We start from the raw sequence: 71745 nt of genomic DNA, 5'->3' as shown, positions 1-71745 counted from the left end.
ATATACTGCTCAAAAAAATAAAGGGAACACTTAAACAACACATCCTAGATCTGAATGAATGAAATAATCTTATTAAATACTTTTTTCTTTACATAGTTGAATGTGCTGACAACAAAATCACACAAATAATAAATGGATATCCAATTTATCAACCCATGGAGGTCTGGATTTGGAGTCACACTCAAAATTAAACTGGAAAACCACACTACAGGCTGATCCAACTTTGATGTAATGTCCTTAAAACAAGTCAAAATGAGGCTCAGTATTGTGTGTGGCCTCCACGTGCCTGTATGACCTCCCTACAACGCCTGGGCATGCTCCTGATGAGGTGGCGGATGGTCTCCTGAGGGATCTCCTCCCAGACCTGGACTAAAGCATTTTCCAACTCCTGGACAGTCTGTGGTGCAACGTGGCGTTGGTGGATGGAGCGAGACATGATGTTCCAGATGTGCTCAATTGGATTCAGGTCTGGGGAACGGGCGGGCCAGTCCATAGCATCAATGCCTTCCTCTTGCAGGAACTGCTGACACACTCCAGCCACATGAGGTCTAGCATTGTCTTGCATTAGGAGGAACACAGGGCCAACCGTACCAGCATATGGTCTCACAAGGGGTCTGAGGATCTCATCTCGGTACCTAATGGCAGTCAGGCTACCTCTGGCGAGCACATGGAGGGCTGTGCGGCCCCCCAAAGAAATGCCACCTCACACCATGACTGATCCACCACCAAACCGGTCATGCTGGAGGATGTTGCAGGCAGCAGAACATTCTCCACGGCGTCTCCAGACTCTGTCACGTCTGTCACATGTGCTCAGTGTGAACCTGCTTTCATCTGTGAAGAGCACAGGGCGCCAGTGGCGAATTTGCCAATCTTGGTGTTCTCTGGCAAATGCCAAACGTCCTGCACGGTGTTGGGCTGTAAGCACAACCCCCACCTGTGGACGTCGGACCCTCATAGCACCCTCATGGAGTCTGTTTCTGACCGTTTGAGCAGACACATGCACATTTGTGGCCTGCTGGAGGTCATTTTGCAGGGCTCTGGCAGCTCTTCCTGCTCCTTGCACAAAGGTGGAGGTAGCGGTCCTGCTGCTGGTTTGTTGCCCTCCTACGGCCTCCTCCACGTCTCCTGATGTACTGGCCTGTCTCCTGGTAGCGCCTCCATGCTCTGGACACTACGCTGACAGACACAGCAAACCTTCTTGCCACAGCTGGCATTGATGTGCCATCCTGGATGAGCTGCACTACCTGAGCCACTTGTGTGGGTTGTAGACTCCGTCTCATGCTACCACTAGAGTGAACGCACCACCAGCATTCAAAAGTGACCAAAACATCAGCCAGGAAGCATAGGAACTGAGAAGTGGTTTGTGGTCCCCACCTGCAGAACCACTCCTTTATTGGGGATGTCTTGCTAATTGCCTATAATTTCCACCTGTTGTCTATTCCATTTGCACAACAGCATGTGAAATGGTTTTGTCAAATAGTGTTGCTTCCTAAATGGACAGTTTGATTTCACAGAAGTGTGATTGACTTGGAGTTACATTGTGTTGTTTTAAGTGTTCCCTTTATTTTTTTAGCAGTGTATAATTAACAATGGTGTGTGTAATCAGAAGTGTAAGTGAGTGGTTGCGTGCATAAATGTGATAATGAGGGGTGTTGAAAGGTGCCAACGCAAACAGCCACAAAATTGCCACAACCAAAATCTGTGTCTGCATGGAGAGTCTCCTCAATGAATGGGGAAGAGGTGCATTTATCCTGGGACACACCTGGGCTCGGCTGTGTCCCATTTCGCTGATGACCCTCCTGGCTCCACCCACCGACATCCTATTACGGAAAACAAGAGCAAAGAGAGAGAATTGGGAGGGTCGTCACAAGTGGTATATGGGTATGTCAGCCAATCAGCATTCAGGGCTCGAATGCTGGATGGTTGGAGCCCCGAATGCTGATTGGTTGACATACCCATTTACCACTTGTGACGACCCTCCCAATTTTCTCTCTTTGCTCTTGTTTTCCTTAATAGAATGCTGGGTGGTTGGAGCCCTGAATGCTGATTGGCTGACAGCCATGGTATATCAGACCGTATACCACGGGTATGACAACATTTATTTATACTGCTCTAATTACGTTGGTAAACAGTTTATAATAGCAATAAGGCACCTCGGGGGTTTGTTATATGGCCAATATACCACGGCTAAGGGCTGCGTCCAGGCACTCCGAGATGTGTCATGCATGCATAAGAACACCCCTTATCCGTGGTAGATTGGCCATATACCATATCCCCTCGTGCCTTGTTGCTTAATTAAGCATTATCACCTGAAGCTCAACTGATGCGGCATAGTGGCTATAAATAAATACGTTGAAGTATGGGCATAAATATGCAATGATAAGATTTAACAATGAATGTATGAGGACACAAGACCAAATGAATGCATTGAATAAAGTTATGAATGACCATGGAATAAAGTACACTAAATGCCCAAAATATGTGGACACCCTTTCAAATGAGTGGTTTTGACTATTTCAGCCACGACCGTTGGTGACAGGTGTATAAAGTCGAACACACGGCCATGTAATCTCCAGAGGAAAACATTAGGAGCAGAATGGCCCATACTGATGAGCTCAGGGACTTTCAACGTTGTACTGTCATAGGATGCCTCCTTTCCAACAAGTCAGTTCAACATATTTCTGCCCTGCTAGAGCTGTCCAGTCAACTGTAAGTGCTGTTATTGTGAAGTGGAAACATCTAGGAGCAACAACGGCTCAGATGCGAAGTTGTAGGCCACACAAGCTCAAATGGAACCGGACCGCCGAGTGCTGAAGCGCGTCTGTCCTCGGTTGCCAGCGTTCAGGCGGTTACGTGAAAATTTGGCGCCACCGTGTGGAAGAAATTAGTAGAAACCATGACAAAATAACCTACATTTTCTGTCCCATTTGCTTTGCCGTAGCCAGTTCTAATGTGAACCGTATGGTAAAGAAAAAAGAGAGCTTCGAATACTGTATTGTGTCGGATACCTCTTCGCTGTAACAGCATCAATGCCTCGCTTTGCGCTGGATGTTTGCACTCAGTGCCAGCAGACAGGGCTTTTGCAGTAACTCGCGCCGATGGTTCTAGACGTGGGAGCTACAGGAATGTTGACTAATGGTTGTTTTGAAAAAAAAAAAATGATGTATTTATTTTAAGAGATTACATCCAACGATACATCCATGAAGATGTATCGCCGTGACTCGCTGTGACTCGCGCTCTGTCCATTGTGTGAAGAAGAATGTCTCCACCGGTGTCGACTCTGCTTTCCGGACTGTGGTTGTGCTTGGTTCTGTCCGGCGCTGCTAGGCCGATGTGGAAAACTTGTGACAATGGAAAGGTACAATATGAATCATTATGGACTATTTTATACTGCCATATGTCCCGTGTGGCTCAGTTGGTAGAGCATGGTGTTTGCAACGCCAGGGTTGTGGGTTCGATTCCCACGGGGGACCAGTACGGGGAGAAAAGAAATGTATGCATTCACTACTGTAAGTCGCTCTGGATAAGAGCGTCTGCTAAATGACTAAAATGTGGAAAAAGTACACAATTGTCATACTTGAGTAAAAGTAAAGATAACCTAATAGAAAACGACTCAAGTGAAAGTCACCCAGTAACCAGACTAAACCATTTTCTTGTTTTCTTTTACTCCCAACACTCAGACCTAATTTACAAATGAAGCATGTATGTTTAGTCCTCCAGATCAGAGGCAGTAGGGATGACCAGGGATGTTCTCTTGATAAGTGCGTGAATTGGACCAATTTCCTGTCCAGCTAAGCATTCAAAATGTAACGAGTACTTTTGTGTGTCAGGGGAAAATGTATGGAGTAAAAAGTACATTATTTTCTTTAGGAATGTAGTGAAGTAAAAGTAAAAGTTGTCGTATGACACTTCACTTGACTTTGTATTCACTGCTTCAATTATAATAGCTAGACAATCACATCAACGCAATGACACGGTGAATATATGTGCCGTCGATTGTATGTTACCGTTCTAAACAGCAAGTCAACTGTGACAGTTTTGTGTCTGTATGATGGTTTTTCTGTGACTGGCAGCTCTTGCTGGGGAGAGACCTGCCCCCGTCAGTTGTGTGGAACTGTCCTGTGATTTCCTGGCCGGAGTCCACTACCCAGGTAACCACGGCGCTAGCCACGTGATCTATTGAACCGCTGTTCCGCATAACATACATAGAGACTGGTAGTAAACTACTGTAAGCACGAATTACATGTTCACTATCGTGTTCACTTAATATTGTGCTTTTGTTGTGTGCATTTTCCCAAGCCAAATCCATTGCTGAAACACAGTGTAAACCAGGTCTCTCACCTCTGTTCGCAGGAGATTGCTAGCGTTGACACAAAGTATCCCCCACAGGTAAATCAATCAACTTGTCAAACAGAAAATACAATGAGCTAGCCTTATCTTTCGTTATGAGCACGTTCTTTCCAAACCCTTGGATCACATTGTAGCTATTACTGATAAGTCTTTGGAGCGACTGATTCTTTACACAAATATACTATGAAAGAGCCTCCAGCTCATTTTCTGCTAGAGAGGGCCATGACCTGTTCAATTTAATTCAATAAAAATGTAAACAAAATTGTCAACAAGACAACATACCGCAGTGTTTCTGTCTGGAAGGGTAGGGTGCAAACGTTGCCTAATCCCGAGCCCTGTTCAGCAGGGCACAGCATTGCAGAACGTTCACATAGAAATGTATGATGTAGAACTAAACATGCCTCTCTGAAATATAGAATGAGAAATCACGCCTGGCGCTAATACATAAGTCTGCCCTCTCTTCCTGTCTGGCCTCAGCGGATCGAGCACGTCTGCATGGACACACCCATCACATACAATCACACTATCCCCAACAGGTAAGATGCTGCGGACCGACACACACACACACACACACACACACACACACACAGGGAGTGTTACATCACCAAGAACACACAATACATACACACCTGGGAACCTGTGTTGCGTGCCTTTTACTAAACTGTCTTTATGTGGGTGGTTTGTGTAGTGGTGCTCACCGGACTGTAGGGGCAGAGAGTGGAGAGTACCTGTACTGCCCCCCTCAACGCTGGCTCAACAACCTGCAGGTAACCACTAAAACCCTGACACCACACACACAACCTCACATATTAGATCGCCAATATGTTTCATTAGTCCAGTATTACCACAACAGATTGTCCAACTCTAATCGGTCTCTACTGTTGATGTGTGTGTGTGTGTGTTTGCAGCATGGAGCAACAGTGTTGCTGTACCATCCGTGTGCTCCTGTTCGTCAGCGTGACCTGCTGTCTGTCCTGGGTCACCGCTGTCTGTCTGACTACATCATAACGCCTCACCCTGACCTCAGCAAACACAGAGTGAGCGAGTCACACACACGATAAAGACAGTCTCAAAGGAAACATTGCCTTTACTTACACTTAGATATCAGTAGAAGTGATTTACCATCTACTCTGTACTCGCTTGTGAAATGGCTGATATCCCAGATTATAGATTACACTGAAAACGGACACCTCCTCACAAAATATGTCTACTGTGACAGCAGGGCGTTAAATTGACACCCCAACAGATGCATAGACAAAGTCATGACGGTGAAACAAGACACCAGAATGTTCCCTCTATCAATGGGGAACACAGTAGAACACGTCTTCAGAGTGGCCTGTCATTGAAATGAGGGTTGTGTTCATTAGGGCACACAGTTTCAAAACAAGGGAGAAAACAAGCATTTCTTATTGGATAAATAGAGATAGCACTTACCCGTTGTCTTCCTTTTGGTTCCTACTGAACATGACCCTGTGGTGACTGAATCACTATCTATCTGTTGAAGCCGTTAGCGCTGGTGTCCTGGGGTCGCACGCTGGAGCTGTCCCATGTGACCACGTCGGAGGTCTGTGATTGGCTGCAGTTGACAGCGGCACACGGGAACCGTGGCGACGTGGATCAAAGCAGACAGTATAACTTGCTGTTGACCCATCCTGCAGATCACAAACACGCATACCCAAAGCAAAAGGTGAGCCAGAAGACAGAGCGAAGAGAGGGCACTGCATGTCTGAAAGTTTGAAAGACAGCATAAAGCAGTGGTATTCAAACTTTTTCAGTGGGGACCACATTTTTTGGGGCCAGAATTTCTGGGGACCCCATTCCGCCCCAAATCTAATGACACTACCATCAAATCTGTGCATTTAGATTTTCACATCAACAAATAACCTTAAATTCATTTCATTTTCATCACTCTTATCCAAATTAAAATAACCAATATACATCAAATAAATCTGTACTCTGACATTTGTGGTATTTGGCGAACCTACTGCAATTCCCCTGCGACCAGGTGGTCTTGAAGCTGTCATAGAATTGTTTTACTGTTTGTATGATTTACTGAGTGTGCCTTTTTGTTGATCATAACCAGTCTCTGAGGCAGTGCTGTGAGGAGACCCTCTCTCTTCTGGATGGATGGTTGGAGGTGGCAGGCTGGGGGAGAGGGAGGGTCCGCAAGAGCCGAGCTGCACTCAGGAAGGAGTGGAAGGAGAAAGAGAGACGGACCACCCTGGATAGAACCGAGCCGAACAGAGTCCAGAAACATGGAACCACACTCCAACTTGAAGCACAGGGCCAAGCCACAGTGAGGGCTACACAGGGAGGCACGGACCGAGGACTCAAAGTGACTCAACCTCACCGCAGAGAAAATGACACTAATGAAAAAGATCCCCGAGGCAAAGTGAGAGAAACAGACTGGGTGAACCAGAACGAAGCAGAGGACAAGAGGCAGAGCGGGAAAACGGGAGACCTCCAGGAGAGAGAGGTGAAGAGCAGCAGACACGAGGGAGAAACACAGCCCCGTAACTCTCCAACCAAGAGGAACAAGGCTCTGTCTCAGAGTCAGCCCAAACAGCTGGCTGTCACTCAGGCGAACAGCCAGGACAGGAGAGCAGACTGTGATGGTAGGGTGGGCCACTGCGAGTGCACTGAGACTGTAGCTCCGCTAGGGGGCGCCGTGGCTGGACCCGGTGACAGGATGCTGCCCACTCCGCGGACAGACGAGGCGGTTTGGGCGGCGGCGGCGTTGGGCTTCCTCCTGGTGCTGCTGGTGCTGTCCGTGCTGCACACGCGCCTCTACCGCCACTGGCGCACAACGCCCAGCATGTACTGGCACGACTCCAAGCAGGACTACGACAGGGTGGCAGGTGGGTTCATTGGGCCTCACACATCCCCCCCGTCCCCAACACACTTCTTACGGGCCCTATAAAATCTGTGTTACGGAATGCAGACATGAAAATGGAATTCAACGATATCATTTTTTTTAATTGAACTTAGAACATTTATTAATTTGCCTAAAATTATCATAATACATTAACAAAATGCATAGGTGACTTGTATTTACCTTTCTGAAACGGCACAGCCGTGTGTGTGTGTGTGTGTGTGTGTGTGGTGCGCACATACAATATGTCTACACAAGGGATGGACAACTTCGATGGGGGTGGGGGCCACAAAAAATCTGAACTCATCATGAGGGGCTGCAGTTGCTCGCGGGTCTGCATACCCACATCTATACCCCCCCTCCCCACCCACATTGTGAGCAAAACATTTTAATGGCCCCCCTCTTGTCAGCGGAGATAGTTTTACAGTTAATTTCGAGTAAATCATTTTGCCATGGGGTGTAAAGAAAATTAGCTGTTTTACAGCTAATTTCCTGCAATTCTACCCATTTTGCCATAGGGTGAAGAGAAATGTTTGCAGTTTTGAATATGATGTGTGAGACTGACTAGCAAAATCAATGGGGGGCCCCCCAGCCTGTAATTCAAACATGATAACAAGTTTAGATAGTTTAGCAGCCAGCTAACTTAGCAATCTAAAAAAAATGTAGCTGACGGGCTAGTTGACTGAATATCAGTGACTGACATAACGAGGAAAACTGCTGATGCACAACCAAATGTTGAAATTGCACCTTGTGTTATTCTACTATTTTAACAGTAAGTTGAGACCCTGACAGAGTTCCTAAAAAAATGTAACATTTTGGGGGAAATTGACCAGAGGACCTTAATAAAAAGGTTCAAAAGTCTAGTTGCCCATCCTTTGTGTAGCCGTTAGCTACGATGCTAACGTAATGATAACCATCTTCTGGTATTGTAGGAAAGGCTTTCCCAAAAACCTTCTGAATTAAATTAAACTACAAGAATATCATTCTTCACCTTCGTTGATGCCCACTGCATCAATCCAGTGGGCATTTGTTTTGCAAACTCTGCATTTACATGAGTGCTACAGAAACATCGCTAACCAAACAACGGTCTTTTGCTGGTGTACACTAGAATTAAAGGGTAACTACACTCACATGTCAACATTTCTTAGATTTATACCAGACCTAAAAAGTGGACTCCAGATGTGGTTTAAGCATTGTTGTGGACTTAGAACATATGATTTTGTTGCTTTACTATTAAATCAATTTTCATTTTGAGAGCGAAAACCTGAAAACAGGGAAAAAACGGAAACCTAAAAGAAAAATGTTTATAAAGAAAATCTGCCAAAAAAGGATCAGAATTTATAGGGCCTTAACTTTTACAACTGAGCATTATCATTACTGTTAATCCTATTTTGCAGTTGTTATAATAAGGGGTGCGTGTTGTGTGTCTTAGATGTGATCCACAGGAGGCTGAAGATGCCAGGGAGGAGGAAGAGGAGGGCATCCAAGAGCCGAAGACAGGAGTGTGTCCTCCTACCACCCAGCTCCAGCACAGAGGAGGACGAGTAGAAACAGGTCTCTCTCATCCCTCTATCTGTTTATTATATCCGTCTTGTCTTTACCCTGTGAGAAGAGAGGAGTGGACATTGGGACCTAAAAGCAGGGTACTCCTACTGGCCTAATAACATTGCTGTGCTGAAGAAACATTTTATGGAATTTTCTGTTGTTGTAACGAGACCTCAAACAGGTACATCTTCTATTGCCGGTACTTAAGAAGGAATATTTTAGTATTTTAACTGTCATACAACACTCCATAGTACAAAACCCCATTCAATCAGATCACATTACAGTAGATCATTCACAATCACCACCAATGACACCATTTCACTACACATTCAAGCCTTTTCTCATAGGGGCTGAGTTAGACTTAGGAAATGATTTTTTTTCCCCCTGTTCATTTATTGTAAACAATCCCTTTGAATATGTATTTGGACAGTGAAGATAACTTTTTTCAATTTAGATCACATGTTTCGTATGAGGCGAGAGTACAGAATGTCACCTTTAACTTGAGGGTAGTTCCTGTTTTCTATTTTACTGTTTAGAAATGAAGGGACTATGTATCTATTCCACCCATTTGAAGAAGTATTTGGACAAATTCACTTAGTGTATTAAAGTTGTTAAAGGTTTAGTATTTGGTCCCATATTCCTTGCATTCAATGACTACATCAAGCTTGTGACCCTACAAGCGTTTATTGTAAGTAAGAACAGAACGTTTCAGAACACTTCTACATTAAAGTGGACGCTACCATGATTATCAGTAATCATGAATGAATTGTGAATAATGATGAGTGAAGGTTAGAGGCACAAAGATCCCCCCCCCCCCCCTCCAAAAAATACTAACCTCTCCTGTTGTTGGTAACAAGTGAGAGGTTAGCATGTTTTGTTGTAGCCTATGTTACTTTCTCACTCATCATTATTCATGATTCATTCATGATGTGTCTTAATCATGGCATTATCAGGATTCATTTGGAAGTGTTCAGAAACATCTACTCACATAGAAAGAAAATGACTCCAGTTGTCATTCATTTCCTATTGGGCAAAATATAATCTGAAACACAACCAAAACAAACTGCAAGTGCATCCAACAAGTTTGTAGAGCCAAAAGCTTGATGTAGTCTTTATGTTCAAGGAATATGGAACCAAATACTCAACTTTTGATTACTTTACGCTAAGTGAATTTGTCCAAATACTAACGACTTCTTCAAGTGAGGGGACTAAACATCATTTCTAAACATTAAAACATATGTATGAAAATACCCTCGTGCTGACATTCTGTACTGTCTCATAATGTGAATAATTTGATCTAAAGGCCTAAATGCTGAAGTACATTTTTAGCTTCACTGTCCATATACTTATGGAGGGGAGTACAGTTGCTGTTGTAAGCAACCGGCTGTCGGGTGCATTGTGTTGCAGTAGTGGGTACAAGTCCATCAAATGCTGTTGTGTGATAGTAATAAATTGTTGTTTTTTTAATCATGTATTGTGAGTTACAGTTTTAATTAAATATATAAATGTGTTATTGCCACACACCAGATGGGTGCAGTGAATCAAGACATGGACAGAGCAGTGTTGTATGTAGATGATTACACTATTATTGTCTTCTACTACACTACGACCAGTATACTCCTATGAAGCTATAGTTTGGAAGATAACCGTTTCAACCACAGAACTAGAGAGAATCTATTTCTATGCTTTTAACAACCACAGGATATGAATTCCCTTGTGCGAGAAAAGGATTGAACATTACCTGCATAGCAACAATGAAACCCCTTTGGAGCAGCAATACCCTGTGCAGGCTTTTATTTTTTTGATCTACTATGCTGGTGGGGGGTATGTTATATGGATCCCCATTAGCTGGTGCAAAAGCAGCAGCTACTCTTCCTGGGGTCCACACACAACATGAAACATGACATCATACAGAACAGCTAAAATATGTAGATATTCTTATTTACAATATTAATGCATACATAATAGGATATGACTGAAGATCAATATTCTAAGTAATGAAATTACAACCAAGAAACACAAAATCCCCACAGATGTGGCTCCCATGATGTAGCAGCTGCAGCCATATACAGTGTATAAAACATTAGGAACGCCTTCCTAATATTTAATTGCACCCCCTTTTGCTCTAAGAACAGCCTCAATTTGTAGGAGCATGGACTCTACAAGGTGCTGAAAGCGTTCCCACAGTTGTGTCAAGTTCTCTGGATGTCTTTTGGGTGGTGGACCATTCTTGATACACACGGGAAACTGCAGAGCGTGAAAAACCCAGCAGCGTTGCAGTTCTTGACACAAACCGGTGCGCCTGGCATCTACTACCATACCCGGTTCAAAGGCACTTAAATCCTTTGTCTTGGCCATTCACCCTCTGAATGGCACACACATAATCCATGTCTCAATTGTCTCAAGGCTTAAAAATCCTTCTTTAAAATCCCCCTTCATATACCTCGATTGAAGTGGATTTAACAAGTGACATCAATAAGGGATCATAGTTTTCACCTGGATTCATCTGGTCAGTCTGTCATGGAAAGAGCAGGTGTTCTCAATGTTTTGTACACTGTATCAATGATTGGCTGTCAACAGAAACTTTAGGGCTCCCTTGGGCCCTGGCCAAAAGTAGTGCACTACATAGGGAATAGGGTGCCATTTGGAATGCACACATTGAAATGGTCTGTCCCTAACAGGCTTCAGCGTGTCCAACATCACGTCCTCAGACCATTAGTGTGTATGCGTACCAAGTAGTGCACTACTTTTTACTATGGCCCATATAATCTCTTGTGGAAAGGTTCTGCGTGTTTAACCGAGAGAATCTGTCGGGACTGAATGAGATACGGAGGATAACGAGCAGCAGTAGTTCTGGTGTTTGGTTATTTGTACAAATCCCGATTTCGCAGGTGTTAGCATCTTTCATATTTTGGAATGAGAGGGGATGTTCGCAACATGCAAAGAGAGAGGGTTCCGCTCCTCTTTCTGGCATCTCTTCTCTTAATACGTATGGACCCAGAACTTAAATTGAGCATTTGACCAATGACGTGACACTTTAGTTCTGGGTTAACTGAGATGAAGTACTCAAAAGTAGTGCACTATAAAAGGTAATAGGGTGCCCTTTGGGACAGAGAGTATGCCATTACTATGTAATGAGCTGTGATTAAATGTTAAAGACATAAAGCTAACCTGTGAAATCATTCACACCAAGAGGACAGTTAAAGTGTGACTACATGAACCAGAGAAAGTGAGAGAGACAGTAGTTTGTATAGTGTACCCTGAGACGGTCCTTTGATACGGCCTTTGGCTTACCTCCTTATGTACAGCACCAAGTTTGGACCCACCTACTCATTCAATGGTTTTTCTTTATTTTTACTATTTTCTACATTGTAGAATAATAGTGAAGACAAACTATGGAATAACACATATGGAATCGTGTAGTAACCAAAAAAATTGTTAAACAAATCTTCTTCAAAGATTCTTCAAAGTAGCCACCCTTTGCCTTTGACAGCTTTCCACACTCTTGGCATTCTCTCAACCAGCTTTACCTGGAATGCTTTCCCAACAGTCTTGGAGGAGTTTCCACATATGCTGAGCACTTGTTGGATGCTTTTCCTTCACTCTGCAGTCCAACTAATCCCATATCTGAATTGGGTTGAGGTTGGGTGGCTGTGGAGGCCAGGTCATCTGATGCAGCACTCCATCACTCTCTTTGGTCAAATTGTCACGCCTGCTCCCGCTCCCCTCTCAGGCGCTCAAGGGCACCAGGCGGCCCATCATTATGCACACTTGTCACCATCGTTACGCACATCAGCACTTCATGGGACTCAGCTGGACTCTTACCTTATTGATTGCCTCCCCTATATCTGTCACTTCCTCAGTTTCTTCCCCATGTCTCCATTCAGTTTTGTTCCCCTTGTCCAGACGCTGTCCGTGTTTTGTCATGTCCGTTATTTATAAAAATGTTCACTCCCTGTACTTGCTTCTCGTCTCCCAGTGTCTTTCCTCACACAAATAGCACTTACACAGCCCGGAGGTGTGTTGGGTCATTGTCCTGCTGAAAAACAGATGATAGTCCCACTAAGCACAAACCAGATGGGATGGAGAATCGCTGCAGAATGCTGTGGTAGCAATGCTGGTTAAATGTGCCTTGATTTCTAAATAAATCAGTGTCACAAGCAAAGCACCTGCACACCATCACTCCTCCTCCATGCTTCACGGTGGGAACTACACGTGGAGATCATCCGTTCACCTACTCTGCATCTCACAGACACGGCGGATGGAACCAAAAATCTGAAATTTGGACTCACGAGACCAAAGGACAGATTTCCACCAGTCTAATGTCCATTGCTCGTGTTTCTTGACCCAAGCAAGTCCCTTATTGGTGTCCTTTAGTGGTTTCTTTGCAGCAATTCGACCATGAAGGCCTGATTCACTCAGTCTCCTCTGAACAGTTAATGTTGAGATGTGTCTGTTACTTGAACTCTGTGAAGCATTTATTTTGACCGCAATTTAAGGCTTGTAACTCTAATGAACTTGTCTTCTGTAGCAGAGGTAACTCTGGGTCTTCCTTTCCTGTGGCGGTCGTCATGAGAGCTAGTCATATCATAGCGCTTGATGGTTTTTGCGACTGCACTTGAAGAAACTTTATGTTCTTGAAATGTTCTGTATTGACTGACCTTCATGTTTTAAAGTAATGATGGGCTGTCGTTTCTCTTTGCTTATTTGAGCTATTCTCGCCGTAATATGGACTTGGTATTTTACCAAATAGAGCTATCTTCTGTATACCACCCCTACCTTGTCACAACACAAGTGTTTGGCTCAAAAACATTATGGACAGAAATTCCACAAATGAACTTTTAACAAGGCACACCTGTTAATTTAAATGCATTCCAGGTGACTACCTCATGAAGCTGGTTGAGAGAATGCCAAGAGTGTGCAAAGCTGTCAAGGCAAAGGGCGGCTACTTTGAAGAATCTAAAATATATTTCGATTTGTTTAACACTTTTGGTTACTACATGATTCCATGTGTTATTTCATGGTTTTGATGTCTTCACTATTATTCTACAATGTAGAAAAGTAAAAATAAAGAAAAACCCTTGAATGTGTAGGTGTGTCAACTTTTGACTGGTACTGTAGGTTTCAAGCATCTCGAACTAAACAAAAAACACATACGTTTAGGACAATTCACTTGTTTTTTTAGTTTATTAGAAATGTACAGCTTATGAGTTTCCATTACGATTGACCTTTTTTAAAATGTTCTACTTTTTACAGTTTTTGCCTGTGTTAAAAGAATCTCCCGTCACTGATCTCCCAGGTGAAGTGTATGATACACAGAAAACAGTACGGGGCACAGTGCCACTGTCCGAACAACATGAGTGTGTGTTCGCTGTGCATGGCATGCAGGATGCATGTGTGCGTCTAACATTCCCACTAAAAAGGGACCCTATACTAAAAAGTGTCCATTAAGAAGGGGGAAAGGCATAGCATTGTACAACAGCCCTTTCCCCTCAGACTTGAGATGAGTTTAGTTCTAACCAGTGGCAGACTTCAGATTCTATTCACTTACCCCTCAGACCTGAAACCCACCATGGGTGACGAGATCTTTCCTCCCAAACACAATATGAACATATAGCTTAAAAAAATAGCATGAAAATATGTTTATATATAAGCCTCTATTCTATAACAGGTTGTCTGAGAGGTAAAAGGAGGACATTTTAATGGGGAAGAAAGTATTTTATACTGGCCCAGTGTGTGAGAGCTGGCGATAATCAACTGAGGGAACCCAAACAGCTACAACATCACTACGTATTAAGCCAGTCTAGCAGGAGATGTGCAAAGGCAATCATGATTGGAACGTTACATTTGACAATCTTTTGGACATGATTTGACTCGGAAAAGATAAAAGATCTCATCCCTTCCAGGTTCATTAAATGTCGATCACGTGAGAGCACAGTCAGGCGGATATTCATTTTTTACATTTTTTTTTTATTCAAACGACAGGACCCTTTGGATAAGTGAACATGGGTCAAGCTGAGGTGGAAGAGCTTCCAGGTGTCCAGGATCACACAAGCCATGTGTGGGTCCAAGTAGTCCCTCCCCGTTTCACTTAATTTCCATCCGTTTAGTTCCTAATTAACATGACCCAGATCCATCTGACAGACGATCACTGAAGTCCTTGAAGGTAAGAAATCAAACTAAATACGTGGAGTGCTATGGTCAGCCTGTGTCACTTAGCTAAGTGTGACCATTCATTTGTTCAGCACAGTATAAAAACAGGGAAACTTTCCTCAGTGCCCCCACAAACGTACAGCAAGTGAAGTTTGGGAACAAATGTTTTGTGAAAATGACAATCTAGCTAGTCTGCTTCAAGTTGGCATATGTTGAAGAGCGAACTGTATCGATCCCACTGTAGTGCCATTGAGATGAACTTTGTCTAGCGACTGAAGCAGCCAATGGCTGCAATAATACACTGCTCAAAAAAATAAAGGGAACACTTAAAACAACACAATGTAACTCCAAGTCAATCACACTTCTGTGAAATCAAACTGTCCACTTAGGAAGCAACACTGATTGACAATACATTTCACATGCTGTTGTGCAAATGGAATAGACAACAGGTGGAAATTTTAGGCAATTAGCAAGACACCCCCAATAAAGGAGTGGTTCTGCAGGTGGGGACCACAGACCACTTATCAGTTCCTGGCTGATGTTTTGGTCACTTTTGATTGCTGGCGGTGCTTTCACTCTAGTGGTAGCAAGAGTCGGAGCTCATTCAGGATGGCACATCAATGCGAGCTGTGGCAAGAAGGTTTGCTGTGTCTGTCAGCATAGTGTCCAGAGCATGGAGACGCTACCAGGAGACAGGCCAGTACATCAGGAGATGTGGAGGAGGTCGTAGGAGGGCAACAACCCAGCAGCAGGAAGAGCACTGCCAGAGCCCTGCAAAATGACCTCCAACAGGCCACAAATGTGCATGTGTCTGCTCAAACGGTCAGAAACAGACTCCATGAGGGTGGTATGAGGGCCCGACATCCACAGGTGGGGGTTGTGCTTACAGCCCAACACCGTGCAGGACGTTTGGCATTTGCCAGAGAACACCAAGATTGGCAATTTCGCCACTGGCGCCCTGTGCTCTTCACAGATGAAAGCAGGTTCACACTGAGCACGTGACAGACATGACAGAGTCTGGAGACGCCGTGGAGAACTTTCTGCTGCCTGCAACATCCTCCAGCATGACCGGTTTGGCGGTGGGTCAGTCATGGTGTGAGGTGGCATTTCTTTGGGGGGCCGCACAGCCCTCCATGTGCTCGCCAGAGGTAGCCTGACTGCCATTAGGTACCGAGATGAGATCCTCAGACCCCTTGTGAGACCATATGCTGGTGCGGTTGGCCCTGGGTTCCTCCTAATGCAAGACAATGCTAGACCTCATGTGGCTGGAGTGTGTCAGCAGTTCCTGCAAGAGGAAGGCATTGATGCTATGGACTGGCCCGCCCGTTCCCCAGACCTGAATCCAATTGAGCACATCTGGGACATCATGTCTCGCTCCGTCCACCAACGCCACGTTGCACCACAGACTGTCCAGGAGTTGGCGGATGCTTTAGTCCAGGTCTGGGAGGAGATCCCTCAGGAGACCATCCACCACCTCATCAGGAGCATGCCCAGGCGTTGTAGGGAGGTCATACAGGCACTTGGAGGCCACACACACTACTGAGCTCATTTTGACTTGTTTTAAGGACATTACATCAAAGTTGGATCAGCCTGTTGTGTGGTTTTCCACTTTAATTTTGAGTGTGACTCCAAATCCAGACCTCCATGGGTTGATAAATTGGATTTCCATTGATTATTTGTGTGATTTTGTTGTCAGCACATTCAACTATGTAAAGAAAAAAGTATTTAATAAGATTATTTCTTTCATTCAAATCTAGGATGTGTTGTTTAAGTGTTCCCTTTATTTTTTTGAGCAGTATATATATATCATGCTGCTTCCAAGGCTTTTTCTACTGATAGCAGATTATACCCCTTTGGCATCTGTTCAACCCCTTGGCTACTGACATATTAGAACATGACAGGCAGAAGAAAAAAAATGACTGAAATGTCACCCGGGAGGAATTGGACTGCTCCAGGAGTGTTTGAGGACCATTTCACAAGTTAGTGTGTGTGCGCGTGCATGTGTCCAGTCCCAGTCAGACAGAAGGCGAGAGAGTATTCTCACAGCTCTCCCTGGTCCTCTGAACAGGAACCATCATACATGAGACAACGTAAAAATAAGCAAACATACATAATGTAATTCATGACCATAATAATAATAATAATAATAATAATAATAATAATAATAATAATACAAAACAATGGGCATAATAATAATCACAATAATTCCAGTGTAAGTGTTTTTTTTTCTTAAGTCAGTAAATTCTTGTCCCCAGAGGTACAGACCAACAGATTGGCATAAATTTAAAAAATACATGAAAATAATAAAACATCACCTAGTCGTTTGTCAACAATGCCAAGACATGCTGTAGTGTACCAGGGGTTCTGAGGGAGTAGCAAGGGCCCTCCTTAGCAGAGCGTGAGACTACAGAGGAGGCAGTGTTTGAGAGACAGAGGGGTAGAGCAGTGTGTCTCTCTCTTCCAAGGCCTGGCCCCCTTGTAGGCCACACTGACTGGCCCCAGCCTACCTCGGTCTCATGAGGATTTGAGGCCCGGCACAGAGAGGGGTGTTGAAGTTAAGGGTCCCCCCCCACAAAAGGAACAACAGAGTGAGATGAGAGCTGAGCCGCTGTTGTGCTGTGCCGTGTCCATCCCCCACATGCGATTACTGTCTCAATGGTCCACACTCCTCTTCAGAGTCCCCTCCCCCGCAGAACTGCACTCTCTCAGTCCACTCAGGTATAGTAGCGAGAGCTGCAGCCATTTCTCAGCTTCGTTCTATTGTCATATATTACCACCACCTTGTCTTCCCCTGCTCTTCATTCCCTACCTTCAATTCATCTGTATTCATCCTCAGATCTTCTTTTCGGTCTGCAGCCAATATAGCTTCTCCCGTTGGCTGGTATTTCCCTCTCCCTCGCGATGCCAACCTTCCAAGTCACGTTCATCACTTGACTAGAAAGCTTGGAAATCGAGGCTACCTCCATCCCTCTCCTGCTCCCCTCCCTTCGTCAGTCTTGCAGCTCCCCTCGCCACTTCCCTGTCCGTCCCCTCTCCACTCCAGTCACTGTTTCTTCTCGCGGGTGGTGATGGTGACCAGCTGCTTGGCGGCCTTGGCGATGTCATAGGCGCACTGGATGACCTGCTGGGTGAGCAGCTGGTAGTCGACGGCGGGCGCTGATGGGTCCGAGGGAGCCGCCTTGCGACACTCCACCTGGAGGCGGGAGGCGCTGGACGCCAGGAGGCGCAGGGAGCAGTGCACGGCGTCGAGGGCAGGCCGCTGAGGGGAGACGGAGAGAGAGGGGTGGGGGCCACAGTTAGACACAGAGGCGACAACACTTACTGCTTAAAGCTAGAATCTGTATTTGGTCCCAAAAAATGTGCAGTATATATTCTGCTGTTCTATTACACATGCACCAAAAATTACAACGGTTTATTGTTTGAAGCAACTTTGTTGTTGTAATGATAACTGGCGGTGTCAGCTTCACACCATACAGAATCTAGAGAGAGAGAGAGCAAAACCTTACCTTGGGAAAGAGAGAGGCCATTTCAGTGACAGCAGAGTGGATCTTCTCAGAGCATGGAACAAAACTGGGGAACACAAGACAACCTCTCGTTACCGCCACAGAGACAACGTAAGACAACCTCTCGTTACCGCCACAACGTAAGACAACCTCTCGTTACCGCCACAACGTAAGACAACCTCTCGTTACCGCCACAGAGACAACGTAAGACAACCTCTCATTACCACCACAGACACAACACAACCTCTCGTTACCGCCACAGAGACAACGTAAGACAACCTCTCGTTACCACCACAGAGACAACGTAAGACAACCTCTCGTTACCGCCACAACGTAAGACAACCTCTCGTTACCGCCACAGATACAACGTAAGACAACCTCTCGTTACCGCCACAACGTAAGACAACCTCTCGTTACCGCCACAGAGACAACGTAAGACAACCTCTCGTTACCACCACAGACACAACACAACCTCTCGTTACCGCCACAGAGACAATGTAAGACAACCTCTCGTTACCGCCACAGAGACAACGTAAGACAACCTCTCATTACCGCCACAGAGACAATGTAAGACAACCTCTCGTTACCGCCACAACGTAAGACAACCTCTCGTTACCGCCACAGAGACAACGTAAGACAACCTCTCATTACCGCCACAGATACAACGTAAGACAACCTCTCGTTACCGCCACAACGTAAGACAACCTCTCGTTACCGCCACAACGTAAGACAACCTCTCGTTACCGCCACAACGTAAGACAACCTCTCGTTACCGCCACAGAGACAACCTCTCATTACCGCCACAGATACAACGTAAGACAACCTCTCGTTACCGCCACAACGTAAGACAACCTCTCGTTACCGCCACAGATACAACGTAAGACAACCTCTCGTTACCACCACAGAGACAACGTAAGACAACCTCTCGTTACCGCCACAATGTAAGACAACCTCTCGTTACCGCCACAACGTAAGACAACCTCTCGTTACCACCACAGAGACAACCTCTCGTTACCGCCACAGATACAACGTAAGACAACCTCTCGTTACCACCACAGAGACAACGTAAGACAACCTCTCGTTACCGCCACAGATACAACGTAAGACAACCTCTCGTTACCGCCACAGAGACAACGTAAGACAACCTCTCGTTACCGCCACAGAGACAACGTAAGACAACCTCTCGTTACCACCACAGAGACAACGTAAGACAACCTCTCGTTACCGCCACAGAGACAACGTAAGACAACCTCTCGTTACCGCCACAACGTAAGACAACCTCTCGTTACCACCACAGAGACAACGTAAGACAACCTCTCGTTACCGCCACAACGTAAGACAACCTCTCGTTACCGCCACAACGTAAGACAACCTCTCGTTACCGCCACAGAGACAACGTAAGACAACCTCTCGTTACTGCCACAACGTAAGACAACCTCTCGTTACCACCACAGAGACAACGTAAGACAACTCGTACGCCACAACGTAACTCTCGTTACCGCCACAACGTAAGACAACCTCTCGTTACCGCCACAACGTAAGACAACCTCTCGTTACCGCCACAACGTAAGACAACCTCTCGTTACCGCCACAACGTAAGACAACCTCTCGTTACCGCCACAACGTAAGACAACCTCTCGTTACCGCCACAACGTAAGACAACCTCTCGTTACCGCCACAACGTAAGACAACCTCTCGTTACCGCCACAACGTAAGACAACCTCTCGTTACCGCCACAACGTAAGACAACCTCTCGTTACCGCCACAACGTAAGACAACCTCTCGTTACCGCCACAGATACAACGTAAGACAACCTCTCGTTACCGCCACAGATACAACGTAAGACAACCTCTCGTTACCGCCACAGATACAACGTAAGACAACCTCTCGTTACCGCCACAACGTAAGACAACCTCTCGTTACCGCCACAACGTAAGACAACCTCTCGTTACCACCACAGATAAAACTAAATACGTGGAGTGCTATGGTCAGCCTGTGTCACTTAGCTAAGTGTGACCGTTCATTTGTTCAGCACAGTATAAAAACAGGGAAACGTTAAAGTCTCGTAGTCGGGGCCCTACCTGTCGTGCTTGAACTCTTGTGCGGCCCTCAGAAGCTCCTGGATGTTTTTGGTCACCTGCTCCGTCTTAAGGATGACGTCTTCGGTGCAGGGCAGGGTAGGGTCCGGCTCACCCCCTTCACCCCCACCCCACTCCTCCGAATCCCCCCGTCCCTCCTCTTCACTGCTGCGCCCCCTACTTTAGGAAACACGCACAGTACAATCTCTACATTAGCCTGCAATTCACACATTGAACAGAGAGGTAAGCCTCTCAGTAACCACAGTAAATAGGTCCTTGACAAAGACAGTCTGCTAGATGTCTAGGTACATACACCCTGGAGCCCGGCCTGTCTGCCCCTCCTACACGTTGGGAGAGACTCCAGAATGACCCGGTCACCGGGCAGCAATCTGCTCCAGATATCCCTACCCCCCACCCCTCCCTAGCCTTACCTTAGCGACAGCTCATACATCTGAGTGTTGTCATAGTCACTATCAGTGCCACTGCCATGCTTCTCTCCTTTAAGGCCCTGTGCACAAACAGAACACCTTATCAGCGTCAAAAAGGTAGGAGTAGTGATTCTAACATCAGTGAGAGTATGGTAATATCTTCAGTAACCAACCAAAAGCAAACCATTCACACAAACATTTCCACTAAGCCACAATATACAACACTAGGCAATGCATCAGCTCACATTGGTCTATAAAAACAGTATGTCAGTGTCAGCATTTATATGACGCCACTGAATGTTTCAGCTGGTCTGGGGTTGGTCGCGAAGTAGCCTGGAAGTCACAGATGAGTTGACCAACTAACTGTAGAGGAGGGCAACAGTCAGCCAGTCTTACCATGTATCTCCCCATCTCCATGGAGCCAGAGAGGTGCGACCCTCCATAGGGCGTTGGACCACCAGGACCCCCCTTCCTCACCTGGAGGTGGGACAGAACAGGAACTCAGAGGAGGATGAGAAGCAACAGAGGGACCGCAGAAGGAACACTGCCTGACAGAATGGTTTTTTACATTTTTGCAGGAAGATTCCGAACAAAAACTGGGATGCGATATACGTGCTTGAGCAGAGTCAGCTCAGCTTTGTGTGCGGAGATACTAGCCTATATGTCGAGGTCAAATTTGATTATTTTTGTCAAATAGCTCAACAGCCAAACTGCAGTGCAACTTTCCCCAGGACAGGCTTATACTGAAATTGTAGTTAGTGATGGAGTTTAGCCCAAGTTGACTGGAATTCAAAGAAAATGTGTGTCTTGAGCTAAGTCCTGCCAAGTAGTTAGTGAGCCATTATCCCAGACAAACTCACACACAGGAGTACATCATTAACATTACCAGACACACAAACATACCGTCTGACATACACAGAAGAAGACAGAGGAGCCTGTTAACTTCCATTAGCTTGCCTCACATCACGTCTCCTCTCTAGCCACTTTCACAATAGATGACCTGACCAGTAGCCGGGGCCCGTACTCATAAAGCATCTCAGACTAGAAGTGCTGATCTAGGATCAGTTTAGGCTTTTAAAATGATAATACATAGGAGGGGTCCCTGATCTTAGATCAGCACTCCTACTCTGAGACACTTTATGCAGACCCATACAGTCAGCACGGTTATAGACACTTTTTGGATACAGGCTCACTGACATAAGGGCCTAAGCTGCGAGTTATTCCAGACAGTATGGCCAGTAGGCCACTCTTAGCTCTCCACTAGGGAACAGTGAGTCTAACTAGATGAAGACTGAACATCTATGTGAATATTTGTATGCTGGCATATGCTGTATGATACACAAATCATGTCCATAACAATGAAGTCATCGTCATCTCTGGTTTTCAACAGAGCACTGGGTTTTACCACTGTGTGGTCCAATATCTATGAAGGGATTCAAACTGTACAACTTAAAAGAAGGGGCAATCTGCAATTGGTACATCATTTTTTTTTTACTTTTAAATTAATGATATACAGTATCGCCATGTCATCTTAAAAAAGTACTTATAAATGTCTTATTAGCAACAATGCGAGACATACACTATCGTTCAAAAGAAAAGCACATTTTTTTTGTCCATTAAAATAACATCAAATTGATCAGAAATAGAGTGTAGACATTGTTAATGACTATTGGAGCTATTATGTAAACTAATCCAAGTTTATCATTCTAAAAGACAAATTGATCATTAGAAAACCCTTTCGCAATTATGTTAGCACAGCTGAAAACCGTTGTTCTGATTAAAGAAGCAATAAACAAAACAGGCCTTCTTTAGACTAGCATCAGCATTTGTGGGTTTGATTAAAGGCTCAAAATGTCCAGAAACAAAAAAACCTTCTGAAACTCGTCAGTCTATTCTTGTTCTGAGAAATGAAGGCTATTCCATGCGAGAAATTGCCAAGAAACTGAAGATCTCGTACAAAGCTGTGTACTACTCCCTTTGCAAATTGGCTCTAACCAGAATAGAAAGAGTGGGAGGCCCCGGGGCACAACTGAGCAAGAGGACAAGTGCATTAGTGTCTAGTTTGAGAAACAGACGCCTCACAAGTCCTCAACTGGCAGCTTCACTAAATAGTACCTGCAAAACACCAGTCTCTACGTCAACAGTGAAGAGGCAACTCCGGGATGCTGGCCTTCTAGGCAGAGTTGCAAAGAAAAAGCCATATCTCAGACTGGCCAATAAAAAGAAAAGATCAAGATGGGCAAAAGAATACAGACACTGAACAGAGGAAGATTGTAAAAAAAAGTGTTATGGACAGACGAATCTAAGTTTGAATCACAAAGAAGAACATTTGAGACACAGAAAAAAATGAAGATGATGGAGGAGTGCTTGACGCTATCTGCCAAGCATGGTGGAGGCAATGTGATGATCTGGGGGTGCTTTGGTGGTAATAAAGTGGGAGATTTGTACAGGGTAAAAGGGATCTTGAAGAATGAAGGCCATCACTCCATTTTGCAACGCCATACCCTGTGGACGGCACTTAATTGGAGCCAATTTCCTCCTACAACAGGGCAATGACCCAAAGCACAGCTCCAAACTATGCAAGAACTATTTGGGGAGAAGTAGTGAGCTGGTATTCTGTCTATAATGGAGTGGCCAGCACAGTCACCAGATCTCAACCCTATTGGGCTGTTGTGGGAGCAGCCTGACCATATGGTACGTAAGAAGTGCCCATCAAGCCAATCCAACTTGTGGGAGGTGCTTCAGGATGCATAGGATTAAATCTCTTCCAATTACCTCAACAAACTGACAACTCGAATGCCAAAGGTCTGCAAGGCTGTAATTGCTGCAAATGGAGGATTCTTCGACGAAAGCAAAGTTTGAAGGACACAATTATTATTTAAATCAAAAATAATTTATAACCTTGTCAACATCTTGACTATATATCCTATTAATTTTGCAACTCATTTCATGTATGTTTTCATGGAAAACAAGGACATTTCTAAGTGACCCCAAAGTTTTGAACGGTAGTGAACACAGAAAAATAACATTGTAAACAACTTATCTAGATATATTCTAGCATATAGAACTCTAGGGTCTATTAAAAAAAATGATTTACAAACTACACAATAAGAAATTGTGCATTTGCTAATGCCCTGCAAAATACAAACTAAAGAGAGACATGGAAAAATGCACAGATAAACCAAACTGAAATACAGTGCCTTTGGAAATTATTCAGAACCCTTGACTTGTTCCACATTGTTAGGTTACTTATTCTAAAATTGATTTTAAAAAAAAAATGTATATTTCCCTCAATCTACAAATTTCTGCAAAAATGTTTTAAATAAAAAACTGATATCACATTTACTTAAGTATTCAGACCCTGTACTCAGTACTTTGTTGAAGCACCTTCGGCAGCAATTACAGCCTCGAGTCATCTTGGGTATGATGCTACAAACTTGGCACACCTGTATTTGGGGAGTTTTTTCCATTGTTCTCTGCAGATCCTCTCAAGCTCTGTCAGGTTGGATGGGGAGCTTTGCTGCACAGCTATTTCCAGGTCTCTCCAGAGATGTTTCGATCGGGTTCAAGTCTGGGCTCTGGCTGGGCCACTCAAGCACATTCAGAGACTTGTCCCGAAGCCACTCCTGTGTTGTCTTGGCTATGTGCTTAGGGTTGTTGACAGGTTGGAAGGTGAACCTTCGCCCCAGTCTGAGGTCCTGAGCGCTCTGGAGCAGGTTTTCATTATGGATCTCTGTACTTTACTCCGTTCATCTTTGCCTCCATCCTGACTAGTCTCCCAGTCCCTGCCACTGAAAAACACCCCCACAGCATGCTTCACCGTAGGGATGGTGCCAGGATTCCTCCAGACGTGACGCTTGGCATTAAGGCCAAATAGTTCAATCTTGGTTTCATCTGACCAGAGAATCTTGTTTCTCATGGTCTGAGAGTCTTTACGTGCCTTTTGGCAAACTCCAAGTGGGCTATCATGTGCCTTTTACTGAGGAGTGGCTTCCATCTGGCCACTCTATCATAAAGGCCTGATTGGTAGAGTGCTGCAGAGATGGTTGTCCTTCTGGAAGATTCTCCCATCTCCACAGAGGAACTCTAGAGCTCTGTCCGAGTGACCATCGGGTTCTTGGTCACCTCCCTAACCAAAGCCATTCTCCCCCGATTGCTCAGTTTGGCCGGGCGGCCAGCTCTTGGTGGTTCCAAACTTCTTCAATTTAAGAATGATGGAGGCCACTGTGTTCTTGGGGACCTTCAATGCTGCAGCAATTTTTTGGTACCCTTCCACAGACCTGTGCCTCAACACAATCCTGTCTCTGAGCTCCTCGGACAATTCCTTCGACCTCATGGCTTGGTTTTTGCTCTGACATACACTGTCAACTGTGGGACCTTATATAGACAGGCGTGTGCCTTTCCAAATCCTGTCCAATCAATTGAATTTACCACAGGTGGACTCCAATCAAGTTGTAGAAACAGCTCAAGGATGATCAATGGAAACAAGATGCACCTGAGCTCAATTTGAAGTCTCATAGCAAAGGTCTGAATACTTACATAAATGTGATCAGTTTTTAATTTTTAATAAACTTGCAAACATTTGTAAAAACGCGTTGTCCTTTTGTCATTATGGTGTCGTGTGTGCAGATTGCTGAGGATTTTTTAAACATTTAATCCATTTTAGAATAAGGCTGTAATGTAACAAAATGTGGAAAAGGCCAAGGGGCCTGAATACTTTCCGAAGGCATTGTATGCATTGTGAATTTGCATCACCCGCATGGACAATGGAACGTAAAGGTTGGATGCAACAATGAGCACAATAAAAGACAGACAGGACAGACAGAGACAGACAGACTGACTTTACCTCCTGGCTTCCTATGCACGTTCCATACCAGTCAGAGTGGCTGGAAGCAGGGCTGAGTGAGTGCGTGAATGCGTAAGTAGTGCATTAGCTTAGAGCGCAGACAGACTAACAGGAACAGCGGCCGTGCGCAGCTGGTGGCCGTCCTATCGCCTTTGACCACAGAAGATCGACCGTCAATTTCTGTTCATTTCCACTGTTTGTCAACACACCCAACAGGTGATCCAAGCACTGCTGACATTCGTATAGGTCTGCCTGCCCTCTTAGTTCCACTGTGACTGACTGACACATTGCCTTGAAGGATCAATTGTGAAGTGCCTATGGCTAACAGGGCAGGTCAAACCACTAACACCTCGTGCTTGTGCTGCACACACTAGAGGTAGGGAATGGGAAAGCTATGACTGGGGAGTGTCTAAGATTAGGACATCTTCACTCGTCAATGGTGGGAAAGCTACCTGCCATCTTAGCTTAACAACATGACCTTCTACACTCAAAAAAGCCTCAGAGAAACTCATGTGAAGTGAGTGGAGGCGAAGAGTGATTTGCTACAGTGCCGAAGGCTCAGTAGAGGGGCTAGGCAGTGTGTGTGTATGTATTTGGGGCAGGTGCGTGCGTGCAGCATCTGGCCCAGAAAGCATAGCACCAGCGGTAGAGACTGGGGGTCAAAGGTTAGGGGTTAAAGTAGAGGCGCGCTCCACTGGTGAGCGGTGTGTGCATGCCAGACAGCAGTAGAGGAGGTAGGCAGCAGTAGAGATAGAGAGGGCAGGTGGTGTATATCACCATGACCACAGCCACCTGGGGGCCGTAGCGCGTTGCTCACACTTACACTGGGGTGCAGAGGCTGCAGGCGGCCCGTCAGGGAGTCCAGGCCCGGAGAGTGGGGTTTGGGAGTGGCGGCCCCCGGCTCGTACATAGAGAAAGCCTGTCTGTCCCTCCGGTGGGCGGGCACAGCCGAGGACACGGCTAGGCTGGAGTGGTCCCCTCCCCTACCTCCCCCGCCTCTCACCCCCCCTGGCCAATGTGCCGGGCTGCCTCCTCCCCCGCCTCCCAAACCGCCAGCTCCCCCTCCTCCTCCGACCTGGCCCCCCCGCAACGCACTGTTCTCCGTCTGCATCCGCGAGATCTACGGGGAGAGGTGGGGACGGGGGGGGGGGAGGAGGGTCACCTGAATGTTTCAAAGGTAACACGGACACGCATCCACATACACAGGTACTGTACAGGGAGCTTCCTTTAGCTAACTACATACTAGACATGGATGGAGGTAAGACTAACAGTTTATAGGGAGTCTATACTGATGGGGGGGATATAAGGGCTTAAACTGGCTTGCATGTCAATCTAGTGAGTATAACTACATGCTGGGTTCTCTTAACCAAATAAACATACATATCGGCAGTACTGGGGGTTGATCTTTCGTATCTTGGAAAATAAGAGAACTACACATGCATTGTTAATTGAGGTGTACGGCGGGGCTGCTCTAGCCCACACCGTTTTACCTGCATGTACCTGTCAAACTATCAACACTGGAAGAGAACTGCTGTGCATTTTCCAAGTGTGTGTGCAGGGGCTGACGTGTGTGTGTGTGTATGTCTAGGGGCTGGTGTGTGTGTGTGTGTGTGTGTGTGTGTGTGTGTGTGTGTGTCTAGGGGCTGGTATTTCTCCATGTGTCAGACATGAGTGATGATAGACATGGGACAATAGCTCAGGCATTCATGAGAACAGAACAAACCATGGAGAGACGGAACGGAAACAAAGTGACTAAATATGGCGTAACAGATGGGAACAAAACCTGATATTTGACACAGTGAGGAACGAACTGCAGTGCTTACACCAACACTAACAGATACTGTTCTGAGCTGTACAATTGGCTTACTACAGTATAAGGACAGCTCTGGGAACAGAGTAGACCAACACTGATAGTGACAACACACTAATATACTGAGGCAGAAGAGATACATCTTCCACTATAATTAGAAAAGCACATCTTGGTGCATAATAACAAACTTATAGACATATTGAAATTCCTCCCGTCTTTCCATCATGCATGCTTCCCTCCAGCACTCTATCCATACCTCCCTCCTCTCCCTGCCATCCTCCCTCCATTTTTATCTCGTCTCCCTACCTCTTTCTGCAGCCGGCGCAGCTCTTCACTCAGGTTGTTGTTGACCTTCATCAGCTGCTGGACTTTAGCCTCGGAGGAGGCCAGGGCCTTCTTAACCTCCAGGTACTCCTGCAGAGTGATGGGCCCGTCCGACAGGTCTGACGAGTCCATGCTCTGAGGGAACACACACACAGAAATATAATTAAAACAATCTAAAAATACACACAAAGTAATCGGGAGTCGTTTATGTGGGTTATTGTCTGTGCAATAATATTTAGATTTAGATTTCATCATCCCTCTTAGCAGTAAATGGAGAAGTCTGAGCACAGCTTAAAATAACTACCTTTTCACATTTAACACAAACTAAATTTGAGAAATCTCTTTTCAACTGGAAATGACTTTGAACAGCATCCGCGTCCATTCACAGCTCAGCCATATCTGAGAAGCACAGAGCTTCTGTCTGTATGAGACCAGAACAGAGCTTCGTCACAAAGTGGACCTTAAATTCTCATTTTACTGCAGCTTTTCCACCACGTCCTGTGACTGTGGGCGCCTGCTTTAACAGGGTTTTCACCCCCTCTCTCCTCTTGCACTCCCTCTCCTCCCCTGCTCGTGGAACAATGCTCCTCTGATTGGAGACCCAGAATAGCTGTGATGTCACTGTGGAAGTATGTGGCAGCAGTAGCAGCACTGCCACTCCTGCAAGGCATGCTGGGACAGGCGGGGAGCAAGACACTGCTGGCTGCTGGGGATAATACTGCAATCACTAGAAGAAGCTAAGAAGAACGTTCTGATTTAGGATCAGTTTTGCCTTTTAGATCACAATGAATATGATTACATGGACGGGGGGGACCTGATCCTAGATCAGCACTTCTATTTTGAGATGCTTGACACGTCTGAAGTGCCTCTAATACCTCTGAGCAGGGACCATAGCACCACTTCCTGGTCACTTAGCTCCATCCCTTCCCTCCTCCATGTCTCTTAGTGCACATTTTATCCATCCATTTACTAGGTTTAAGGGGAATACTTAGGCTGTTCTCTGGTACTCTAATGTTGGCCTGTAGAGAAAAACATAGCACAACGGTTTGCAATGGAAAAAGAAAACAAGAGCTTCCTATTAGGCCAGTTCCGAATAGTACCTCCCCCTTTCACTATGTTTCAGGCTGCTTGGTGCCTAGTGAACACAGCCCCGGGGGTGTATTCATTAGTGCAAACCGGTGCAAAACGTTTCCCATTGGACAAATTCAGGTAGATCCCGTTTGATGCCTAAATGAACACAACCCTGCCGTCCTTCTGTGCCCTTCTCTCCTCACCTTGGCCCGGTTGTTGCGCTGCGCGTTGTTGTTGTTCTGAGTGGTCAGCTCGCTGTCCGTGTCCTCGTCCGACGCTACGCTGTCGTAGTCATGCTGGTCGTCGTCGGCCCCCAGGTCCAGACTAGAGTCTACAGGGTTGGATCAGAGCAGAGCAACAACATAGGCCCTGGCTCAGGAAGAGATAGGATATGAGGAATCGGAGAAAGACGTACTGAGATTGAGCCACAGAAAGATCTGGAAAACTACAGCTCAAATAGTGAACCAGGCAACCCCGACCCCGCCCTTTAAAATACATCTCAGTAACTTCTCCTTTTCACTCATACATTCGCAATGGATGGATTGACTGAAGTGCGGGCTAAAACACATTCATATCCAGAGCATATTTAATTCATAAAGATGGCGTTTGAACTGGCTCAGTCCCTGCCCTCTCCCCTCTGCTCCCCTGTCCTCGGTCCTCTCCCCTCTCTCACCAGTAGGGCTGCTCAGGCCTTTCCCTTGTTGTCTCCTCTTGGCGTCACTCAGGATGTCGATGATCAGCGTTGCGAACTCACGAGCGTTAAAACGGGCCAACTTCTGTCTACCCTGAAAGACAAAGACAGGCAGGGGACACATTCAACAACCCACCGACACATAGACCCATGTCTGCAGGAGCAAAATGAGGTCAGACATTTTTGGTGTATTATTGAAGCAAACACTAAATTGAAGCCACAGTCTCTGGTATTGCAGTCCTGTGGTCACTGGTCATGTGGTGTGGAAAAGCACAGTCATAGGGGCTACAGTTGATCTTCGGAAGAGAGACACACACACACTAAACATTGCACCTAGCAATTCGCATGCTTGTGTTTGTATAAAGGGACAAAAACGCAGGCTTTGTATCCATGTGGTTTCAATTCTAAACACGGTCCAACCGTGAGCACACCGTCATCACAATCCATTCTCCTCATCCTCTGTGTGTGTGTGTGTTTTCTCCCTCAGTCGCTCTGGCATGAAACAAAACGCACTACTACTGACCAATCAGCTGGCTCCAACGCTATTCAATCCAATCCTAGCTGGGGATCTCACTGTGGTGAGGGTACTGATGTGTTAAGGCCTATGTTTACACTAACGAGCTAGCCAACTGATGGAGGACACAATCACACACAACCCCTTTGATTTCCCCTCACCCTCCTCCACAGCTGGAAAATCTCTCTCACTCGCTGTCTCTATATCCCACTGGCCAGTGCAGAAGCTCAGACATCCCAGTGCAGCCACAAAACTATTAATAGAATTTCAGCCCTCTCTCCCTCTCCATTTCAGCCCAGACGTTCTCTTTCTTCGCCTGCCCTTCTGTTCTCACTTTTGTTCCCGTTTTAAGATCTGTCGTGCTCTAGGAGGATTTCTCCGTAGTCCCTTCTACTGCCTGCCTGTGTCACTGTGATTAACATCGCCTTCAGCCTGCTGGTATCACTAAGCTCACACAGCAATTGGAGAAGAAGAAATACGCATAGGAACTAAGATATTCAGGCATTTGCTGGCAGTCACATTTTTCTTCATTTGTTGTGTGTGTGTGAGAGAGAGAGATAGTAGTAGTGGTTACCTGGTTGCGTGTGGCTGAGTATTCGGGGTTGACAGGCAGGAAGGGCACCGCGCTGCGCTCCGTCACCAGAGTACTGTGGTTCTGAGTCGTCAGCCACACTGGGAAAGGGGACGAAGGACAGAAAGAAAGAGATACATTATCCATCGACGTGTGAGTGAGAGAGAAACAAGGTAATTTCAGCTGGAACACACCCTGCCTGCCACCCACACAATAACACGGTGCACAGCTCCACCAGAACAGACTTACACATTCTCTCCTCCTAAAATGTCCTGGTATACCTTGAGCTGTGTGTGTGTGTGTGCGCTTGTGTGTGTCCAGCTCTGCCTCTACCCCATCCTGCTTACCTGCGGAGAGTATGCCAGACAACGCAGTCTGTGACTGCTCCACCTTCTGAGAGAAAGCGAGGGAGGAGAGCGAAAGAGAGACTCCAGAATTCCTGAGGCACTTCCTCACCAACTCGCTCTCTCCTCCTCTCTAAATTGCCTCCCTCTCTCCCCGTCTTTCCATCTCCCTCCTTCTTTCCCACTCTGTCTCCCCCTCTAATTTTAGACCTCACCCAGTGCCCTTTAACAGACTTTGTTGATGCGTTTCTTTATGTTTCCTTTCTAAACAGTGACTCCTTCTCCCGGGGGGAACAGCCAACAGTAGGGCTACATCCCACATGGCACCCTATTCCCTTTATAGGGCACTACTTTTTACCAGGGCTTGGTGAAATGTAGCACACTATATAGGGAATGGGATGCCATTTGGGACGTGGACCCAGAGTGGCCCAAACAGATTGCATGACTCAAAAAGGCAAAGACAGAAAGGGGCGCAGGATGGAGAGATTCTAGAGAGGTGGAGGAGAGGGAGGGGATGGGTTACACGGGAGAGGAGGAGTCTCACCTGCATCGTTCTCCCTGCGGTCCACTTCGTCATACACATCCATGGCCAGCTCCTCAAACAATCGATTGTTCAGCTGTCACACACACACAAACACACAGTGATGCAGACAGTGTACACAAGACCAAGACAAACATAAGCAATGCACACCAAAAGAACAAATACCAGCGAGGGAAAAATATACACCACACACACACACTTAGAATAATAGAGCAAACTGCAGGACAATCATGAACAGCAATACTGTCAACACAAACAGTAGCACTACACTAAAGAGCTCAGCCCTTTTGCTGCCTGTGCCAAAGGAGAATCGATTATACCATACACAGAAAATGGAGAAAGTCATACTCCTCTGTCATAGACAATTAGAGTCACTAATACAGACATGGCCCACTTCTTCAGTTTATTATCAGATTAGATCGTGCTCTGGGTCGTGTTCATTAGGCACCAAATGGAAGAAAACAGACTGAAAATGGGAGGGATACCTGGACTTGTTTTCCATTTCCAAACATTTCAAAATGTTTTCCCTTCTGTTCCCAGGAAGTTAACCAGATAGATACAGCCTTAACTCTAACCCATGACCCCAAACCTTTGACCACCAAGCACTACTCACCGCTTGCAGCTTCTTCTTAGCTGCCTTGGCCAGTTCTGAGAGGTCCAGGCTACGCAGAGACACAAACAGACAATGCCACAATGAAACAACCACAGACACGAACAGAGAGAGAAAGGGGTGAGGAGAGAAAGGTGAGGTGGAAGAGATGGAACGGGGGGTGGGTTTCTCAGGGCGGTGGGAGAGGTGAGACAGCAGGGGTGTCAGGTCATGAAGCAAAGGCCATGGCAGATAATCAGGTGAAATATATAGGTAACTGACAAAATAATGGAAACACTTGAGTAAATGAGAGAAGTATATTGAAAGCAGGTGCTTCCATACAGGTGTGGTTCCTGAGTTAATTAACCAATTAACCTCCCATCATGCTTAGGGTCAGGTAGGAAAATGCTGGGCAGGCCATTATTTTGGCTACCATGGCTATGCCCCCATGGGATGGCAACGCCCCCATCCACAGGGCATGAGTGGTCACAATGGTTAGATGAGCATGAAAACATTGCCCTATTAAGACACTTTATGTTGGTGTTTCCTTTATTTTGGCAGTTACCTGTACCTCCTTCCATTTCGGTTTGACAACATTTAAAACGATAGGCCTAAGTACTTGTATTATCTACAATGAGTACTGGTGGTCGAGATACAGTAGCCAACCTGATAATGGGATAAAATACCAGCCTCCTATTTAAAAGCAAAGGGCTCTCATCACTGTTTATTGAATCAAGACATCATAAAAGGTAATACTACTATATAAAAAGGTAGACAGAATAGTACAGCAATTCCTCCCTCCTTCCCTGACACCAGCAAGAAGATGACGAGCCCATGGGATAAAGAGGAAAGGGGAGGGGGGTTGAGGGGGGGGGAGGGAGGGAGGGAGAAAGAGAAAAGCGAGAGATACCTCTGTGTCGGACACTTAGGGCGAGCTCTGCCTCCACAAGCGCAGCACAAATGGAAAGAACAGAAAACGAGTGAGCGAGACAAGAAAGAGACGGGTAGAAAGCAAAAGAGAGGGCCCATATTCACAAAGCGCCTCAGAGTAGGAGTGTTGATCTAGGATCAGGTCCCCCTCGGTCTATATAATCGTATGAATTATTATCTAAGGTAATACTGATCCTAGATCAGCTACTCAGACGCGTTGTGAATACCGCCCACTAGTTCTCCACTGCTCACAAGAGTAAACTCCAAGAGTACGGTACAGTATAGTACAGAGTATAGTACAGTAAGAACAGTGTTGTAGAAGTCCATTGTAGCTCAGCAGACAGACATGCAGTCAGTTTCATTAGTGTAACGGGGGCCTTCCTCTCCTATCTAGCAGTACAGACTGACTTAACAGCAGGGCACAACCTACTGGTCAAAACACTGCAATACAATAAAACTATTCCTAACACTTCATTGTCGATTCCAGAAAATCAAAGGCATTGCCAGAATATCCTGTCACGTCAAAGACAATAATGCCCAGTAGAGAATCTCTTTTGAAAACACTTTTTAGTCCAGGATTAGCCTTAAATCTGTGTCTGAAAAACCACCCCTATGCATGATAAATATCAACCACCATGCAGATTTATAAATATACTCCTCCCACCCATACTGTTGACCCTGAACACATGACCCTTTGACACTTACCTGTCAGCCATCTGAGGAATGATATAATGCCCATTCTTGTGATCTACAGGATAGAGTATAATAGAGTGAAACAATTGTATTGTGAAAAACAGTCATTGGGTGAAAGACGCCTTACTAGTTAGGCCTAACAGTGGGTCCATACTTGGAGCGATAATCAGCGACCTAGGAACCACCAACCAGTCATGTTCAATGGAAGGAAGACACACAAAGAGACAAACAGGGACTTTAGCGGTCGGCGATGAGAGAGCTAGTGACCAGAATTGAAAAATGTCTCAATGTTATTCAAATGTAGGGAGAGGGCAGCTCTTGTTAGCAAGCTTTGACATTGGCTAACAACAAAACTGCCGTCATACTAGCTGTTTGAAGGATACACCCACCAAGCGAGATCTCAACGACTTAATTGCTGATTATCGCTTCAACTCTGAGCCCTCTAAGATCCTTGGCAGAGGTAAAAGGTCACCTACCAGGGCGTCGGCCACACAGATAGAAGGCCAGCCTGTCTGTGAGCTCGTACTGACACTCCACCAGCCGCTCTGCCAGCTCCACCTGGCCCGCTTGCCTGCCACACACACAATCAGATCGTATAACTGTACATATGAAAAAAGCTTACTGACAAAACAGCAGCAACAAAAAAAAACACACTGACTACCTTGATAGAGTCACACACAAAACTGTGTGTGTGTATACTATGTTCAAAAAGAGTGAGCCAGAGGTGTATTCATAAGTAACAAAAGCAAACATGGCCAAAACGGAAAGGGACTACCTGAACTTGTCCAATGAGAAACCCTTGTTTTCCGTTGCAAAACGGTTTTTGCAACAGTGTACACTAATGAATAGACCCCTGGTGTAGCCTACCTGGCGTAGTCCATGGGTGTGCGTCCGTTGATGTCCAGGGCTCCGGGGTCGGCTCCGTACACGACCAGCAGCTCTGCCTGCAGAACCTGGCCTGCCTTGGATGCCACGTGGAGTGGAGTGGTGCCTTTCTCCTGAGGACAACCACACACACACAGATCATTACTTAAAATAGGGATTTAAGGGAGCATGGACACAGCATAGACCGATTGGACTGATGCTCTAAAGGTGGGGTTGTGAGTGTGAGTGGTGAGAAAGTGGGTAATTTGCAGTAACAGGGGTTGTAAGTGTTTTGAGAAAGTGGGTAATTTGCAGTAACGGGGTGGCATGGTGAGTGGTGAGAAAATGGGTAGTTTGCAGTAATGAGTGGTGAGAAAGTGGGTAATTTGCAGTAACAGGGGGTGGCAGGGTGAGTGGTGAGAAAGTGGGTAATTTGCAGTAACAGGGGGTGGCAGGGTGAGTGGTGAGAAAGTGGGTAATTTGCAGTAACAGGGGGTAGCAGGGTGAGTGGTGAGAAAGTGGGTAATTTGCAGTAACAGGGGGTGGCAGGGTGAGTGGTGAGAAAGTGGGTAATTTGCAGTAACAGGGGGTAGCAGGGTGAGTGGTGAGAAAGTGGGTAATTTGCAGTAACAGGGGGTGGGAGGGTGGAGGTGGTATGGGTCTCACCGGGTGGAAGAAGTTGGCCTGTGCTCCCAGAGACAGCAGCCGTAGACATGTCTCCAGACTCCCCGTCCTTACACTGGAGTGCAGTTGCTGAGAGAGAGAGAGAGAGAGAGAGAGAGACCCTGTGAATCCCCTCATTAGTGGTGAAGCTTCCAATAGTTATTCATGTGGTGTCATTAAGGTGCTTCCTGCCTACAGGGGAGAGAAGAAGAAAGGCAGGCTCTGTGTGTGTAGAGCCTCAGTGGAGGCAGCCCGTCCCACCAGGCATTGCCCAGCCTGTGAAGGACATCACCATCTGACCCCTGACCTGAGGGGGCGGGGCCTCACCTTACTGAGGTCCTTGGTGGTAACACCGTCGTCATCGCGGCACGGCAGCTTGTGGACGAAGGATAGCATTTGGTACTTGGCGCGGATGAACTCGGACTTGGTGGGGCTGTGCACACACGCACGCACGGACACACACACACACAAAGACAGAGAGTAGGGACAAACTGGGTAAGACATGAGCTCTATGTATGAATCATTGCAGCAGGAGACGCCGAGGAGCAAATCCTCTCTGATCCCATAACAGTCTGATACTAGCTAATGACCCAAGGCTGAGCTGCATCTAACACATAAGCTTATTAGCCTGATCAGACTATAACAATTGACCAAGTGAAAGTAAATCTGTTGGTGGGGGAGAGTTCCACAAACAGAGACTATAGGTAAGCGGGAATGTTCCCACCCAGGTCATCATTATAAATGAAAATTGATTCTCATCTGACGTTTCGTTAAATATGTTGTGAAACAATAAAATTAACTTACTGGACTTTGTCCTGTGGGTTGGGTTTCCTGCGGCCGCTCTGCACCTGTGCTGGGTCAAGCAGGGAGTGCTCCCAAATCGAGTTAGCCCCGTTACTGGCCAAAGTCTGCACCATCTAAAACACACACACTGGTGAGACACGACAACACAGCCCTAACATGAAATTATCTAATGTTTGCTTGGAACGTCCTCTTAGAGCTAATCAAAGCCTCTTCCTGTGCCTGAGGCTGGTCTAGTGGGTAATGCCACCAGCACCTATACACCACCAAGTATGGGTGCGAATCCCAACCTCAGCGCCACTCTCTGCATCTACCTCCCCACTCATTTCCATCCTGTTTAAATAATGTGAACACACAACTTTTAAAAAATCCAGTTCCTAACAAAAGTATTCTCAAATCTTATCTGTCCAGCAGCCAGGTAACACTTACTTTATATTAGTGATATATCGCAATATTATTTTGGACGATAAATGTATTTAATTGTTTTTCTAGGTAGCTTTAGTCAGCTGTGCCTGCGCCAAAACGCCAGTATTTTTCATCCTATAGCTTGATCTCCATCTTCTTTTTAAATAGTAAGCCAACATGTTTTCAGCGCTTTTATTTACATGCTCGCTCGTCTCTCTGCAGCAGACATATGGTGAGCAATACGTTTGGAACATCAATTCTCAATAAAATCACGTTATTGAATCACAATACATATAGAATCGCAATACATAACATATTAGCACCTAAATATCGTAATATCGTGAGGTCCCTGGCAATTCCCATGTAGTTTATTAAGTGTTAATTATTAGTTTATGGATATACATGTTATAAATCCGTAACAAACAGGTATAGGCCTAATACATTGGTTGAATTGGTATACTTGTCATTTAGCCACTTGCCAAATACTGAGTTACTAGGCTACGTGTACACCCATCAGTAATGATCCCCAGTGCCCCTCCAGCCCAGGCCCCCATCTTGTCCCTTCCCAGGTACCTGCAGCAGTGCAGGGGGCCAGCCGCTGTGCCGCAGGTGCTTGACGATGGAGATGTGGCGTCCCAGGCTGCGGTGCACAGAGCAGCACTCGTCACAGATCAGAACGCCCCTGTTGATGCTGGTCCAGCCCGGATCTGAAAACACAGAGAAAGAGAGAAAGATATAAAGTGAGAGAGAGGACGGGAGGGGGGGGGGGACCGGGGGGTCAGGTGTGGGGTCAGGTGTGTACAACTTAGGCTATTTAGCAAAGACCCACCTCTGACTGGCTACTAGGACATCTCAGGTTCATCATTAGGCCTATAGCTTTGTTTTACTGGTAATAAAGTTAGGCCTAATATTTGACATTATTGTTTACTGCATACATTTAAAATAATCAAATAGCCTACTGTGAGAGTGACAAATAGGCTGACAGTTTGCGTAACATGTGGAGTTTACAATGATACTTAAAAAGGAGTTCTCAGGACCATAAAAAATCAACAAAACGCCATTATTATTAGCGTCATACTGCATAGCCTAAATACAAGTCTGACCTTTAAAAATCCAGTACCGCCCAATTGTGCCTTTAGGTGGTAATGAGATCATCATACTAGACAAGTCCAGAGTTCAATGGGCACAAAGAGAACCAGAGTCTAGTCATTAAGTCTGGCTGGGGCAAGGTTAGCCTACACCCTCAGGATCCTGCTACAATTACGCTAAGCTAACTGTGTAAGAGGTTCAAACAACCCATTCTGTCCGAGGAACTAGATGGCGCATTATTTGTTTCTCTCAATTGGTAGGCCTAAGAGCCAAGCCTAAGAGATTGGGCTGGGGCGGAGCAAATACATGCAGAGAGAGATCTGTTCTTGAGGGACAATTTTGAAACAAATCGCTATTGGCAATACTCAACAAAGCATGCCTACTGTTTTCAAATATTATAATCTATGAAAAGCAGCAATTCATTGTTGGGTTTGTACCCATGGCAGAGCAGGACAAAGCAGAGCGCTAAACCAAATGTGAAGAGACACAGGGCTCTTCATCGGTATAGATTCCATTCATTGACACTAAAAGTTAAATCTCGTCATAATCCAAGCTTCACAGAACAGCCCCATTGCTCTTCCTCTCCATTTCCACTTAGTGTGTGCTGCGCCTAATGTGATTTCATACGCATGCACTCACACAGACACTGACCTAGGCTACACACACACACAGAGCGCATATGGGGCCACTCTAGTCTCTTTTACCACTATATCTACAGTCAACACTACTGAAGGCTGTAGCCCCCTATTCAGTCTAGCATTCTACCACATGCTGTGGTGCCCATCACAATCCATAAAACTCTAATCATATGACAGAAAAACAAAAAGGCCTTATGAGCATACTGGAAGTAACAAATATCCTATAGTGGCTATATGACTTCTTCCACAATATGGAGGTTGTTTAGGAGTTCAGTAGCTATTCCAGTGAGGAGGGTTGCAAGGAGTCACACTAGTGGCGCGGTCAGCAGCTCGCTGGGGCCGCAGAAAGCTGACGGTAGACTGCAAGTAAGAAACTGCACAGTGCACACACAGAGTAGGTATACAGGCAGGCCAGGCTAACGCAGGTAACTGCACAGGAGTGATGGTCAGGAGTGTCATAAATCAGCTGGGATGGTGCAGAAGAGGCTCAGAGCAGAATCACATTCCTGAAGGGAGAGCAGCTGTGAGGGAGAGCAGCTGCCATGCAACCCACCCCCATCCCAAACTCTCCTCCTCTCCAAAACATTGAGGCAGGTGGGGCTAAATGTGCAAGGCCAAGTCTATGCCGGCCAGGATGCCAAGGTTGGCATCACATCAGTGTTGTGGGGGCACAATAATGTTGCAGAAAAACAGAGTTGGAGAATATAGCCTTCATGATTTGCAAGACAATTCAGGATTTTATGAGCAGGAGGATTAAGCTAAAAATGTTTGTTTTTTTGCCTACAGATGGAGCCGTCTAAACGGGTCAGGGGTCCAGAATACAGGCACTCACTCAATCACTATTCACATCCTCTACTAGTGCTTCTATCAACGCCGCACTGTTAGCTAACCCATTGGGTAGTTGCAGGCAGCTAGCTAGCCAACTAGCTTAAACTACTATTTTATGACAATTTAACTAGCTATCTCAGTAACAACGTTCAGCTAATCCTCTTGACGTTAGCACACTAACTAGCTATCTACACCTTACAACTTGGAATTGGTCACATTTATTTAAAAATGTATTATAGAGGAAGACAAGCCAAACTAGCTAGCTTAATTAGCCTGGCGTCTTCAAATTGAACTAGCTACCTAGCCAGTTAGCCCGTGTGGCCAGCTCAGCTCTACCTACAGAGCCAACTTTACTGACAAAAAGCTGTGATAGCAAGCTATTCCAAGTTAGACAAGACAGACACCTTTTCTCATTTGTTAGCCAGTTAGGTAAGTAGTTAACCGCCACGTCTAGCTGGTAGCTAACACAACTAACGTTCGCTAGCTATCAGGAGAAATACAAACAAACGTCTAACGTTAGTTGCGCTGGGTAGCGAGCTAGTCAAGCAGGCGAAACAAATCTGCCACACTAAAATCCATCCAATAAACCAAAGTAAATCAACCAAAGTAACCTTCTAGTCACTTAATTTATCAACACATACTAAACATGCAAATGTAACTCCGTTTAATGGCCTGACTGACTAACTGCCTGTGAACCTGCGCCGTTTTCTTGTACTACTGACAGCGGGCACAGGCCTCCACCGTCCCACCTAAATGTCGCCAGCTAGTCCATCTCAAAGACTAAAACACATTGTTTCCGTTTGTATTGTACCTGGTGCACTGCAGTCGGCACATACTTCGGTTCTGTGGACCTTTCTTGACATGTTTAGGGTTCCACTGCAGTAGTGGTTGTTTATCCAAATTCTATATTGATGCTCGCCCTTCCGAAGACCGCCGTCGGCTGTTTCTCGATGCTGCCCTGATTCCCCGGAAGCCGGCGATGTGGTCTTCGGCTCTCCCGGCCCGAAGCTACCCCTTTTTCCTCCTACGCGGTTTCAGCCCTAAACTTCTGATGCAGCGAGTCGCAGGCCTCGTCAATGGGATGATTATTACTGGCTAGCGCATATCTAGAGGGATGTAAAACAATAGCGCACACAGCATTGCAAATATCGAGACCTAAGTAGGCTAACTGCGATCCTTCCTGCCCTGCCACTCGACTCGCTCTCTCCCCCCTTGCTCTGATCGCCACTCTCTTCACCAATGCCATTGGAATAGAGGTAGCTCTAAAATAATATTTAACCTTTATCGTATTCGTCAAAGCTTGGAATCTCATCAATATCCATGCACCTAGGGGTACACTTATCTTATTCTAAATGTTCATATATTTAGCTAGTTCTCTGGATATGATTTATTTGATTATGTTTTGTAAAGCTTTATAGTGGTTAAGGCTAGCCTATATCACAGGCGAGGCTGTCGAAGCGAAATAGTAGTGGCTGGCAATTCTGATGTTTTAGAAGTTAACTCATTTGTACTGAAACGTGGATAAAAGCAGGCTCACAGACAGCCTAAATACATATTCAGAAAGCTTCATGTTGCGAAAACAGTGCAGTGCTATAGCCTAGCCAATAGACAGCATCAAAGGTGTAGGCTATTTGGATGTGATTAATATGGTACGGGGTGATTGTTTATTAATATGAAGTGAAATCACTAACTCCTAATGACTGGTAGGTGGCGTATGTAGCCACTCTACGGGCGTGCATCTTATACATCACGCTCATCAGCATCCCTTCTATTGGATTGGCTGCGTACATTTTATTGCGGGCCGTTGCCTCTGTCTCACAACAGTGCATTCGCTGTGATGGGAGTGAGCGGAGAATAGATGGGCGGCTGCCTCGCTAGTTTATTCAAGGAGGAAGATAAACGTATGAGAGGGGCAGGGCATGGAGAACAGAGGTAGGCTCGATTAAATACAAGTAAGGGATCTCTTGGTGATTCTTAGACCCAGGGCTGTTTATTGACCAGTCTTTATCATAACCAAGGGAAATCATTTACACGTTTTGTTTATACTATCGTATTATAATGCGGAAGGCATGTCTTGTAAAGTGACATGTCACGACAGAGCAATAATATGAGCGTAGTCAGTCAATAGCGAAGTATTAAGTGATAGGCTTATACGGAACAAAATAAACAGAGGAGAAGGCGAACTATGAACCGAAGATGATTTCTGCCAAGAAAACTCCGGAAAAGAGTCGTTATCCTATTCACTATATGGTGTGGCACAACAAACATCGGAAGCTGGAGAAAGCGCTATCCGTGAACGAGCAGGTGAGGAGTCTTCGGGCGACAAGTCTGATAAAAAACAATAATAATAATAATAACATTTGGATAGGTTTAGGTTAGGTGGGCCATCTAGTGTGTCCACAGTTCACGAACAGTGGGCTCGTTGATTGAATTGAACGGTATGAGGTGGTGGAAGTTACATATGTTTCAATAGGTGGCTACCTGCCATGACTTTACCTCGAGAATGCAAATTATCCCATGTCATGCCATGAAATATCGTAAACCTCGTTTGAAATGTGTTTCCAACATTGTCGTTCAGTGGGAGTCAGAAAATGTGTCTAGGCTTTGCTACAATTTCTTACAACGAGGTCATTGTATTTGGCGAGCACATCATGAACTTGCAACATAGCAACGTTATTATTCTTCAAATCATCTCTAACCTACTCCATCCATTCCATTCCCATGTCCTTGCTATTTGTTACATTTAGCAAGCTGTGGCTGTGCGTGTGTAAAGCTGCTAATAATACTGTTTCGTGTTGTGTCCAATGCTGTACCTTCCCACCACCTAAATGAAGAGGAGGAAACCGTGGGAGACATTGCAGATAATGTGGGCGAATTGATGCACATGCACAGTGATGGAAATGATACCAGTCTTGCCTCGGCTGTCAGAAGAGGATGTGTGGCTATGCCATGTTTACTATTTCTATGATATGTCCATTCCTACAGAATGAAATTGCATAGGCGTTCATGTATTCTTTCTGGGATGTACTGTCGGAACATTGTAGCCAGTCCGTCCATTTATTTGAACCCAGAAATATGTAGAACATGATGCATGCATACAATGGAAATAGGTACTACAGGACAGACTGATGGACACAAGGCATGACAGACAGACAGACATCTGAAAAATACTATCTTAAATGAAAGACCTCTGCAAGAATATGGAATATCTAACACATTACATAAGAGGTTTCATGCAGTTTCCCAGCCACACAGACAATTCAGTGGGATGAATAAGACGGAACTGAAAACCTTGTAACCTGCACACTATGCACTGATTTGAATTCAGATTTCACATGAGGATCTGCATTATTTCAGTGCCTTATTATTTCCAGCGCGACTAATCACATGCGTTTATAATACAAAGCCTATCATGCTAGGAATTTTATATTGACAAGAAATGGTAAGCAATGGTGAGAGTGCAGGTTTTAAATGACAGTAGACTGAAATGCCAGTTCCCTGTTCTGCTGCTTATTATGCACCAGGTTGATGTGCAGTATAGGCTTGGCTTCCCTGCTGTAACACTGTCACGTCAACATAAGGGCTGTGGCTGTTTTTCCACTCTGAATGTGAGCCAAAGAAACTGTTTATAGGGGAATATTTGCATGCCCTTCATATGTCCGGTCACTGTGACTGACACCTTATTTACAAATATAAACATTTATAGGACATTTATAAGACTAGTTTACTCTCACTCACATCTCCGAACCGGACTCAAATGTCATACACTCTCATATTTATGTACAAATCCAAATTCAATCCCATTCCAAATAACTTTATTTGACAGTGCACACCGTTAAAACGTATGGTAAACGCTCAGACCTAGCACCTCTTGACTCGGATGCAATGCTGTGCAGAGCACTGTGATGCTGGTGATGATTCAAGCCTGAGCCCCGTGGATTATGCCTATATAAAGCACCCCCAGTTGATGTAATTTACAGGGTGCTGACAGATAAATCCTGGCCTCTCTTGGCAAAACCTGCAGGATTATAGAGGTGTGTTTATGGCTCCATCAGGGGAAGAGTTACACTTGCTGGCCAACTGTCTGTCTGGAACTCACAGACTGACTTGCTGGCTGTATGGACGGTCAAGTGTGCACGTGTGGATTGGATATGACTGACGGTGGTTGCATATGTGTCAAGGATCAATGGTATCTAAAGGAGTGCAGGACACAAGAAGTGCACAGGGTGTAGGGAGCAAGTGCATGCAGGGTAAGCAAGGCTTGTGCCTCTGATGAAAGAACAGAGAAGTGCTGCACCAGGAGAGACAGAAAATGTTATTGGTATTGGGTATCAACGTAACGACAGCGCAGTGAAAAAGGAAGCCGGGAAGGAGAAGAAGAAGCACTTAAAAGAGCAAAAGTAAAACATATAAATTGAGCAGCGAGGAGAGTGAAGAGGGGGAGCTCAATTTGCAGCTTTCTTTAAGCAGCGTCGTAAAACAAAGCAGAGGGATTCTGTGAAGAGAGAGAGCTGACAACAAGGTAGAGACAATGCGGGATAGCCAGAGGTTGTAAAGGAACATGAGGATGCAAGTGGGATAGTGAAGGGAGGGAGGAGTGTAAGGTAGAAAGGAATAACAGCACTGTGCAGCAACATCTATCTATATCCTGATACAACAACTAAAAATGCATCCCAGATATGATTGAAATGGAACAGGGTCCTTTTCTAAAAATGACTTCCCCATCCTTCCTCCAAAGAGAGGTGAGGAGGGGACACCACCAGCTCCCCACCCCACCGCTCCCCTGCCCACCCTCCTCACTCTAATGCGTACGATGCTCACAGGCTCAGCTGGGCGATCATGTTAACTCAGCAGTCTGATGATATCATACTGAGTGGAGACCGGCCTCATAAATTACATTGTCTTCCTTCCTCTTTTGTCTCTGCTATACCATCTGTCTATCCCTGCCTGCAATCTACAGTAAATTTCCCTGAGCCGGTATACTGGCCATCCATCCTCCCCTCTGTTTCTCACTCACGCACCCATCGTATCTTAGTTTGCCCCTAACCGTCCACTCTTCTTACCTCTACAGAGCAGTGAAACTCTACACTAATTGCAGCAGTGCAGTGTCACTAGGGATAAGGAATCAAGGATGTGATGGGACTAGATTTAGTTAAATTGTGGAAAGCTTTTAACCGAGAGAGAGGACAGAAACAGACAACAGTATTCCTTAAAGATTGAAAAGATGTCCCGGTTAATATTGTGTTGCATTGTGTGCCTGAAATGGAAAAGAGGAAATTAATGATACTTCGAGGACCGTATCTGATTTCATTACTGTCTGGCCTGCCACATAAATGGTTTGCAAACAGTAATGTTGTAAGGTTCTGTATTTATTTTCTTAGTCAACCTTGTGTTCTGTTTCGTTGTGTTCTTGAACGTTGCCCTGTTTCTGTGTGTTCTTGAACGTAGCCCTGTCTTTCATTTTTGTTCATTGATTTCACCTGTGTTAGTTACTCACCTGGTCTCATCAGCTCCTTATTTAGTTCCGTTCATTCTGTTTGTGCCTTTGTGAGGTATTGTTCGTTTTGACTCTACTAAGCCTTTTCCTAGCTCGTTTGTGAGAACCAGTTATAGCCTTCAGTCCTAGTTTTGATTCACCTGCCTGTTTGCCTAGCTGTGTAGGACCATTCCCTGCCTGTGACCACGATTCCTGCCTTCTGTGAAGGTGAAATAAACACCTGCCGCACTCTGCGTGTGAATCTACACCTTTTTCTCCCTGAGTTTTCATTACAAATGTAGGGACACACTTACAGTATATTTGTATGTGCATGCACACACACACAAAGACACACACCTGTTGTAAATAGCTATGCATAAAACTGAGGTTAGTACTGAATTCAACCTGCAATTCTTCCCAGGTCACAAACATTGTTTGTGATATCCTAATCTATATCAACCATCAGACGTGGAAAGAGTTGTTCCACAATAGTCATGTTGTTGTTTCCTGAAACACACAGCCCATAAGCAAGTCCAGTTTCTGTTCCGACATTTTGTATTGATGTTTGCTTAACGTCATCTTGTTGTCATTTGATTATGCAAATCCAGGGTATTTTCATCTTCTATTCCATGCATGAGAACAAATGTGAAGTTCCTACTTTAGAGATAATAGGTTCCTCCTCGCTTTGCATTGTGGAGGACTTTCCTATATCCGCTGTTTCTCTATTCACAACTTCCTCCTCCCTTCATGCAGAATACCATCTGTTGTCTCCTATCGTTGAGCAAAGTAATGCATTTTATTACATTAGTCTTATGGTGGCCTGACAAGTGACTTCAATGGTTACGAGACATGTTGCCAATACAATGCATCTTAAAAGTTTTAGTGATTTAACAGTGAAACTTGTAGCATAATGGTGGTTTGACATGGTTTAAAACGCTAACACAAGTGGGAAACATCAGTAGACGGATTGTGAGGTTTAGTGGTGATTCAACACTAAAGGCTGTAGCCTACTGGTTTTCTATTGGTTTGAATATTATCCCAAGTATAAATGTCTAGGTGATCATTTCACCCCCATTCTTTAGCGTGAGAGTGTTAGAGTCTCTTCAGTCGGACACGTATCAGAGACTAGTGCTGTCTGAGGCACTGCATCGCACAAGTCACGTCTGTTATCGAGGAGCAGGAGGGAGAGCCCCACATCTCTCCCCGCCCTGCCTGTGACAGGTTCACTGACCAAGGCAGAGTTATTTCACCCAGCTCCATCCTCCTCCATCCTCCCTCAGTCCCTCTGCTGCTTTCATCTTGTCTCCGCCGAGCCGTCCCTCTCGCTCAAATTTACTGGGCTCAGACTCTCAGGCTCCAACTACTCACTCCTGCTCTGGCCTCTTTTTCTCTCTCTGGCCTGCATTTGGTGATAGAGGGATGGCAATGATATTTAGTTATTTTGAGATATTTATAGGTCGATCACACACATGCATTTGATGGTGTGGTCTCATTTGTATATGCCCCACTTACACCATACACTCACATAGAGAATGACTGCATAAAGATACATTATCCCAAGCACATGTACAACATTTGGCTATAACTAGGCTATAACTCTCCTAAGCATATTGAAAATGGATCAATCACAGTTGTACATAGTAACCCCCGAATTGAAAAAGGGTAACAGAAAATAAGGGGGCCAAGTTGATCCCCCCCCCCCCCCCCCCCAATGAGCACACATATGATTCTCATGCATGCATCCTCCATCCACCACAAACATATTTTGGTCTCCCAATGAAAGATTGATGTTGGTTTAAGTAGCTGCCAGAGAACATTAAGGCGAAGCAGAGAGCGTACAGGAGTAGATAGTCCAGGCAGAGATGTCTATCAATTATGCAGTTTCCACTGAGAGGGAGAGAGGGGAGGTCCAAGGGAGGGATGGAAGGAAGGATGGCGGAGGAGAGGGAGAGAGGGGAGGACCAAGGGAGGGATGGAAGGAAGGATGGCGGAGGAGAGGGAGAGAGGGCAGGACCAAGGGAGGGATGGAAGGAAGGATGGAGGAAGAGAGGGGAGGACCAAGGGAGGGACGGAAGAATGAAGGATGGATGGAGCCAAGGATGGAGCCAATGAGAAAGTGAGAGAGCAGGCACTACGAGGCAGTCAGTGGGTGATGAGGATGAGCAGAGAGAATGGGAAGTATGACATAATGTCCTCACTATAACTACCTGGGCCAGTTGATTCTGTAAGTGCCTCAGAGTAGGAGTGCTGATCTGGGGTAAGGTCCCCCCCAGGTGTATTTCATAGTATTCATTACGATCTAAAAGGCTAAACTGATCCTAAATCAGCACCTGTACTGAGACTTTAGCTAATGCCTGGCCTGTGAGTGTGGGTCTGCACGTGTTTGTGTGTTAGATAGTGGGGCTCTATTTGTGGGCTGTTTGTTGGTCAGAACCACACTGTTCACATGTGAATGAGTAAGTGTGCCACTGTGTTTCAGGGTTAATGTGTGGACTCGGAGGTGACATGTGTCTGTGTACCACAGCAGAAAAGTGTTACATTTGAGTGTATTGGTTTAGCGTGTCAGTTCTATACCGTAACTGACCAATAATGTTATAAGAGTGTTATTGTCAAGAGTGGTTTCCTTTTTTAATATATATATTTTTTAAATGTCATTTTACTGAACGGATAGAGAGAGAGGACTTGTGATTGCGTGTTTGTTTGTGCGGGAAAGTGGCTGCTGTTGTGTTTCTATTTGAGTGTCTCAATGGTGTAAAAATAACATCAGACTGGGTCAATGGGGGCCAGTTGTCTTAAACAATAGGAGTTTCCTGAACACCCCCTCTCTATTCTCTCCCTTACTTACCACACCTCTCCGCCTCACAGTCAAGCCTTCTTAGAAGGCTCTATACTCTCATACTTAATTAGCTTTATACAACGGGTGGGTCTAATCCTGAATTCTGATTGGTTAAAACCACATTCCAGCCGGTGTCTATTCCACAAGTTACCACCGATTAATCTATGACGTTAAAATGCCTATTTACTCTGTTCTATCTGACTTCACAATCCACTGTCTTATCAGCCCAGCCAGGCAATTTATAAACTTGATCTTCACTATAAAAGCATCTAGACATTATCTCACATTTCTTTTAGACTAACATTTAGTTTTCAACAGCGGAGATTTGTATAATCCTTGCTGTCTTTCTCGACGACATTTGCAACATTGTTTCAATATACAAATTCAATCTCCTGCTGTCTCATAGTAATGAACGTGTCGGGAGTCGTGACGAGACAGGCAGGCAGCTTTTGTCAGCCAGTCAAAATCATGAATCAGCATCATTTTTATGGATATACTGTATAGAAAACAGGTCAAATGAAACAAAATGCAGCTAGTTTGCAGTCTTTCCATCTTCAGCTTGAAGTGATTGTGTTAGCTGTGTTGTTGGTTAGCTCCTCTGAACAACAGTGTCCTGACGAGAGAGCACATTTTCTACGCCAGGCGAAATCACACATCATCAGCTCATTGTTGTGGATGTATCTAAATAAATGTCACTAGAAAACAGCTTAAACAAATGCAAATGCAAATGCAGCTACTTTGTTGTTATTCTGGCTGCACTGTTTGACGTGACTGTAAGTTAGCCGTAGTTGGCTAGCTAGCAATCAAGGGATAAGAACGTTGCCAGCCAGTATGGCAATAGAACATTTAGAATGAACGACCATAGATATAGAACAAAAAGACTTAAAGAGTCATGTCTCTGGCAACTGAACCGATAGAACAAACGACCAGCCGGCCTGGGAAGCAACCCTAGATTTGTGTCGGGACTATATCTTGTGGAAGGATGAATTTGTATGAATGAATTCATCAAAATAACGTTTTTAATTCAAATATATAAATCATTATTTGAATATGTTGGTAACCGTTGTATAAAAGTGTAATGCCCTCGAAGCTGGTGATAATGCCCTCGAACTTCATCTCGGGCCTAACACCTGTGCCAATATATCCTCCAAACACCAGCTTCTCGGGCATTATCACTTAAATATTGTTGCGAATGGTGACAGTGCAACTCGCCTTGTGGCTTTTGAACCCGGGCCTCCCAGCCTGTAGTCAATTTTGCGAACCACTGGTCCAACACACTTGCAGAGGTTGTAACGAGCCTAGTTAGACAACAATCGTTACAATAGTCCCCTTTAAATAATCAGAATACTACCACCATTTCTTGCTGCTTTGCTCTTACTGTTTATGTACTTTTCACTGTTATCTGCCAGTGTCACTCCATCTTTCTTATCTTCCTTCCTTCCTGCCTTCCTTCCTGCCTTCCTGCCTGCCTGCCTGCCTGCCTGCCTGCCTTCCTTCCTTCCTTCCTTCCTTCCTTCCTTCCTTCCTTCCTTCCTTCCTTCCTGCCTTCCATTCTCTCTCTTGCTCTCTCTTTCCCTCTTTCTCTCCTTCTTTCCTCAGTGTCATCCCCAGGGCCACTTGGAGGGCCCTACAAAGCTACTCTGACATCAATCACTCACTACCCATTATTCAGTACACACACAGCCTACGCCACCACCACCCTCTCTATTTCACAGAGCAGTTGCTGCCACTCAACCAACCCTGTCTGCTCCAACGCACAACACACCTTCCTCCTCCTTCTCCCTCTCTCCCACCTCTTCTTCTCATCCCTTGGTTGCTATAGCGATACACCTCTATTCCCTCCCTCTATTCCCTCCACACCTCACCCTTCACCTCCGACAGTGCCTGTGTGGATTCCTCCTTCTGTTTTTCTTCCGTTCCATTCCTCTTCTTCTCTCCAGCGTCCCCCTACCCCCCCTTTGGGATTAGGAGCCCCAGTTGTTGCTTACGATCAAGCGGTGGCATCACTAATGCTAATGCTGGGCTTGCTAATTACAGAGCAGGGCGTGGCCCCGGGGAGGCCCCTGGAGAGAGAGTGAGAGCAGCAGGGGAGATGAGGAGGCTCCACGTGGGAGGAGGGAGGCTGCTCCTGGTGAAAAACAACCCCGCATCATCCCTCTGATATACTGTACAACACACTCGACAATAACACACTGCAAAGTACACTGGAAACACCAACACCAACCGTCAGGGCTGCACTGACCTGCACTGAGGCACACGTGAACCAAAACACAAGCCCTCGCACAACACAACACTGTGTGTGCTTTGTGATTCTGAAACATTTTCAATGCAAATATGAATAGACGCAAAGCTCGGATGGAAGTGTACCATAAAGCAATTCCGCTTATTCACTGTTACAACCGCTCCTCCCCTCACAACAGCAAGCTTTATCCATCCATTTCCACGCGCTATCATTTCATCGACACATTTTCCACATCTGCCAGTTAGGCAGATTCTGATTCCTCGGTGCGGCTCCTTGTGTGCATCCCAAACGGCACTCTATTCCCTTTATAGTACACTACTTTGACCAGCGCCACCACAGGGCTCTGGCCAAAAGTAGACCACAATCGAAGGAATAATGTGCCATTTGGGACGTAGCCCCAGTCGTCCTCTATCACCCTCCCTCATTAGGATGCCAGCATGTGGTTGGTTTATTCTTGACCTTGGATCCTGCCAGGAGCTCAAATGAACTTTGTTTAATCACAGGCCAGAGATCAGATTTATAGACATAGAGACTTGTTTATTTAGACCAACTAGACTGCAGAGCAGAGAGACTACATCAAACACACTGCAGTAGGCTACTAGACTGAGATAGCTACTGTATCAGAACTGAGGCAGGAAGAGACAGAGACAGAGAGAGAGAGAGATCAACTCTAGAGAATGACAGAGACGTTACACCGAGACACTTGCAGTGTAACTCACTAAATAAAGCCGACCCATCTAGAACACTGGCAAACCGGTCATGTGAGGATGTGATAGCTCAATTATCACCTGTCTCTTCTCCTTCCATCACTCTCTCCTCCACACCTCCTCCACCCTCTCTCTCTCTCTATTTTTATCTCTCTCTTCTTGCCAGATGAGCACCATGCCATACAATGGACCCACTTCTCTCCTCTCCTTTTCCCCCCTCAGGTGGATGTGGAGACCCTGGACCCCCGGGGTCGGAGCCCCCTCCACCTGGCTGTCACTCTGGGTCACCTGGACTGTGCCCGCCTGCTCCTCCAACATGGTGCCGACGTCAGCAAGGAGAACCGCAACGGATGGACGGGTGAGACAGAGAGGGGTAGGAGTAGGAGTAGTAGTACTGATAGTAATAGTGGTAGTAGTAATAGAAGTAGTAGTATTAGTAGCAGTAGGATTAGTACTAGTAGTACTGATAGTAATAGTGGTAGTAGTAATAGAAGTAGTAGTAGCAGTAGGAGTAGTACTAGTAGTACTGATAGTAATACAAGTAGTAGTATTAGTAGTAGTAGCAGTAGGAGTAGTACTAACAGTAATAATGGTAGTAGTAATAGAAGTAGTAGAATTTGTAGTAGTAGGAGTAGTACTAGTAGTACTGATAGTAATAGTGGTAGTAGTAATAGTAGTAGTAGTACTAGTAGCAGTAGGAGTAGTACTAGTATCGGTAGAAAACTTTATCATCCCTCAAGTGGAAATATTTTTGGGGGGCAGAATCATCCATAGAACACAACAGGCATGTGTACTGTGAAAGCATACGTAGATAAATTGGCTAGGAGGAGTCTAATAGTGACTCACCATTAAAGGCTGGAAGGAAATACTGTATAGAATCTCTATAGAAATAGATTGAGGGGATTGGATTCTACAAATAGGAACCATTTGTTTGTGGATTGATGGTGAGCCAAATGGCCGTTGTGGATAGATCTAATCAAGTAATTAGGCACACTTGCTTTTAAATGCACTTATTGATAATTTAAAATGAAATTGAATTTGATTTGGTAGGTTAGTCAGAGTTTCCTGAGAGTTGATTGTGGCCTGGGCACTGGGAAGGGACCTGTATAGTATAGTATAGTACAGTGTATTTTTTAACATTTTATTTAACTAGGCAAGTCAGTTAAGAACAAATTCTTATTTACAATGATGGCCTACCCCGGCCAAACCCGGACGACACTGGGCCAATTGTGCACCGCCCTATAGGACTCCCAATCATGGCCGGATGTGATGCAGCCTGGATTTAAACCAGGGACTGCAGTGACGCCTCTTGCACTGAGAAGCAGTGCCTTCAACCACTGTGCCACTCGGAGCCCAAAAAAAGTTGCTATGCTGTATAACACAGCATAGTTCAGAGCAGCACAGCACAGCACAGCATACACTCACTAGATAGTTTATTAGGTACACCCATCTAGTACCGGGTCGAACAGCCTGAATTCTTCAGGGCATGGAAACATGGCTCAATTGGTATCAAGGGTATCAAACATTCCTCACACCATTACACCACTGCCACCAGCCTGTACCGTTGACACCAGGCAGGATGGGGCCATGGACTCATGCTGCTTACGCCAAATCCTGACTGCCGTCAGCATGACGTAACAGGAACCGGGATTCGTCGGACCAGGCAATGTTTTCCCACTCCTCAATTATCCAGTGTTGGTGATCGAGTGCCCACTGGAGTCGCTTCTTCTTGTTTTTAGCTGATAGGAGAGAAACCTGGTGTAGTCGTCTGCTGCAATAGGCCATCCGTGACAAGGACCGACGAGTTGTGCGTTCATGCGATGCCGTTCTGCACGCCACTGTTGTACTGCGCCATTATTTGCCTGTCTGGCCCGCCTGTTAGCTTGGACCATTCTTTCCAGTCTCCTTCGACCTCTCTCATCAAGCTGTTTTCACCCACAGGACTGCCGCTGACTGGATGTTTTTTGTTTGTTGTACCACTCTTGGTAAACCCAAGACACTGCCGTGCGGGAAAAGCCCAGGAGGCCGGCCATTTCTGAGATACTGGAACCGGCGCACCTGCCACCGACAAGTCTACCACGCTCAAAGTTGCTTAGCAAACTAGTTTTGCCCATTCTAACGTTCAATCAAACAGCTTTGTATAGCAAGCCACGGCCACGTGACCACTGTCTGTAGTTGCGAACCATTTTTGTGAACGCGGTGGTGTACCTAATAAATTGGCCACTTAGTGTGTGTCTATATGTAAGGTGAAGATTTTCTTTCTCTCTCCCATAGTGCTCCAGGAAGCAGTCAGCACGCGAGACCCAGAGCTGGTGCGCCTAGTTCTGCATTACCGTGACTACCAGCGGGCCACTAAGAGACTGGCGGGAATCCCTGTCCTCCTGGAGAGACTGCACCAGGTGAGAGGCGCTGACACCGAACACAAGTACAGAGCAACTACGGACATTTAGGAAACACTTGTAGATATATTTTGTGTTAGCACTAGTCTTATTGAACCATACTGTAAAAAAAAGTATCAAGCTGTTTCAACTAAATATTATTAAGTAACTGGTTCCACAGCCTTTTTTTTGTTTACTCAACTTTTCGGTCAAAGTGATACCCAGAACTTTTAGTTGGCCCAAACCTAGCTCCAACATGAGAAAATGTAGGCAGAAATTCAGTCAACTTAAAATGATGTGTTTGCTCAAATTGTCTCATTTTCATTCAACTAGAAATGACTACTCGGCATCTTTCCTAAAAAAAAGGCTGTGGAACCAGTTACACGCACACTGTGCTTTCAACATACATTGTTTTGAACTTACATATTTGACACATGTTGAAGTTGTGCATGTTCATTTATGCAGTAATTCATATTCAACATTTCCTCACCTGGGATTTGAACTGACAAACTCTTGATTCACAGCATTCCTGCTACGCCACACCATGTTCGCGTCAAAAGCTGATTTCACCTGTATTGCTACACTTGCACTTCAAAGTACATCTTAGCTCTGTTAAAAGTACACTCAATCATTTTTTATTTATTTATCATAATGATTAAGGAGTAACATTAAAACATAAAAATATGCCTCACCAACATTAGATAACTATATAGATGTTTTTTGTGGTTGATTGAATAAGTACATCAAATCAATGATGAGAGAATAGTCAGATTAAGTGATAATTGACAACAGACATGGTGGAGTAGCAGGAAGATCAGAATGCCATGAACCAAGAGGTTGTGAGTTCAAATCCCAGGTGAGGACATGTTGAATAATAACTACTGTATAAATAAACATGCACAGTGTAATAACGTTTGTCAAATATGTACATTGAAAACACTGTGTGTAACCAGAAAAGCACTGTGTGTAACCAGTTGCACAGCCTTTCTTAGTTAAGATGCCCAAATAATAATTAATGAACATATGAGACAAGTTGAGCAAACACAAATTCTCATGTTTGGGCAACATTTTTAATTTTTCGGAGAACACTTGGACAGAAAAGTTGAGTAAACAAAAAAAAAAGGTTGTGGAACCACTGACTTTATAGTAATTAGCTGAAACAATTAGATTTGTGGGTGTATATATGTTTTTTTTTACAGTGCACTAGTTCCCAGCTAGTCTAAGGGGCGGTTCCCGGACACAGATTAAGCCTAGTCCTGGATCTGTGTCCAGTTAACCACCCCTTACTGTTTTCTTTGATTTAATTGACCATTTAAAAACACAATTCAGCCACACAACCACTGCTTTACTGTAGCTAGACAGTCATCAAACTGCAGTATCTGCTGCCAGATCGCTCCTCTCCCTGAGCCACATCCCTCCTATTGTTTATTTGTGGTATTTGGTATGTTATTAGGAGTTGTAGAGTTGCAAAGAAAAAGCCATATCTCGGACTGGCCAATAACAATAAAAGATTAAGATGGGCAAAAGAACACAGACACTGGACAGAGGAACTCTGCCTAGAAGGCCAGCATCCCGGAGTCGCCTCTTCACTGTTGACATTGAGACTGGTGTTTTGCAGGTACTATTTAATGAAGCTGCCAGTTGAGGACTTGTGAGGTGTTTGTTTCTCAAACTAGACACTAATGCACTTGTCCTTTTGCTCAGTTGTGCACTGGGGCCTCCCACTCCTCTTTCTATTCTGGTTAGAGCCAGTTTGCGCTGTTCTGTGAAGGGAGCAGTACACAGCGTTGTACGAGATCTTCAGTTTCTTGGCAATTTCTCGCATGGAATAGCCTTCATTTCTCAGAACAAGAATAGACAGCCGAGTTTCAGAAGAAAGTCTTTGTTTCTGGCAATTTTGAGCCTGTTTATTTTTTATATTTGAGATTATTCAACGTAACCACCCTTTGCCTTTATGACAGCTTTGCACACTCTTGACATTCTCACAACCAGCCTCACCTGGAATATTCTTCCAACACACTTGAAGGTATTCCCACATATGCTGAACACTTGTTGGCTGCTTTCCCTTCACTCTGCGGTCCAACTCCTCCCAAACCATCTCAATTGGGTTGAGGTCGGGTGATTGTGGAGGCCAAGTCATCTGATCCAAAACTCCATCACTCTCCTTCTTGGTCAAATAGCCCTTGCACAGCCTGGAGGTGTGTTGGGTAATTGTCCTGTTGAAAAATAAATTATAGCCCCACTTAGCACAAACTAGATTGGTTGGCATATCGCTGCGGAATGCTGTGGCAGCCATGCTGGTTAAGTGTGCCTTGAATTCTAACTAAATCAGAGACAGTGTCACCAGCAAAGCACCCCCACACTATCCCACCTCCTCCTCCATGCTTCACGGTGGGAACCACACACGCGGAGATCATCCGTTCACCTACTCTGCGTCTCACAAAGACACGACGGATGGAACCAAAAATCTCAAATTTGATCTCATCAGACCAAAGCACAGATTTCCACCTGTCTAATATCCATTGCTCGTGTTTCTTGGCCTTATTGGAGTTCTTTAGTAGTGGTTTCTTTGCAGCAATTTGACCATGAAGGCCTGATTCACGCAGTCTCCTCTGAACAGTTTATATTGAGATGTGTCTGTTACTTGAACTCTGTGAACCATTTATTTGGGCTGCAATTTCTAAGGCTGTTAACTCTAATGAACTTATCCTCTGCAGCATAGGTAACTCTGGGTCTTCCTTTCCTGTGGCGGTCCTCATGAGAGCCAGTTTCATCATAGCGCTTGATGGTTTTTGCGACTGCACTTAAAGAAACTTTCAAAGTTGTTGACATTTTCCGAGTTGACTGACCTTCATGTCTTAAAGTAATGATGGACTGTAATTTCTCTTTGTTTATCTGAGCTGTTCTTGCCATAATATGGACTTGGTCTTTTCCAAATAGGGCTATCTTCTGTATACCCCCCTACCTTGTCACAACACAACTGATTGGCTCAAACGCATTAAGAAGGAAAGACATTTCACAAATTAACTTTTAACAAGGCACACCTGTTAATTTAAATGCATTCCAGGTGACTACCTCATGAAGCTGGTTGAGAGAATGCCAAGAGTGTGCAAAACTGTCATCAAGGCAAAGGGTGGCTAATATATAAAATATATGTTAATAAAAAATATATGTTCATTTGTTTAACACTTCTTTGGTTACTACATGATTCCATATGTGTTATTTAATAGTTCTGATGTCTTCCCCATTATTCTACAATGTAGAAAAATAGTACAAATAAAGAAAAATCCTTGAATGAGTAGGTGTGTCCAAACTTTTGACTGTGTCACGACTTCCGCCGAAGTCGGTCCCTCTCCTTGTTCAGGCGGCGTTCGACGGTCGACGTCACCGGCCTTCTAGCCACCGTCGATCCACTTTTCATTTTCCATTTGTTTTGTCTTTGTTTTACACACCAGATTTCAATCCCACAATTACTGTTTCATTATTTAACCCTCTGTTCCCCCATGGGTTTTTGTGAGTGATTGTTTATTGTATTTTCGGTCTGTCATGGTGTGCATGTATTTGTTACTTTGTATATTTGACATTTTGAGTAAAAGTACGTTGATTACTCATATCTGCTGTCCTGCGCCAGACTCTCTACACCAGCCACACATAGGACCCATTACAGACTGGTACTGTGTGTTTTCTCAACAACACGTTATGGTCAATAATATCAAAGGCTGCAATGAAATCTAACGGTACAGCTCCCACAATCTTCTGATCAATTTCTTTCAATCAATCGTCAGTCATGTGTGTCATTGCAGTACATGTTGAGTGCCCTTCTCTATAAGCATGCTGAAAGTCTGTTGTCAATTTGTTTACAGAGAAATAGCATTGTATTTGGTCAAACATCATTTTTTCCAACAGTTTGCTAAGAGCTGGCAGCAAGCTGATAGAACCCGTAAAGGCTACTTTATGTATGACACTGGCTTCCCTCCAGGCCCGAGGACAAACACCTTTTCCTCTAGACTCAGATTAAAGATATGATAGATAGGAGTGGCTATTGAGTCAGCTACCATCTTCAGTAGCTTCCCATCTAAGTTGTCAATGCCAGGAGGTTTGTAGAAAATATATGTCCCTTTCCCACACTAACTTTTTCGTTTTTTTATTCATGAATACAGTGGTTCACTGTTCGTTGTTGGCATTTCCTGTCTAAGGTTTCCCACGTTGCCAATGAAGTCATCATTCAAATAACTGGCATCATCAAATGGTTTTGTGATGAATAAGCCATCTGATTCTATGAAAGATGGAGTTGAATTTGTCTTTCTGCCCATAATTTAGTAATATTTAAAGTACTCCAAAGTTCATCGATCTTGGCTTCACAATAGTTTCTTTTTTCTTTTTGTTGAGTTTAGTTGCATAATTTCTCAATTTGCAGCAAGTCAGCCAGTCAGAAGTGCAGCCAGACTTATCAGCCACTCCTTTTGCCCCATTTCTTTCAACCATACCGTTTTTTAATCCCTCATCAATCCATGGAGCCTGAACAGTTCTAACAGTCAGTCTCTTAACAGGTGCATGTTAATCAGTAATTGGAAGAAGCAATTTAATAAATTCATCAAGTGCAGCGTCTGGATGCCCCTTATTAATCACATCAGACCAACAAATATTTTTGTTTACATCATCCACATAAGAGTCACAGCAAAATATATACTATTTTAGGCCCAGCTTTTGGAACTTTGGCTTTCCTGGATATAGCCACTATATTTTGATTACAGATATCCAATGTGTACGGATACAGATATCCAATGTGTACGGATACAGATATCCAATGTGTACGGATACAGATATCCAATGTGTACGGATACAGTTTATGATTGATGTGGACCCCTTTCCGCACCCCTCTCTCTTTCCATCCCAAGTCCAGAACGTTGCACTCCCTCCACATCTGTCTCACCACCAGCCCTGGGATTGGAACAGCTACAGTCCTTTGTTCCTGGCCACGCCAACAAAATTACTCTCTTTCTGTGGTGTCTTCCTTTCTCACTCTCTTGTCCCTGTTCTGTATGGGTGTCTCTCCATTCTCTCTCTCTCTCTCTCTCTCTCTCAATTCAATTCAATTCAATTCAAGGGGCTTTATTGGCATGGGAAACATATGTTTACATTGCCAAAACAAGTGAAATGGATAAATACAAGTGAAATGAACAATGAAAAGTAAATATTAAACTCACACAAGTTCTTAAAGAATCAAGCAATTTCAAATGTCATATTATGTATATATACAGTGTTGTAACGATGTGCAAATGGATAAAGTACAAAAGGGAAAATAAATAAACATCAATATGGGTTGTATTTACAATGGTGTTTGTTCTTCACTGGTTACCCTTTTCATGTGGCAACAGGTCACAAATCTTGCTGCTGTGATGGCACACTGTGGTATTTAATCCAATAGATATGGGAGTTTATCAAAATTGGATTTGTTTTCAAATTCTTTTTGGGTCTGTGTAATCTGAGGGAAATATGTGTCTCTAGTATGGTCATACATTTGGCAGAAGGTTAAGAAGTGCAGCTCAGTTTCCACCTCATTTTGTGGGCAGTGTGCACATAGCCTGTCTTCTCTTGAGAGCCAGGTCTGCCCACGGCGGCCTTTCTCAATAGCAAGGCTATGCTCACTGAGTCTGTACATAGTCAAAGCTTTCCTTAATTTTGGGTCAGTCACAGTGGTCAGGTATTCTGCCATTAAGTACTCTCTGTTTAGGGCCAAATAGGATTCTAGTTTGTTCAGTTTTTTTGTTAATTCTTTCCAGTGTGTCAAGAAATTATGGGGCTGCAGGTAGCCTAGTGGTTAGAGCGTTGGGCCAGTAACCGAAAGGTTGCTGGAACGAATCCCCAAGCTGACAAGGTAAAAATCTGTCATTCTGCCCCTAGACAAGGCAGTTAACCCACTGTTCCCTGGTAGGAAATCATTGTAAATAAGAATTTGTTCTTAACTGACTTGCCTAGTTAAATAAAGGTAAAACATTTTGTTTTTTCATGATTTGGTTGGGTCTAATTGTGTTGCTGTCCTGGGGCTCTGTGGGGTCTGTTTGTATTTGAGAACAGAGCCCCAGGACCAGCTTGCTCAGGGGACTCTTCTCCAGGTTCATCTCTTTGTAGGTGATGGCTTTGTTGGGAAAGGTTTGGGAATCGCTTACTTGGGTTGTAGAATTTAAAGGCTCTTTTCTGGATTTTGATAATTAGCGGGTTTCTGCCTAATTCTGCTCTGCATGCATTATTTGGTGGTTTACGTTGTACACGAAGGATATTTTTGCTGAATTCTGCATGCATCTCAATTTGGTGTTTGTCCCATTTTGTTAATTCTTAATTGGTGAACGGACCCCAGACCTCACAACCATAGGGCAATGGGTTCTATAACAGATTCAAGTATTTTTAGCCAGATCCTAATTGGTATGTCAAATTTTATTCTGACAGAATCTGTGCAGAAGATCTAGGTGCTGCTGTTGGCCCTCCTTGGTTGGGGACAGAAGCACCAGATCATAAGCAAACAGTAAACATTTGACTTCAGATTCTAGTAGGGTGAGGCCGGGTTCTGCAGACTGTTCTAGTGCCCTTGGCAATTCGTTGATATATATGTTGAAGAGGGTGGGGCTCAAGCTGCATCACTGTCTCACCCCATGTCCTTGTGAAAAGAAATGTGTATTTTTTGCCAATTTTAACCGCAAACTTGTTGTTTGTGTACATGGATTTTGTAATGTCGTATGTTTTTCCCCAACACCACTTTCCATCAATTTATATAGCAGACCCTCATGCCAAATTGAGTCAAAAGCTTTTTTGAAGTCAACAAAGCACGAGAAGACTTTGCCTTTGTTTTGGTTTGTTTGTTTGTCAATTAGGTTGTGCAGGATGAATACGTACTCTGTCGTAAGGTAATTTGGTATAAAGCCAATTTGAAATTTGCTCAGTGCATTGTTTTCACTGAGGAAATGTACAAGTAAGCTGTAAATGATAACGCAGAGGATTGTCCCAAGGTTGCTGTTGACACATATCCCAAGGTAGTTATTGGGGTCAAATTTGGCTCCACTTTTGTGGATTGGGGTTGTCAGTCCTTGGTTCCAAATATTGGGGAAGATGCCAGAGCTGAGAAGGATGTTAAAGAGTTTAAGTTTAGCCAATTGGAATTTGTGGGTCTATATTTCTCTCTCTTTCTCTCTCTTTTGCTCAAGGCTCAGGACTTTTACGTGGAGATGAAATGGGAGTTTACAAGCTGGGGTAAGTCATAATAAGTAATGTTATCTGCCTCAGATGTTTACCTATATGGATGATGCCTTCCTGCTTGATTGTATATGGTGACAGACTTCCTTTCTCTGTGGGTCTGCATTGTCTCCATAGAAATAGAATCCCTAGAATGGTTAAGACCCCCAGATCACGGCAATAAAAAAAATTACACTCAAAATGGCCACCAGTCCACCCATCACAGGGCCATTGACTTCAATGGGAGTGACCCCCATTCTAGGAATTATATTTCTATGGTTGTCTATCTCTCTCTCGCTCTCTCTCTCTTTCTTAGTGCCGCTGGTGTCTCGTATCTGCCCCAGTGACACGTACCGCGTGTGGAAGAGTGGCCAGTGTCTGCGTGTAGACACCACTCTCATGGGCTTTGATCAGATGACCTGGCAGAGAGGAAACCGAAGCTTCATCTTCCGGGGTCAAGGTCAGGGTTCAGGGGCCGGTGTGTATGTTTGTGCGTGTGTGTTTGTGTGTGCGATAGTCTGTGTGGATGTGTGGTCGAGTCCTCTTTTCTATTGTCACAGGACTTCCTTCCTTCCTTCTTTCCCCCTCTCACTGTCATCATTATGTTAGTCACTGTCTGACAGAACTCTCCATATCTTGTTTTGATAGAACTTCCTCTCACTGTCTTTTATTGACTCCTCCATCTTTTTAAATGCTGCTCCTCCTCCTCCTCCGTCTTTCTGTTTCACTCCATCTCTGTCTATATGACCTTTCTTTTCAGTCTCTCTCGACTCTCCACCTACATATGTCAGTCTAAACCTCCTCTTCCCTACCTCTAGTGCTCTCTCTTTAGTTTAACTGTTCCTCCTCCTTTCTGTCTATGTCGCTGTTACTCTCTGTCTGTCTCTTTCTAACCTGTCTTTCTCTCTCTTCCTGTCTCTTTCTAACCTGTCTTACTCTCTCTCTGTCTGTCTCTTTCTAACCCGTCTTTCTCTCTCTTCCTGTCTCTTTCTAACCTGTCTTTCTCTCCCTTCCTGTCTCTTTCTAACCTGTCTTACTCTCCCTTCCTGTCTCTTTCTAACCTGTCTTTCTAATCCATCCATCTTTCAGTCTCTCTCCAAATCCATATTTCTTTCTCTGTCTATCACTCTCACATCTTCCTCCTCTCCCGCTCTCTAACCCGTCTTTCTCTCTATCTCTGTCTAAATCCATTTCTATCCGTTTATCAGTGTCTCTAACCCATCCTCCTCCTCTTCCTCGGTCTCTCTAACCCAACCTCTCTCTCTATCTAACCCATCTTTCTCTCTATCTTTCTCTCTAACCCCCCCTCGCTCTCTCAATCTCATTCTAAGTACTCCTCCTCTCTGTCTATCCGTCAGACTCCAGTGCGGTGGTGATGGAGGTGGACCACGACAGACAGCTGGTGTTCTGTGAGACCCTGTGTGTGTCCTCTCTGACGTCTCCCTCGCCGTGGCGGGGCACTACCGGCCTGGGCCTCCTGGGGGCACTACTGCCCAGCGAGGAGCAGGTGGCAGCCCGCCTCTCTGCCCCCGTGGTCACCACCCAGCTAGACACCAAAAACATCACCTTTGAGAGGTGAGAGACGGAGGGAACGAGAGAAAGAGGGTTAGCATTGAGCAGGGGCAGAGGTAGGTATGAAAAAGAAAGGGAGTAGAGCAATGATAGTGAGTGAGGGATAAGGGAACGAGGAGAGGAGAGGAGGAGAAGAGGAAGGAAGAGGAGAGGGAGGGGGTCACTAAGGGCAAGACCAGACACAACTCTCATGCAGGTCAGATTTGATTAAAAAAAAGTGAGAGAGGGGGAGGTGAGAATGTGTAATCATCATTTATTGCTTGCTGAGTGTCACCTCTGTCGTTTTGGTAGCTTCAGCGGTACGCTCGACATGCCAATAATCCATTTATGAATCTGAATTGAAGGGAGGGAGAAGACCATCTCGAAGTCTGACCTGTTGTTTTGTGTCTGGCTATCTCTGTCTGTCTGGCAGGAATAAGACTGGCATCCTTGGCTGGCGCAGTGAGAAGACAGAGATGGTGAACGGGTATGAGGCTAAGGTACAGACATGGAGTCATTAATCTATCTTCTATCCCTGGCTTTCAATTTGGTTTTGCTCGAATGACCTAAAACACTCTAAAGTTCAAGACGTACAGTATATAATGTAATCTGTTCCCTGAGCGCTGGTTCTAGAGTAAAACACCATCAATATACAGATATACATAGACTCAGCAGTGAGCCCACCTCCCTACTACATCACTAACCTAAAGCAGTCACCGAATGTGCGTCCCAATTGGTACCTTCTTCCCTATATAGTGCGCTATTTAACCAGAGTCTCATAACCATGACACTCTTCTTGTCCTTGTCTTCTCTGTTAGGTGTACGGAGCCTCCAATGTGGAACTGATCACTCGAACCAGAACGGATCATCTCAGTGAGCCACTCAAGGCGAAGCCCAAAGGTGTCTCTCTTTGCTGTTCTATCTATTTGTGTAAAAATCCCCTTTGAGTCATTACTGGTAATCTTCCACGTCTTGGCTTAGATGCAGTAAAAGGGCTCAATTCAGAGCTGAGATAAGCGTGTGCGAAGATTTGAGTTGAGCGCGCTGATCTCAAGTCAGGATACAACCCTAAATAAACTGTTCACTAGGAATCAGATGGAAGAAAACGGGCTGAAACGGGGAAGGACTAACCTGAACTTGTCCAATAAGAAACGCTTGTTTGGGTTGCAAAATATTTAGCTATGGTTTGCACTAATAGACACACCCCTGTTGAGAGGCTCTGATGTGGATAATTGCACTGAAGCTCCAACAAGTGGCCCTAAAGCATTTTCCACAGTAATTTCCTTGGTCAGAGAAGACTATTGTCCTTGTTTTTCCCTCCCTGGGCTACCCAGCAAAGTGCTCTGCTCTGATCACCGGCCCCTTCCCTCTCAAATCCCTCCCTCCAAGAACCCAACTCCCCCAGTCCCTTACCCCATCTCTATCCCTGCAAAATTGATGAGAGACACCAGTCGAGAATTCTTAGGTTAGTGTTGCAGACATAGAAGTAGTATTAGTAGAACAGACATTCCCACTTCCACTACCAGGTCAACATTCCAACATTCCTACTAACCCTATTTCTATGGCCATAGACTTGTTCTGAGTTCCTCTCATGGATGTTCCACTGATGTGACCTTTTCCTCAGGCGGTAAGACGCCCCTGCAGAACTTCCTAGGGATCGCCGAGCAACACGTGGGGCCCAACAATGGGGTTAGTGGTCACAGTCATCATTATCCAAATCATTATCCTCCTCATCACAATCATCAATCCTAATCCTCATCATTGTATGTGGATTTGACCTTATTGCTACAGTGAATCTAAGCCAACATAGCTGGCAATTATTGATATGAGCGAAGAGGTCCCTGGGCTTCTCTTCTCTCTCAAATATTGATGACCATTTTAATTGGCTTCTGCTGGCAAACCCGCTGACAATCTTTATCCCCCTCTCATCCTCTCACTCTCTCTTTCTTTCTCTGTCTTAACCCTCCTTCCTTCTCCCTCTCTCTTTCGCTCTCTTTCTTCACCCTCCCTCCTTTTATCTCTCTCTCTCTCTCTCTCTCTCTCTCAATCTCTTTCACTCTGTCTCGCTTCCTCTATATCTCTCTCCCTCTCTCTCTCCTCTCCTCTCTCCCCATACCCCCCCTCCCTCCCCTTCTCTCAACAGGCCCTAGTGACTCAGATGTCAAGTCCTGCCGTGACCAACCCCACAGCCCTGACAGCCGAGGAGTACTTCAGTCCCAACCTGCCCCTGGGCACCCGGGATATTGGCCACCCCTGTCAACTCACCACCAAGACTCAGAGGTGACAGCGACAGCCATCACAGCCCTTATAACAACCTCTATGCCTGGGGCCCTTGGCTATAATAGCCCTGTCCAGAACCATACAATATGTATGCATCCCAAATGGCACCCTATTCCCTTTATAGTGCATTACTTTTGACCAGGACCCAATGTAGTGCATTATATAGGGAATAGGGTGCCATTTTGGATGCGGTCTACAGTATGTCTCTGGCCCTGTCAAGTGTTTTGGTTCTGGCCCATGCATGTACATGTTTTCCTTCTATCCAATCTATGTATGATGTGGTAATTGACCAGGAACCTGGATATCACATCAACAGCCGTTTAGAATTCTGCTGGTTATTGGATAGATTGTGACAAGACAACAGTGAGATGATGTCCCAGCTCGATCACTAGGCTACTAGTACATTATCTCGTCGGTTGAAAATAGACATGGAATGGCCTGAACAGAAACTCTGCACACACAGTGCTTTTGAGAACAGTTGATTGCCGAGTCAATGGTGAAGCCGATCTTTTGCAGTGCAACAAATTACAAGGCTAAAAATATTCTCTCAGGATTTGATAAATGTTCTAGGATGAGATAGAAGTAGAGTTCCAGTCAATATGCCTGCCGTGACCAACAAAGATGCTTTCTGCGCGACACGTTACTGCATTGTACTGTTTGTAGTACTGTTCATTAGGCACTTAACAGAACACAAATTCAACAGGGAGGGACTACTCTTCATTTTACGTTTCCAAACATTCTGCAACGTTGACCCCTTCTGAACAAGAGTCAGGTGCATTGTATAATATACATACGTACATGTTTCCCGGTTTCCTCAGGTTCAAGGCTAAGCTGTGGCTGTGTGAGTCCCATCCACTGTCCTTAGCGGAGCAGGTGGCGCCCATCATTGACCTCATGGCCATCTCCAACGCCCTCTTCGCCAAGCTCAGGGACTTCATTACCCTGCGACTGCCCCCCGGCTTCCCTGTCAAGATCGGTGAGGGAGTAGAGGACACTCTCGTAACCAGATAGTTTGCTCTGCATCCTAGAGACCTGGCACATCATGGTAGTGAGAGTGGAGAGAAAGGTTATCAAAAGTAGATCAGTGGTTTAAAGTGCTTAAGTAAAAATACTTGAAAATACTAATACTTAAGTCGTTTTTTTAGGGGTATCTGTACTTTACTTGACTATTTATATTTTTGACAACGTTTACTTTTCCACTACATCCTTAAAGAAAATGATGTACTTTTTACTCCACACATTTTCCCTGACACCCAAAATTACTCATTACATTTTCAATGGACTGGAAAATGGTCCAATTCACACACTTATCAAGAGAACATCCCTGATAATCTCTACTGTCACTGATCTGGCGGACTCACTAAACACACGCTTCATTTCTAAATGATGTCTGAGTGTTGGAGTGTGCCCCTGGCTATCAGTAAATTAAGAAAACTAGAAAATTGTACCGTATGGTTTCCTGAATATAAGGAATTTGAAATGATTTTTTGTTTTACTTTTGATACTTAAGTATATTCACTTTTACTTAATTTGTGTTTTACTGGGTGACTTTCACTTTCACTTGAGTAATTTTCTATTAAGGTATCTTTACTTTTACTCAAGTATGAAAATTGGGTACTTTTTCCACCACTGAAGCTGACCCACCTGTCCTTATGCCAGAGGTGGCATTCTGGCTGCTCCTTAAATTCATTCAGATGCTGCCTCAAATATGTTTCATCGGGATTTGCCCAAAATGTGGTCTTTAGAACTTTTAACGTTTGGAATATTTACACCTATTGCACGTTAATTATGAATCCAGTGATAATCCTAAATCCTAAACATCTCTCTCACTTCTCTTCGTCTTCTCAGAAATTCCCATCTATCACATCCTGAATGCCCGGATCACCTTTGGGAACCTGAACAGGTGTGAGGAGGGGTCTGTGATGGGGCCGGACCGGGTGGAGGGGGAGGTGGACGGACAGAAGGACAGCAGCCCCAGGATTGACACAGACACCCCCTCCCCAGGCAGTGATTCTTCTAGTGTCTCCAGCTCCAGCTCCACGAGTGAGAAACGCGCGCGCGCGCACACACACACACACACACACACACACACACACACACACACACACACACACACACACACACACACACACACACACACACACACACACACACACAGACACACACACACACACCCTCCCCCGAGGGGAGGATGGCTCATAATAATGCTGGAACAGAGAAAATGGAATGGCATCAAACACATGGAAACCAGGTGTTTGATGTATTTGATATCATTCCACTCATTCCACTCCAGCCATTACCACGAGCTCATCCTCCCCAATTAAGGTGCCACCAACCTCCTGTGATACACTCCATCTTTACCCTACAAATAGGGCCAGGAGTGTTTCCCGATCACATGACTCAACCAGGACAAAGTCAGTGTTTGACTTGGTTGGACAGGAAACACTTTGACTCATAATAACATAACATGAGGGTTGTTTGTGAATTGAGGTGGGATTTGGGCATGACATTTTGGAAAAATATGAACCTCATTTTGATTTCAATATTTTTGGCTACATTTTCCCATTCTAAATGCATCTAATATGGCAGCAGTAACACCAATGACGGTAACACGACCAATGACACATTTTAGGAAACTGAGGATGTTATTAAATGGAGACTACAGCTCAAATCTAACTCTTAGATGTTAAGTCCCCCATATGGTTCTGGACTAGTTCCGACTGACATTTTGGCGTACAAAGTGTTCCGTTAACGCCGTAGGGTCCGTACCTTATAGCACCAAAAAGGCCCATCTGTCTGCTCTCCTTTCCACTCCCTCAGCGGAGCTATATTTAGAAAGCATTTCAGTCATCTCAAGCTCTATTGCCCCACTTCTGTTGAATAGGAAAAAAATCATATATGGTTTTCATATTTTCATAATATTTCTACTCTGTGCTTGAGCTTGTGTCCTCAAATGTGAGTACACCCCAGATATGTATATCTAGTATTACCAGAAAGGTGAGTTCCAGACCTTTCTAAAACTATGCAGCATTACCAGTTATTGTTTATGGCCAGCTCATGAATAATAATTATGTTTGGGTATGTCTATATAGGTGAAATGTTGTATTTTTTTCCCCTATCATTCATGAGTAATTAACCTTTACAAAATAATTTACTAAAGTGATATGATTCATATTTTTACTCACAATGTAATTTTCCCTTCATTTAAATTGAGTACCACCAATGACACTTCAAATGAATGACATTCTAAAAGGGTGTGATTGGCTAATCATTTTTCTTTAATATAAACCCCTCCCCCTCCGTTTGCCACTGGAGGGAATACTCAAGCTCCTTGTGTATCTTTATAATGACTGAATTTATTTTAATAGCCTTTGTTTTTAGTGGCCCTTACAATATATTAAATACTTTAGTTTACCTTTTACCATTCAAAATAATAGAAAGCTATCTCTATCCCAAAAACATGTCACTACAACTCTTGGACAAGCCAATTGTTCTAAGTACTTTAAACAATGCATAAACATAAAGTCTTGCAGTATAAATTACTTGCATTATGTTGTATCATTGATAAACAGTTAATATAAACAAAACATGTATGATGTGTAACTATTTGGCATTTGAAAGTGTTTTTCATTGTTGCTAAGGCAAGGGATGCAAATGCCACAGCAATTCAGGAATGACCCATAACATCCCATCACTCCTGTGCCGTGTCACTCCCTCTATGCAGCGTCGTGTCATGGAGGGGAGATTCCCCCGTGTGTGTTCGAGCCCCCTCAGGGTTACACTGTGCTGGGAGGCAACCAGAGGGCCAACAACATGCGTGGTGATGAGGAGGAGGATCTGCTGCAGTTTGCCATCCAACAGAGTCTGCTGGAGGCTGGCTCTGAGTACGACCAGGTCAGACTCACTCTGGCCCCTCATAGGGCTTACTGCCATCACAAAACCTGGCTCGTCTTTGTTAAAGAACACAAAGAAAAACGTTGGAAAACCTTTTGCAAAGGAAAATGAGCATTTCTTACTGGGAAAGCCCAGGTAGTCCCTACACGTTTTAGTTTGTTTCCTGCCATTTGGTGCCTAATGAACATGAAGTATGGTATGATGGTAGTCCTCTTCGTTCCTAAGTGGAACATAAGGTATGGTAGTCGCGTAACCTTAACTCTAAAGTAATACCATATTTCGGGGGCTCATTCGGGATGTTAATCAACTACAGGCACATGGCATTAGTAGTGTGTACAGTTGTGCAAAGATCTACAAATACCAGATACACTGTAAAGGCGTAGTATAAGTTTATCCTATCAGCTAGCTAGACAAACAGTTGACTCAGTATCCTAGGCCATAATCCAGTGTCAACACTGAGATTGAAACTACAAGAGCCTTTGGTAAGTCTTGTTGACTGACTATCTCTCTGACTCTGTCTGTCTACTTCCTGGTGTGTGTATAGGTGACTATCTGGGAGGCGCTGACCAACAGCAAGCCCAGCACACGTACTCTTCCCTGTGACCCCAGTCGCCTGCAAAGGTCTGCGCTTTCTCCGCAATCGACTCGCTATCCTACTCAGCCTTTGTTTGCTTTAGCCTTGGCTCGCCCTTCTCCAGCACACTGGAGGCCAGAGAGCTTCCTGGCTGCGTTCACAGCACACAATGTCACTGTTGACTCACTCCTATTCATGCACACACTGTTGTCTTTGCCTGCACCTCATACAATAGATACACTCTGAGTGACTGGCCCCCACCTCATACAATAGATACACTCTGAGTGACTGGCCCCCACCTCATACGGTAGATACACTGTGAGTGACTGGCCCCCACCTCATACGGTAGATACACTCTGAGTGACTGGCCCCCACCTCATACAGTAGATACACTCTGAGTGACTGGCCCCCACCTCATACAGTAGATACACTCTGAGTGACTGGCCCCCACCTCATACGCTAGATACACTCTGAGTGACTGGCCCCCACCTCATATGGTAGATACACTGACTGACTGGCCCCCACCTCATACAGTAGATACACTCTGACTGACTGGCCCCCACTGATATATCGTAGATCTGCCTCTCTCCTGTATGCCCTCTCTGGAAACAGTATACTGCATGCTACATCAACTCAAACTAGCACAATTTTGTGTGTGTGTGCGTGTGGTTTTACTAACCTTTACTAAGGATAAAATTCAGACAAGTGGGGACATTTTGACCGGTCCTCACAAGGAAAAAAGCTATTTTAGGCTCAGGGGTTAGGTTTAGTGTTACAATTAGAGTTAGAATTAGGGGTTAGGTTTAGTGTTACAATTAGAGTTAGAATTAGGGGTTAGGTTTAGGGTTACAATTAGAGTTAGAATTAGGGGTTAGGTTTAGGGTTACAATTAGAGTTAGAATTAGGGGTTAGGTTTAGGGTTACAATTAGAGGTTAGGTTTAGGGTTACAATTAGAGGTTAGGTTTAGGGTTACAATTAGAGATTAGGTATAGGGTTACAATTAGAGGTTAGGTTTAGGGTTACAATTAGAGGTTAGGTTTAGGGTTACAATTAGAGGTTAGGTTTAGGGTTACAATTAGAGTTAAAATTAGGGGTTAGGTTTGGGTTTAAGGTTAGGGGTTAGGGGAAATTACAATTTTGAAGTCCTCACAAGGATAGTAAAACAAATATGTTTGTGTGTGTGTGTGTGTGTGTGTGTGTGTGTGTGTGTGTGTGTTGGTGTGTGTTTGCATGTACACATACGGACGTGCGTGCATGCACATGACAACTCCTTTTTCTTACTCAAATGAAGTCCTGTCAAAATAAATCTAGGCCCACCATATTTTTCCACCATTTCCACTGTCACTGTCAATTCCTCTATTCTCCTTATGCAATAACCAGGTTTCCAACCCCATTGTCTCCTCCCCCACACCCTTCTCCTCCAGGACTCCTCAGCACAGGCCTTGCCCTCCAGCCAGCCTCTGTAACACGCCCACCAAGAAGCCCCCCGCAGCCTGTAGCTACGACCAGCAGCTCCGCCTGGCCATGGAGCTGTCGGCGCGGGACCAGGCAGAGGCCGAGCTACGGCGACGGCAAGAGGAGGAGGAGCTGCAGCGGATCATCCAGCTGTCACTCATGGAGAAATGAGAGCCTGATTGGCCAGTTGGGCTGTAGGAGGTATGGGAGAGGAGGAGGAGGTGCAGAGAAGGTAGTCAATAGGAGCACCCTACTCCTGGCTGTGACAGCCTTGCTCCTCCGACCGTCCCATATCCCCTTTCCCACTGCGCTCCTTCAATAAGAGCCTGTCTGTGTGGCACAACAGGGCTCTACAGTGCTGATACAGCTACAGTACAGACTCACTACTCTCTGGTGCCACTCTGCACTCGCAGTCAGTGCACGTTTACAACAAGAAACAAAAAGAAACACTTTTAATGGAATGCTACATTGACCGACCACATCAGTGGTGCTAGGGTAATATAAATTGTGTTTGTGTGTGAAGGCCATGCGTTAATAAACGGTCCTGTGATTGGGGGATAGGGTTTGTGTCCACTTCACAGACCTGGGTCTTATTCATTAGGCACCAAACGAAAGAAAATGTAATGAAACAGGGACGGACTACCTGAAATTGTCTAATAAGAAACACTTGTTATCGTTTACTGTTGCAAATCATTCTGCTATAGTGTGCCCTAATGAATACTGCCCTCTATGTGAGTGTCAGGTGGGTCAAAGGGGTGGGATGTTGACAGACCCTATTACTTCCTCATTTTTAATAGATTGATACATTCCCCCCCCCCCCCCCCCCCCTTTGTATTGCATAAAATCAAAACGTACTGTACTTAGACTGTGGATGGACGTTTATGGTCCTAATAAGTAGATAGAATAATAACCCTATAGAGTTCATGTTAATATGATAACACCATGACAGGAGTTCATGTTAATATGATAACACCATGACAGGAGTTCATGTTAGTATGATAACACCATGACACGAGTTCATGTTAATATGATAACGCCATGACAGGAGTTCATGTTAATATGATAACACCATGACAGGAGTTCATGTTAATATGATAACACCATGACAGGAGTTCATGTTAATATGATAACACCATGACAGGAGTTCATGTTAATATGATAACGCCATGACAGGAGTTCATGTTAATATGATAACGCCATGACAGGAGTTCATGTTAATATGATAACGCCATGACAGGAGTTCATGTTAATATGATAACGCCATGACAGGAGTTCATGTTAATATGATAACGCCATGACAGGAGTTCATGTTAATATGATAACGCCATGACAGGAGTTCATGTTAATATGATAACGCCATGACAGGAGTTCATGTTAATATGATAACGCCATGACAGGAGTTCATGTTAATATGATAACGCCATGACAGGAGTTCATGTTAATATGATAACGCCATGACAGGAGTTCATGTTAATATGATAACGCCATGACAGGAGTTCATGTTAATATGATAACGCCATGACAGGAGTTCATGTTAATATGATAACGCCATGACAGGAGTTCATGTTAATATGATAACGCCATGACAGGAGTTCATGTTAATATGATAACGCCATGACAGGAGTTCATGTTAATATGATAACGCCATGACAGGAGTTCATGTTAATATGATAACGCCATGACAGGAGTTCATGTTAATATGATAACGCCATGACAGGAGTTCATGTTAATATGATAACGCCATGACAGGAGTTCATGTTAATATGATAACGCCATGACAGGAGTTCATGTTAATATGATAACGCCATGACAGGAGTTCATGTTAATATGATAACACCATGACAGGAGTTCATGTTAATATGATAACACCATGACAGGAGTTCATGTTAATATGATAACACCATGACAGGAGTTCATGTTAATATGATAGCACTATGACAGGAGACTGGTCCGTTGGCAGCTTGTCTGTTCACAACAGTTACA

The 71745-nt window shown here is 44.8% G+C and overlaps 3 protein-coding genes across 5 annotated transcripts; 2 read left to right on the top strand and 1 right to left on the bottom strand.

Moving 5' to 3' along the window:
* Positions 1 to 2933: 2933 nt before the first annotated feature.
* LOC115163120 (tumor protein p53-inducible protein 13) lies at positions 2934 to 10239 on the top strand. Its single transcript, XM_029714743.1, has 9 exons — positions 2934 to 3358; positions 4074 to 4151; positions 4354 to 4389; positions 4828 to 4886; positions 5039 to 5117; positions 5259 to 5387; positions 5855 to 6037; positions 6434 to 7208; positions 8655 to 10239. Exons 1-9 carry the CDS (start codon positions 3260 to 3262, stop codon positions 8768 to 8770), a joined length of 1554 nt encoding a protein of 517 aa, XP_029570603.1. The 5' UTR covers positions 2934 to 3259; the 3' UTR covers positions 8771 to 10239.
* Positions 10240 to 17149: 6910 nt separating this feature from the next.
* git1 (G protein-coupled receptor kinase interacting ArfGAP 1) lies at positions 17150 to 40337 on the bottom strand. Of its 3 annotated transcripts, none has more exons than XM_029714740.1 (20): positions 39953 to 40337; positions 37160 to 37293; positions 36185 to 36297; positions 35708 to 35813; positions 35384 to 35470; positions 34721 to 34851; positions 34330 to 34424; positions 33866 to 33908; positions 33141 to 33167; positions 32255 to 32303; positions 31645 to 31717; positions 30760 to 30857; positions 29654 to 29765; positions 29184 to 29311; positions 27892 to 28044; positions 21326 to 21406; positions 20933 to 21009; positions 20505 to 20681; positions 18427 to 18490; positions 17150 to 18179 (listed from the first exon to the last, which is right to left on the bottom strand). In XM_029714740.1, the coding sequence occupies exons 1-20, from the start codon at positions 40002 to 40004 to the stop codon at positions 17964 to 17966; spliced, it is 2016 nt and encodes a 671-aa protein (XP_029570600.1). In that variant the 5' UTR covers positions 40005 to 40337; the 3' UTR covers positions 17150 to 17963. The 3 variants fall into 3 exon arrangements, with proteins under 3 accessions (XP_029570600.1, XP_029570601.1, XP_029570602.1); XM_029714741.1 differs by having other exon boundaries at positions 20505 to 20678; XM_029714742.1 differs by lacking the exon at positions 33141 to 33167.
* Positions 40338 to 40932: 595 nt separating this feature from the next.
* LOC115163117 (ankyrin repeat domain-containing protein 13B) lies at positions 40933 to 70381 on the top strand. The gene is made up of 15 exons (XM_029714739.1): positions 40933 to 41445; positions 50625 to 50760; positions 52677 to 52801; positions 59980 to 60025; positions 60324 to 60467; positions 61366 to 61582; positions 61992 to 62058; positions 62377 to 62458; positions 63183 to 63247; positions 63702 to 63838; positions 64657 to 64814; positions 65687 to 65881; positions 67563 to 67732; positions 68277 to 68353; positions 69732 to 70381. Exons 1-15 carry the CDS (start codon positions 41338 to 41340, stop codon positions 69931 to 69933), a joined length of 1929 nt encoding a protein of 642 aa, XP_029570599.1. The 5' UTR covers positions 40933 to 41337; the 3' UTR covers positions 69934 to 70381.
* Positions 70382 to 71745: the final 1364 nt, after the last annotated feature.

The sequence above is a fragment of the Salmo trutta genome, chromosome 26 (genome assembly GCF_901001165.1).
Source record: "Salmo trutta chromosome 26, fSalTru1.1, whole genome shotgun sequence".
In the NCBI taxonomy this organism is placed as follows: domain Eukaryota; kingdom Metazoa; phylum Chordata; class Actinopteri; order Salmoniformes; family Salmonidae; genus Salmo; species Salmo trutta.
This window is presented reverse-complemented; position numbering and strand designations above follow the sequence as displayed.

Coding starts and splice junctions, on each gene's coding strand:
- LOC115163120 (XM_029714743.1), top strand. CDS start 3,260: ATGTCTCCACCGGTGTCGACTCTGCTTTCCGGACTGTGGTTGTGCTTG. Junction 4,887..5,038: donor AATCACACTATCCCCAACAG/GTAAGATGCTGC, acceptor TGGTTTGTGTAG/TGGTGCTCACCGGACTGTAG. Junction 5,118..5,258: donor GCTGGCTCAACAACCTGCAG/GTAACCACTAAA, acceptor GTGTGTTTGCAG/CATGGAGCAACAGTGTTGCT.
- git1 (XM_029714740.1), bottom strand. CDS start 40,004: ATGTCAAGAAAGGTCCACAGAACCGAAGTATGTGCCGACTGCAGTGCA. Junction 37,294..39,952: donor TGCCGACTGCAGTGCACCAG/GTACAATACAAA, acceptor CTGTGTTTTCAG/ATCCGGGCTGGACCAGCATC. Junction 32,304..33,140: donor CCTAAGTGTCCGACACAGAG/GTATCTCTCGCT, acceptor GTCTCTGCGTAG/CCTGGACCTCTCAGAACTGG.
- LOC115163117 (XM_029714739.1), top strand. CDS start 41,338: ATGATTTCTGCCAAGAAAACTCCGGAAAAGAGTCGTTATCCTATTCAC. Junction 60,468..61,365: donor CTTCATCTTCCGGGGTCAAG/GTCAGGGTTCAG, acceptor TCTATCCGTCAG/ACTCCAGTGCGGTGGTGATG. Junction 63,248..63,701: donor ACGTGGGGCCCAACAATGGG/GTTAGTGGTCAC, acceptor TTCTCTCAACAG/GCCCTAGTGACTCAGATGTC.